Source organism: Coffea arabica, chromosome 11e, assembly GCF_036785885.1.
Source record: "Coffea arabica cultivar ET-39 chromosome 11e, Coffea Arabica ET-39 HiFi, whole genome shotgun sequence".
NCBI lineage: Eukaryota > Viridiplantae > Streptophyta > Magnoliopsida > Gentianales > Rubiaceae > Coffea > Coffea arabica.
Genome location: NC_092331.1, coordinates 49,732,070 through 49,801,719, shown reverse-complemented (window position 1 = coordinate 49,801,719; position 69,650 = coordinate 49,732,070). Strand labels below are relative to the sequence as shown.

Here is a 69,650-nt window from a genome sequence, read left to right as displayed (position 1 = left end):
AATGTTAGGGACTAAAAAAGTTTTTTGTGAAAATATTAGGGACCAATTTGACAAATTTCCCTTTAGATGCTTAACAAATTAGAGTATTATTTGTTCTAACCTTTTTCCTAATGTTCTTTTCCTTCCCATTGGCGATAACTTGTGGTCTTGCTTGTTAGTTGGACTTTTCTGCTCTGAGCATTACAAATCAAGCACTATAAAAGACATGAATGTTCTCTTTTGACTCATTTGAGGTGTATTTTTCAACTTTTTGATTGTTTTACTGTTTTCCATGTCATTTTGTGATCAGTTTTCACTTTTAATCAGTTTTTGTTGGGGCTTGTCGTTGCTAATAATAATGGGTTGTAAATGTTTCATAGTGCTATTTCACTTTTTTCTTTGATTGGTTTAAATACAATTCAATGTTTCTTATTATTGTATTAGGGTAATTTGGGTATCACAAAAACTAAGACGATTTTTGTTTATACCCTTGATCAATCTAGAATCATGGTACTTTTATAGGGAGTATAGTTAAATAGATATGGATTTAAATTACTATAAGTAAATATCTTTCATTGTGCAATATTTTGTGCTAACAAGTAGTGCTCTTTCCATCTGTTGGGAAGAAAAAAACAGCGCACATGATCCTCTTGATTTGCTTGGCAACTTTCATTTTTAAGCCTTGTATACACCATGGCTCTTGAATAGGTGACTACCATGTGGGAAGGGTAGGATTGGATCACACAGTAGGAGGGATTATATGTAGGAGGTTTTAGATTTAAAACCTCTCACTTATTATTATTATTTTTTTAAATGTGACATGACTGCTCATATCACATGATTCAAGTTCAAATTGTTATGGGCAACTTGAGCCACAGTTGGCAAAATAAATACTAAAGCCCTATTTCGATTGCTTTTTTTTTTTTTGAGGAAAATTTTAACAATTTCTGGGAATATTCTTTTTTATATATTTTTCAATTATTTTTTTGGAATAATTTTAGAAACTTTTCCTGAGATTTCTCATAATTGCAGGTGCCTCTTCTAAAGTTTTGAAAATTACACAAACCTCCCTTCTTTTAGTGGTTTAGGTAACAAAATAGGGCCAAAATGCTGATACATCCAAGTTTACCTTTGAATATCATATAATATCCTTCTCTTAATTTAAAAAAAAAAAATCTGCTATTCCAAAAGTTCTTCCCAAATTGCCAATTGTAGGTTTAGTGTCGAGTAACTTTGTTTATGTGATTAATGGTCTCAATATCAAATTGGTAGGGGTGAAGTGCTTGATATTTGTGTCATCATTTTTCCCTTACTTTTCCCGCGACTGTCATGCAACTTTTGCTCTTTGTTTTTTTTTTTCAATGAAAAAGGGAAGAGGAAGAGTTGGGATATGAATGAGATAGTAGAAGAAGCTGTTAACCCACAAGAATAAGGTAGAAAATTTGGAATTCATCCAACAAGAAAAAGAGATAATGAAGTTGAAGTTGCTGAATGATAGTAATTAAAAGTTGTATAAATTGGGGCGAAAATGAAAGAGTGATGGTTGGAATGAAGTTGTTTAAGATAGGAGTTAAGCTTTTAAATGAGTGGGAAAGAAAGATGGATGGTTGCGGTTGATTTTCTATTCACATTTGATTTTTTCTATAAATGGATCTAATAATTAGAAGGAATTGAAAGTTTTTCTAGAAAGAGAAGATTTTGTCATAACTAAATTGGGTATCGGTATCAAGCTTCATAAGTTTTGCCTTAATTAACCATTTTCTCTCTCTATGAGAGGTTTTTCTCTCCATCATAGAGAGAGAAATCCCTCTTCGTGGGTGTGAGCGCTTTTAGGAATTTTTTCTCTGTCCTTCTATCCAAATTCAAAAACACAAAGATCCATGTGATCTCGGAAGGATTTCTTCCTGTCTTCAAGTTACTTGTCCAAAAATCTTTCTATTTTAGGAAAGCCTTAGATCTGTGATAGGAAAAACAAATTTTAAATAGTTGAAGATCTGCAGTAGGAAAAAAAAAATTTTAGTCGTAGATCGTCTGCTAGGTTGGTCTGTGTGTGTTTGTTTTGCAGGATCAGGGTTCTTTACTGAGTCTTCCGGCGTCTGGTGGATTTCCCGTCTGGTTAGGAGGAGGTGTACGGTGTTCGGAACAACATGAGCTGATCTCGAGCTGGACTAGTACTTTAGCAGTCTGGGATTTGAGGTAGTATAGTCGGTGGAATTGCAGGAGATGGATCACATTGAGGAAGTGCTGCGGAAGTTTACCTTGTCAGAGGAGGAGAGGACTAGTATCTGTTTGGAAGAGGGGGAACTGGAAAGAGGAATCAAGGAATGTGAGCTGAGTTTAATAGGGAAAGTGTGGGGGGGAAAACAAGCCAATATTATGGGTATAAGGAGCTTCGCAAATAGTATGTGGCCTCAATTAAGAAATGTTAGAATTACGGAGATCAGAGCTAATATGTTTCAATTTGTGTTTGGCAGCAGGAAGGACATTGAGCTGGTGTTAGGTAGACGACCATGGATATATGATGGTCAACCACTTGTTTTGGTGGAGTGGGAAGCAGGAATAGAGGAAAGAGAATTGGCGTTCAGCAGATCGCTGGTGTGGGTTCAGATCTGGAACATCCCCCTGCATTGGGCTACTAAGGAAGTTGGTAGGAAGATTGGAGGTATTTTTGCGGGGGTTAGAGAGGTTATCGTCCCTCAGGGGGGAGGGAAGGATGTGAAGCATCTAAAAATACTTGCTGAAGTTGAGCTAACAATGCCATTACCAAGAGGTATTATGGTTAGCAGTAGTGGGGCACGAAGATGGCTAGACTTCAAGTACGAAAAGTGTCCAGACTTTTGTTTTTGTTGTGGTTTGATAGGCCATAATGAAAGAAATTGCAGTAAGAAAGGGATCAACATTGACAAGGAAAGCCAATATGGTAATTGGATGCGTGCCAGTTACCCAAGGAGCCCTAGGAGGCAATCTAGATATGCGGAGGAGCATAGGGATCAAGAGTGTGAGGGAACTGGCGAGCAAAGTACAAAGGGGGAAAAGGGGAACTGTCAGAATTTGTTGCTGACCTATACAAAGGATTTTCATAGAGATAAGGGGCAGTCTGGATATTCAGGGGGAAATAGTGTGGAGCGGCAGGAGGGAGGCCAGGAACAGTTTACAGAGAGTATAGGGGAGGGGAAGCAAGGAGGGGAGGGAGGGAGCAAGGCGGAATCTAGTGCAGGGGAGCAAATGCTGAGAGATAGGGAAGTTAGAGAGGAAGAGTGTCCTCCGAAGGTGGAGGAGAGGGAAGTTGGTGGGGGTAGTAGTCATACAGACGTGATGTGGATTGATGAGGGAGACAAGAGTGAGGTTGAGAGTGGGTTGAGAGAGGTGCCTGTGCAGGATCAGGACGACATCTTGGCTGCGAGGGAAGGAAGCAAGAGTACAGCTAATGTGAGGGGGAATAGTGCAGGATATCAAAGAGCAAATAAAACATGGAGGAGACTGGTGAAAGAGGTAAGTAAGAAGAAACCCCTTGGGGATATGACTAACATTAAGGAAGAGCTAGAGAGGGGAAAAAGGAAGCAGGGAGTGAGTGTAGGGGGCAAGGAGGAAGGCCAGAGGGGGTTGGGAAGGGGAAAAAAGGCTAGGATGACTGAAACGGCTATGGACCTGATTATGACTACTGAGGTGGTGGAGCCCTCCCTTAATGGGGCTCCCAAGCTTAAATGAGAGCTCTGGTGTGGAATTGTCGAGGTGCGGGGAGCCCCTTGACAATTCCCCAACTTAAGGAAATGATTAAGTTCCACTCCCCTTTGTTGGTGTTTTTGTCAGAGACAAAAAAAAAGAGCTATATGAATAGTGTTAAGCAATGGGTGAAATTTGACCATCTTTTTGTAGTGGATCCAGTGGGCATAGCGGGGGGCTTGGCAGTTTTTTGGAAGAAGGAAATCCAGGTGAAAACTATCCTATTTACTAGTTTTACTATTGAATTACTTATTGCTGGTTATGAAGGGCAAAGGGATTGGTGGTGTATATGCACTTATGCTAGTACTGATGATAGAGTAAGGGAGCAGCAGTGGAATGTTATTGAGAGGAGGAAGAGCATTTGGGGTAATTGTTGGGCCATCATGGGAGATCTAAATGATATAAAATCTAATGGGGAAAAATGGGGGGGTAGGGTCAGGCCTGAGAGTAGTTTTGTAACTTTCAACAATTTTATTAATAGTAACGAGCTGCTTGATATTGGGTTTGAGGGGGTACCTTGGACTTGGTGTAATAACTGGGGAAAAGAGGGGGAGGTCAAGGAGCGAATCGATAGGATTTTGGGGACTAAACAATGGTGTGCTAATTTCGAATGGGCTAAGTGTAGTCATATTGAGACTGAAGCCTCGGATCATTGTGCACTAATATTAGACACTACTCCTGCTAGAAGGATAAGGAAGAGGAGGTTTAGGTTTGATAGAAGGTGGCTGTTGCAGGAAGACATTGGAGCGGTAATAAAGGATGCGTGGAAGACCAGTCAGCAGGGATCACGTTATATAAGGTGGCGCATAAAATAAAACAAGTTAGAATGAATCTTCTAAGTTGGAGTAAAAATTTAAATATGAACTCGAAGAGATGCATTGACCAGATTAAAGAGGAAATTAAAGCAGTAAGGGAGAGTAGTTCGAGTGGGTGGAAAATCAAGGTGGCTGGACTTAAAAGGAAATTAGCAGACGCTTATAAAAGGGAGGAGATTTATTGGAGTCAAAAGGCTAGAGTTCAGTGGCTCAAGGAGGGTGATAAGAACACTAGCTTTTTCCACTCTAGTGTGATAAGTCGAAGAAGGCAGAATAAGATCAATGGGCTGAAGGGGAGGAATGGGGACTGGTGTAGTAATGAGGAGGAGATCAGTGGGGAAATGGTGGAGTACTTCCAACAGCTGTTTACATCAGATCATCCTTGTGGGTTTAATGACATCTTGGAGGGGATCTTACCGACTATATCTGCTGATATGAACAGGATGCTGATAAGGCCAGTCTCAGAACAAGAGATTAGCTCGGCTGTCCATTCCATGCACCCTAACAAGTCCCCTGGACCAGACGGTATGTCCCCTGTCTTTTTCCAAAAGTTTTGGGATATTATTAGGGAGGATGTTGTTCTGGCTGTCCAAAGCTTCTTTCACTCTGGTCATCTTCTTAAGTCTATCAATGAAACTATGATTAGTTTCATCCCTAAAACTGATGCCCCAAATTTGATTACTGATTTTAGACCTATTAGCTTATGCAACGTCATCTATAAGGTCATTTCCAAAGTTCTGATTAACAGATTCAAAAATGTGCTTAGTCTTTGCATTAGTCCCTCTCAGTCTGCTTTTGTGCCTGGTAGGCAAATTCTGGATAATGTTCTTATTGCTCATGAGGCCATTCACTTCCTTAAAAATAAAAGAACTGGAAAAGATGGTTTTATAGCTATCAAACTAGACATGTCTAAGGCGTATGATAGAGTAGAATGAGTTTTTTTGGCTAAAGTAATGTAGAAGATGGATTTTTGTCCAAAATGGATTCAGTGGATCATGGAGTGTGTTTCTAGTGTTACTTACTCTATTAATGTCAATGGTGAGAAGAGAGGGTACATTAAACCAACTAGAGGTTTAAGACAGGGGGATCCCCTTTCTCCTTATCTTTTTCTGATATGTGCTGAAGGCTTTTCTGCTCTATTAAATCAGGCCAACAGGACGGGGAAAATGACTAGTCTAAAAATTGCTAAAGGTGCTCCTAGGTTGTCTCACCTCTTTTTTGCAGATGATTCCTTGATTTTTTGCAAAGCTAGAGCCAATGAGGTGCATCAGTTTGTGCGAATATTGGAAGTCTATGGTAGAGCTTCTGGACAGCTTATAAACATAGAGAAATCATCTATCTTTTTCAGTAGGAATGTGGCGGAAAGAACAAAGGAAGAGGTGCTTAAAGAGGTCAGCGGCATGAAGCAGGTTCAACAGAGCAGATATTTGGGGCTACCACTGGTTATAGGCAGATCTAAGAGGCAGATTTTTTACTTCATCAAACAAAGGATAGTGAATAGACTTAGGGGTTGGAAGGAGAAGTTGTTGAGCCAAGCGGGTAAGGAGGTCTTGTTGAAGTCGGTGGTAATGGCCCTTCCTGCCTATGTGATGTCCAGCTGCAAATTACCTATCCAACTGTGTAAGAATATTTGCTCTGAAATGGCTAAGTTTTGGTGGGGACAGAAGGAGGATGAGAGAAGAATTCATTGGATTAGCTGGAGCAAGATGGCTGAACCAAAATCTGAAGGGGGATTAGGCTTTAGAGACTTGCAAGATTTCAACTTAGCATTACTGGCAAAACAGTTGTGGAGGATTCTGATGAAGCCCAACTTATTGCTGAGCGCAGTCATGAAAGCTAGATATTTTCCAAGGCAGCCAGTTTGGGAGGCACAACAAAAAAACACAGACTCATGGTGTTGGAAGAGTCTACTAAGCGCGAGAGGGGTACTGGAACTAGGCATAAGGAAACGGGTGGGGGATGGTGAAACAATCAATATTTGGGAGGATAGATGGCTACCTGATGCGGAGGAGGGAAGAGTAGATTCACAACGGAAGCCGGGAAGTAGAGTGGTGAAAGTGTGCGATCTGATCAAACAAGGAGAGTGGGATGAGGACTTGCTGGCACAAGAATTTGAGGAGTCGGATAGAAGGAAAATCATGCGAAGACCACTAAGTGTACAAAAGGTGAAAGATAGGATCTATTGGGCGAACTCTAGCACAGGAGAGTATGCTGTTAAGTCTGGGTATAGAGTGGCTAAGGAAAGTAAAAGAAGGAGACGTACGGGTAGAAGGAGGTTAGAAGCGAGTAGTAGTAGAGAAGGACAGTCACCCAGTTGGCAGTTTCTATGGTTACTAAACATAAAGAATAAGCTGAAACACTTCGTGTGGAAGTGCCTACGAGGAATTTTACTAGTCAACTCTGTGATTAGGGATAAGTGTGGGAAAGGTGACCATTTGTGCAAGTGTTGTGGTGAAAGTACTGAGACTCTGGAACACTTGTTCTTTTTTTGTAGTAATGCTAGAGCAATATGGAAAGCTGCTCCTGTGCAATGGGATGGCCTCGAGGGATTCAGGCATAACTTCTGGCATTGGTGGGGAGAGCTGAAGGAGGCAAGGAGTAGGGAGAATGGGAAGGATCATATTGTGCTTACCGTGAATTTATTATGGCAGATATGGAAAAATAGAAATGAACAGCAATTTAACAACAAGAGTAGAGGTCCGTGGGAGGCAGTCAATAAGGCAGTTGGAGAATGGTACGAGTTCTAGCTAGCCAGTGAGGAAGGGAGGGGTCGAGGGATGAGGAACCAGCAGGGACTTGAGGAGGAGAGGGGATGGACCAAGCCACAACCAAGCTGGATCAAGGTGAACACAGACGCAGCCCTTAACAGTAATAGCAACAAGGCAGGTTGGGGTGTAGTGGCTAGGAATTGGAAGGGGGAGTTGGTTGGTTCCTGGGCAATCCCAACCAGGAGCTGTTCAAATGCTCCACAGGAGGAAGCTTTGGCAATCAGGAGGGCAATGGTGATCGCGAGGCAAATGGGATGGAGGAGGGTAGTGTTTGAGTCCAACTGCAAACAAGTCGTGGACAGATTAAATACAAAAATGGAAGAGGCTAATATGGCTACTATTCTGTTGGATATTCGAAACTTAGCAAAGGAATTTTACGAATGTTGTTTTTCCTTCACCAGGAGGAGAAACAACTCTGTTAGTCACCAGGTTGCAAAATTTGCTGTTAGTTTGATTGATATAGCTGAATGGAAGCGGGACTTCCCAGTGTGGCTGCTGGACTTAGTCCATGCAGATTCAGTTGAGCAGTTGCTCGAAGTTTGTACTTAGTATGAGTAAATGATATGTTACCGTTTTGATAAAAAAAAAATTGGGTATCGGTAGTTGTGTGAGGTAGAGTTGTTTTGCCAGTGGTATGTGGTTCATGTGTTGAAACTTTTGTAAATCTGATTGTAGCTTCAGATTCAATGGTTTGAACAGATTTTCAATTGGATTATCCATTTTTTAAAATTCATTGTAATCTACGAATTTGAGATTATTTTCAACGAATGTCAGATGACCATAACCAGTTCTCGAGTATGGCATTGTTCTTGTTTAAGCTGGGAAAAGCAAAGGAATTTCAGCACACACAAAAAAAAAGAAAAAAAAATAAAATTTAAACTAGATAACCGATAGGTACAGCGTCTGTGAGTTTAAAACTTACTCACATGGCAATTTCATTATTTCTTGATTCTAAAATTTCCTTTATAATAATTTTGCCCTCCCTTGTGTTGACTTTCCTCAACCATACATTTTTTTAAAAAAAAAAGTTTTTCTTTGCTCTCTAAGCCCCGATAGTTTCTCACCCAATTCTTGTTAAGTTCACAATTCATTCCTTATTAGGATTTGGCCGCATCATGCAAACTCGTATGTCCGAAACAATCAGTATGCACACCACACACTAATTATGCCATAAATACCATGTAGTCCCTACTCATTCTACTGTGAGCTAATGTGGTCCCTTGTAAGTCAATTTTGAACAGTTTGGTCCTTGAGTGAGTTTGCCAAAAAAAAAAAATACACTAATGTTGCCAGTTAATTCCCACCTTTGATCAAATTTGCATTCTATTTGATAGAACTTTCTACTCCTTTAGTGAATACAAAGTTGAAATAAGATTATTTAAAGATATAACTAGTTTCTCACGTAATTGAATTAAAGATGCCTGCCAAATTCCTCAAAACTTAAGTGACGTTTAATTGGGTGGCCTGAATTGTTAAATTTGAAAACATACAAGGCTAAATTGGTTATCACCAAACCATAAGGGACAATATTATTTCAAGCTAAACAATGAGGGTCAAATATTCCTCATTGTTATAAAATTGAAGAAAATTAGAAGTAATGTTATAAGACTAAAGACAATAAATGGAAGGAATGGAGAATTTTGTCTTTTCTCGAACGAGTATGTGAGTAATAAGTTTCTTAGAAGAACTTTTTAGAGAATTATAGAGAGAGAATGAATTCAAGATTGCAAAGGATTGAAGGGGGTCATTTCTAATGATATAATGCCCCTCTATTTATAGGAGAAATGAACGCGTTTTTCTTTTCTTAGTTTGGGCTGGATGGTTTGAACAAATAGAAATGAGGGAAAGCTGCTTATTTGTTTGAATAGTCAGAAGTCAGGTATAGCTGCTGTCGGTGGAACTTTGAAGAAAACTTGGACATCCATGATGTTATCCCTGATGTCATTTGCTGCAAGACATCAGAGATGACATTTGTTGCATGACACTCCCTCTTGGATGTCAAGTGTACACGAAGAATATGCCTCGTTAAAATCTTATTAAGGAAAAATCCAGTGGGATAAAAATCTTAGTGAAGGAAAAAGAGTACACTATTCTTGTGTATTAATTTCTCCCCCTGATTTGGACATTACTTGAGGTCAGCCAATCGATGCATTCCAATCTTTCTCACCAACTTCTCAAATGTTGAAGTAGGTAATGCCTTGGTAAATAAATCTGCCAGATTATCATCTGATCGAATTTGTTGCACATCAATTTCACTATTCTTCTGTAACTCGTGAGTAAAGAAGAATTTTGGTGAAATATGTTTCGTCCTATCTCCTTTGATATATCCTCCTTTTAATTGTGCTATACATGCAGCATTGTCTTCATATAATATTGTCAGAGTATTTTTGTTCTCAGGTAATAACTCACAATTCTTTCGAATGTAATGGGTCATTGATCTTAGCCATACACATTCTCGACTTGCCTCATGAATTGCCAGTACTTCAGCATGATTTGAAGGAGTAGCAGCTATTGATTGCTTTGTAGATCTCCATGAGATAGCTGTGTTACCGCATGTGAATAGATAACCTGTCTATGATCTTGCTTTATGTGGGTCAGATAAATACCCAGCATCAGCATAACCAAGCAATTCAGGTTGAGATGTCTTTGAATAAAATAGACCAAGATCAGCTGTTTCTTGGAGATAACGAAAAATATGTTTAATTCCATTCCAATGTCGCCTTGTAGGAGATGAGCTGAACCTTGCTAATAGATTTACAGCAAATGAAATGTCTGGTCTTGTACAATTAGCAAGATACATTAGTGCACCAATAGCGCTGAAATATGGTACTTCAGGACCAAGTATTTCTTCATCTTCATCTTTTGGTCTAAAGGGATCCTTGACAGGATCTAATGACCGAACGACCATTGGAGTACTTAAGGGATGTGCTTTATCCATATAAAACCGCTTTAATATCTTTTGGGTATAAGTAGTTTGATGAATAAAAATTCCATCTTCCAGATGTTCAATTTGCAAACCAAGGCAGAATTTGGTTTTTCCAAAATCTTTGACCTCAAATTCTTTTTTCAGATATTCTACTGCCTTTTGGAGCTCTTTAGGAGTTCCAATTAAATTAAGGTCATCAACATAGACAGCAATAATTACAAAATTGGACCCATCCTTCTTTATAAAAACACATGGACAAATTGGGTCATTGATATAACCTACCTTGTGTAAACACTCACTAAGGCGATTATACCACATACGTCCAGATTGTTTAAGTCCATATAAAGACCTTTGTAATTTGATGGAATAAGTTTCTCTAGACTGGAATTTACGTGCTTCAGGCATGTTAAATCCTTCAGGGATTTTCATATAGATATCATTTTCCAATGTTCCATATAGATAAGCAGTGACTACGTCCATTAGACGCATATCAAGTTTTTCATGTACTGCCAGACTTACAAGATATCGAAATGTAATTCCGTCCATTACTGGAGAGTATGTTTCATCATAATCAACTCCAGGTTTTTGTGAAAATCCTTGGGCTACAAGTCGTGTTTTATATCGCACGATTTCATTCTTTTCATCCCTTTTCCTGATAAATACCCATTTATATCCGACTGGCTTAACACCTTCAGGTGTTTGGACTACAGATCCAAAAACTTTTCTTTTAACCAATGAATCCAATTCACATTGGATCGCATCCTTCCATTTTGGCCAATCATGTCTACGCCGACATTCATCAATCGATCTAGGTTCATGATCCTCATTTTCATTCATAACATCGAGTGCTACATTATATGCGAAAGCATTATTTATAATTATCTCTTTCCGGTTCCAACTCTTATTTGTAGTGACAAAATTTACTAAATTTTCAATAATTTCAGTTTGTTCTTTTGGAATCAGCTCTTCCAAAGCGACTTTTTCAACTTCTTCAGGAGGTTGAATTTTGTCACTAACAATATTTTGACTTTCATTATTTAATCCTCTTTTCTTTAGAGGATTTTTATCTTTGGAACCAAGAGGTCTCCCACGCTTCAGGCGTGCTTTAGATTCATTAGCACTTGCAATTTGCCCTTCTAGGACATCAATTTTCACCGGAACGTTTTCTGCAGGAATATGTGATTTAATAACTCTTCTGGAGTCATTAAATGCATCCGATAATTGATTTGCAATTTGTTGCAAATGTATAATTCTTTGAACTTCTAGTTCACAATTTTTTGTACGAGGATCAAGGAAATCTAAGGAAATTTTTCAAGTGATTTCCTTTCTTGGTTGATCTTTTCCTCCCCCTAATGCCGGAAAATTTGATTCATCAAAATGACAATTTGCGAATCTTGCAGTAAATAAATCACCTGTCAAGGGTTCAATATATTTAATAATGGAAGGTGATTCATACCCGACATATATCTCCAATCTTCTTTGGGGCCCATTTTAGTACATTGGGGCGATGCAATTGGAACATAGACCGCACACCCAAAAATTCTCAAATGAGAGATATTGGGCTCATAGTCAAATGCTAATTGTAAGGGAGAATAGGTATGATAACTAGTCGGCCTGATTCTCACAAGTGTTGCTGCATGTAATATAGTATGTCCCCAAGCAGATGTTGGGAGTTTAGACCTCATCAATAATGGTCTGGCAATCCATTGTAGCCGTTTAATAAATGATTCAGTTAGACCATTTTTGTTGTGAACATGAGCTACTGGATGTTCCACAGTCGTCCCAATAGACATGCAATAATCATTAAAAGCATGTGATGAATATTCACCAGCATTATCTAAACGAATTCTTTTGATTGGATAATCAGGGAATTGTGCTCGCAATTTAATTATCTGAGCAAGCAATCTCGCAAATGGCAGGTTGCGAGAAGATAATAAACATACATGTGACCATCTAGTTGATGCATCAATTAGCACCATAAAATATTTAAATGGTCCACATGGTGGATCTACTGGCCCACATATATCACCCTGAATTCGTTCTAGAAATGTAAGGGATTCAGTACCAACTTTAGTTGGTGATGGTCTAATAATTAATTTCCCTTGAGAGCAAGCAGCACATGAGAATTCATTTGACTTTAAGACCTTTTGATTTTTCAATGAATGGCCATGTGAATTTGTAATGATTCGTCTCATCATTATAGATCCAGGATGCCCGAAACGATCATGCCAAATCATAAAATCATTTGGATTAGAAGACTTCTGGTCTTCTAGATGATTGACTTCAGTTGCACTTATTTTGGCATAATATAAACCAGAAATAAGAGAAGGCAACTTTTCTAATACACATTTCTTCCCAGAAATGATATTTGTAATCAATAGATATTCATCATTTGTCTCATTCATTGTCTCGATATGATATCCATTTCGGCGAATATCTTTAAAACTTATCAAGTTTTTTCGAGATTTGGGAGAGAGTAATGCATTATTTATAATAATTTTATTCCCTTTAGGAAGAAAGATAGTGGCTCTTCCGGAGCCTACTATCAATTTTGCACTTTCACTAATTGTATTAACATTTGTCTCTCCCATTTCTAAATGAGAAAAATATTTCTCATTTTTAAGTACAGTGTGCGTAGTAGCACTATCAATGAGACAAATATCATCATTATTTAATCCCAAATATTTGGCATTCATTTTTTCTTCAGAAAGAATATCACAAATAAAAGTAGATATTAATAAAATGCACAAATATCATAATACAAAAGTAACTTTCATTAAAAGATGTGAAAATAATAAAAGTACATATTGGGCATTTGACAGCTTCATCATTTTGTATCTTCAGGATACACAATAAAATCAGCCATATCAAGGGATGTCATATCCACATCATCATTACATTCATTTTCTTGATCAATGGTAGATGTTCCTTGATCAATAAAATTGGTCTCAATACCTTTATTCTTCCCTTTCAATGATGCTTGATAAAGTTCAACAAGGTGATCCGCCGTACGACAGGTACGGGACCAATGTCCTCCCATGCCATATCGGTAGCACTTTTCTTCATAATTTTTCTTTTCTTTATATTTTTTATTGTTGTTGTTGTTGTCCCGCTTCTGGGGGATATTCTGTCTCATGTCATGGTTATTATTATTGTGGTAAGGTATATATCTATCATGACCACGTCCACGTCCACGACCTCTACCACGGCTACGTCCGTGACCTCTGCCACGGCTATGTCTGGAATTTGAAGATTGAGTCACATTCACTTCAGGGAATGGACTAGTATCAGTTGGTTGGGACTCACGATTTTTCCATAATAATTCATTATTTTGTTCAGCCAGTAAAAGACATGTAATCAGTTCAGAATATTTTTTGAAACCTTGTGCTCGATACTGCTGTTGCAGAACCACATTCGAGACATGAAATGTGGAAAATGTTTTTTCCAACATATCCTCATCAGTTACATTTTCTCCACATAATTTTAATTGAGAGGTTATTCTGAACATGGCTGAATTATATTCAGGGACAGATTTAAAATCTTGCAGCCGTAAGTGTAGCCAATCATACCTGGTTTTTGGAAGTACGACCAACTTCAGGTGATCGAATCTTTCTTTTAAACTTATCCACAGATCTAGTGGATTTTTGACTGTCAGATATTCCGTTTTCAAGCTTTCATCAAGATGATGGCGAAGGAATATCATGGCTTTGGCATGGTCTTGACTTGTGGCATCATTATTCTGGACAATAGTTTTTCCAAGTCCTTTGGACTCAAGATGTATCTCAACATCCATTGCCCATGATAAATAATTTTTTCCAGAAATATCGAGTTGTACAAATTCCTATTTTGTGAGATTTGCCATGATAAAATTAAATGAGTTATAATTAAATAATGGTACCTTAAGATTCACGAACAGATTGCAGATCCAGTTCTTGGAGCAAATCTGGATAACCTTCAGAATCTGGCTTTGTCACTAATTGCCCAGTGGTGTAATCCAAATTCTTATGAGAATTGTGGAGCAGGTTTGGACAAACCGATAAGACTATATGCTCCGATTTAATATGAAAGAAGGTGGTAAATTTTGACTCTAATATGGTAGAAAATATGGCAGAGTTTCGTGCTGATAACGTGTTATAAAATTGAAGAAAATTAGAAGTAATGTTATAAGACTAAAGACAATAAATGAAAGGAATGGAGAATTTTGTCTTTTCTCGAATGAGTATCCGAGTAATAAGTTTCTTAGAAGAACTTTTTAGAGAATTACAGAGAGAGAATGAATTCAAGGTTGCAAAGGATTGAAGGGGGGTCATTTCTAATGATATAATGCCCCTCTATTTATAGGAGAAATGAACGCGTTTTTCTTTTCTTAGTTTGTGCTGGATGGTTTGAACAAATAGAAATGAGGGAAAGCTGCTTATTTGTTTGAATAGTCAGAAGTCAGGTATAGCTGCTATCGGTGGAATTTTGAAGAAAACTTAGACATCCATGATGTTATCCCTGAGGTCATTTGCTGCAAGACATCAGAGATGACATTTGTTGCATGACACTCGTAAGTGTTGAGACTTGCCAATGTTTATTGGTAGAATTGACAAAAAGGTTTTCTATTACTTTAAAATTAAAATTGAAGTAAAGATAAAGGATTATTTTTCAGGGTTGAAATGAAAAACTCAATGCATTGCTTCCAGTTTCATCTAATTGAGTTGAAGATGTTGCCAGATTCTTTAAACACTTCAGTGACTTTCAGTTGGATGACCTCAATCGTTAAAGTTGAAAAATATAAGGGGCTAAATTGGCTTTCACAAACAAATGAGGGACAAAATTAATTCAAAGCAAAAAGATTGGGGACTAAAATGGTAAATATCCTGCCTATCTATTTGGATTTAATGATATTCTCTTACATTAAGGATGGGAATATTGAAGTAAAGGATTGGGAGGAAACTCTGCTCACAGCTGCTGCTGGTAGGGCAGTTCTAATAATATCAGTTATATTGCTGTGATGTCTGATGAATGCAAAGTTTTAATTGAGTGAACATGAATCAGTTAAAGGTGCAAACATCTTATCACAGCTTAAAGATCAAATGCTGTGAAATTAACAAGACATCAAATCTTTCAACACACCACTGCTAAGCAAATGTTGGAGGGGTTTAACTATGCCTAACCTCCTGAAAGGACAGAACTCAAAGAAGTTCAAAATGGAATATTCATGCCAGGAACAATTTTTGGTTTTGTCAGTCAGAAGAAGTCTTTAAAATTGTGGTGCAAATTTCTTTCCACTTACTAGTATACATTATAGGCTGAAATAACTTTCACCATTGAAATTATGCAGGCCTAGATTGAATATTTTGACAGCAATTGAGTAATTCTCCACTGTTACAGATAAGCATCATATTTGTTTTTAGTCTTTATGGTGTCCATGGAGTGCAAATCTAAATTGGTTTATAGATCATGTAACCACCTACAATTGACTGCACAAATTATATACCATTCATAGCATATTTGACTTAAGAGTGTCTAAAAGATGACACTGGAATCAAGTAAAGATATATTAGTTATAGTCCCTCCTAAATGTCTAAAGCATATAGATCAAAACTTACTTTTGGAACTGCATTACTTCAATACCCCAACATTTAGTTTAGTTTTAAGTGTACTGGTCCATCTGCATGACTTCCTACTATAATCTTGTACACCTCTAGCACAATAACCGAAATCATGTTAGCCCAAAGAACACCCCACATATCAGGGTTGGTGTTTTCTCCTTACACTTCATAATGCATACCAACCTCTATGCAGTGTGGCAGTGGGATACCCATAGCAGGTAGAGAAGACCTGCAATTACTGTGCAGAACTTCATAAAAGGCAAGCATAGTTCTGTCAAACCAGCTACAACTTTTACCGATATGAAACCTTGTCTTCCCGCGTACATGAACCACACCGGCTAGCTTTGCCTCTTTTATGTCATCAATTTCTTCATCCAAGGAAGTAGTTGATTGCGCACAATCAGATGAATCACGTACATGATTCTGCAAGCTGTTGGTAACTTGAAGAACAAAGTCATCGCCTTCAAGGCTAAGAGAATCTGCGTAGCCATACTGAATCACACACCCATAAACTCCTTTGAGGCCCAATTTATTGACAATAATTCTCTCATGTGCGGGGACTTTTGGAACCAGCAAGTATCTAAGAGTTGTAAAAACAGTAACATTGTGTAGGGATTTCATATTCTTCATGTAATGACCAAGTACTGGAGTCAGCCCATCTTGAATCTTAGTGTAGAAAAAACATAGTCCAGGAACCCTCTGGATGCCGGGATCAGATAGCAGTGCTTTAAGACTGTCCACGTCTATCTTGTGTGTTAACTCATACTCTATCTTTCTCTGCCTTCCATAGAACCAGCCAAACATAATAAAAGCTAGCATGACAGAAATGGCAAATGGAATCCAACCACCTTCTGGAATTTTAGTGAAGACAGAGCTCACATAGACACCCTCCATCACGAAAAAGATAACGAAATACAGTGCAACTAGAACAGGCGGAGTTCTCCAAATAATGATCATGACTAAAGTCAGCATAATGGTTGTAATAAGCATGACCATGGTGACAACAACTCCTGAATAGATGGTGGATTTGATTAGAGAATGGAACACAAGGAAAAAAATGGGAATTAATAGTAATCAACAATTTCTTTATGAAAACATGATGTTGCAGATTAGTCACATGGCAGTTATATAGGAGATTTATTTGATTGATCATGAAGACATTCACAGCTTCTCTGAAATAAAAATTAAAAAGTTTTGGAGTCATACAATCTCAATACGCTTATAACCCTATGGTTCATTGATCTAAGTTCTAATGTCCCTGGGGAATAGCAAATGTCAACTCAACACCTTCTGAAGTTCTATTCAAGTGTAAACTAAAGTTTTAACTGATTAAGGAGATGCAATCCCTTAAATATAGTAATACTAACAAGTACAAACATTTTTATGAGAAAATGTCAAGTTATGAAACATGCCATTAAGCAAAATATATAAAACAGGAATAGTTGATCCCTACTGACTGGAACTGCTTATTCTCAATACCTTTATGAAGGAAACAAAAAAAAAAAATCATGCCTAGGTTGCTTGGTTCAATCTCAGTTGGCAATATGTCGAAGGAGAAAATTGATTGACAAAGCTAGAAATGAAGTGAGGTTACTCAACTAATATAGCAATGCTTGTAAGTGGTGGGTTGATCAAACAAAACAATGAAATGGGGTTGATATTTATTTCTTACCGAAAGCATTTCCAATATCTTGCCCATCTCCAAATATTAGTATGACAGCAACACAAATAACCATCAGAATATAGTTGACTTCTGGAGAATACACCTCTCCTTCTTGCCTGCTTGATGTGTGGACTATCTTGACCCGAGGGAAATAATCAAGTGCAACAGACTGTTTGATAATTGAAAATGTAGCAGAAATCAATGACTGGCTAGCTACAATAGCAGCCAGTGTGGCTATCACAAACATGGGCCAGTAAACAGGAGATGGTATAAACTTGTAAAACCCATCCTGATGGTCATATGGGTTTCTGATCAAGTAAGCAGTCTGGCCAGCATATGTCAGAACTAGGGATGGATATATTGTGAAGAGAAAAGCTATCTGCCAGAAATGAATGGAGTTAGGATTAAAATAATAATAATAATAAAGCTAAACATAAAGATGATGAAGATCTTTTATCATTCACCTGAATTGAACTTTTGTTGAAATGACCAAGATCAGCAAACATCGCCTCAGAACCTGCATAGAAGTAATGATACAGATTTCAAATAATGAACACCAAGTCCTCAACCCACTTGCTGCAACCCCAAAGTACTTAAATCTTCAGGAAGGAAACCAAACCAGAAACCAAAAAAAGAAAATGGAAAAGAAAAAGAAAACTACGAGTAGATGATTTCTCAGGAAGTAACACCAGCAATTTTATCAGTCAAACTTGAGCAAAAATTATAAAATACTATTTAATTATTCATCAAATGTTTGTTTAGAATTGAATCCTGTTCTGTAGTTAATTATGATAACAGGAATGGTTTGCATCAGTTGTAAATTTCAGTTAAGTTTCCAACTTTCTGCTGAGCACTTCTTTCTGACAAGGGAATAGTGTACACCTGAATTTTACTTGGGTGGAGATATGTGTGAGGTAAAGTTTCAATTCAGTTGCTGACCAGGAGAAAAGCTACAAGTATTTCCAGAATAAACCTTCATGTTCTGCCCCTTCCCCCCTTCCCATTCCCACGACCAGAAAGTGGAAGTAAACCCATACATATCAATAAGTGAAAGAGAGAGACATTAGCTTGGACTCACATGATCTGAGCAGAGGGTTGTATGAGGCTTACCTGTAATGCAAAGGATTGTACCACTGAGCAACAGCCAGCCTTCCTTCCCGTTTCTCCAAAAGAAGGAGAATATGTAATGGGGTGATATTGCCTTGTAGATGCTGGGGTAATGCTTTATGATACTATAAATTCCCACAAGAGGAGTAGTGAGGGTCCATGCCCCCATTATAGGAGAGAAAAGGAAACTCACTCTCGAGGTACCATACTTCTGCAGGAGGAATAAAACAATGAGGACAACTGCTGACAAGACTTCCACCCAGGCTGCAAGTCAAAAATCAGAACTTCAAACACGACAAACTACTTGGTTACCAAATTTAGAGATACATGGAATGGCGATTGATTTAATTTGCTGATACTGAAAGTCCAGTCTTGCACCATCATTTAGATTCAGTTATTAGCTTAAATTCCCTTTTCTCCTTCACAATTAGAATTTCCTTATCATCTCTTCAAGTTCTAAGCTTCGAGATTCAAATCATTATAAACTCCGTCTAACTACTGATTGGTCATTACACTGTGCAGTAAAATTCATGTTTATATGACAACTGTTTTTCACCATGTTTCAGACATCCATGAAATGCATTCTAAAAACTTGGGAAAGTAGCTCTCTCCGCCCCCCCCCCCTCTCTCTCTCTCTCTCTCTCTCTCTTCAGACTTATGAATACTGGAAATATTAAAGGTAGAAGTAAAATTAGCTAGCAAATGTGCTTAGTACTTACTTTTACTAAATGATGGAAAAGGTGCCCTAATGCCATCCATTGCTGACAACACTGAGGCAAGGTTTTCAGCAAGAAGTCAATACAAGGATCAAAGAAAGAAATCTTCAATAAGGAAAAAAATGAAAAAAAATTAATGAACTCTCAGATGAGAGTTCCATGCTAAGCTACCTGAAATTGCAGGAGTAAGTACACCATCACCAATTAGCATGCACATGCCTAAAATTGCAATAAAAAGCAACACCCTTCTGGCAACCAAGCTCGCTTCAAAGAATTTACCGAGTTTACTTGGCTTTTCAGCAGTGCTTGATTTTGTGCATGAATGTTTTGAAGAAAGGATACTGATGTTTATGTTCCTACATAGTAACGAATAGAGGGCGAAAGTTCCACCTGCAAAAGCCAGTTTTTGACAATTCAAGTAACAGCCAAAGACAGTGTAGGTAAAAGCGTTAAGCTTTTAATTTTCTGCTCATTGAAGATGCATTAAACCTATTCTTTCTTAAAAGTATATCCACTTGTAGTTTCAAGAAGCTTTATGACATGAGAATATCTAAGATTCATCTTCTGAACTCCAATTGCTAATCAAGTCTCTTTAAGAGACTGCCGACGAATAAGCGTACAAAACAACAACAATTGGCTTTCTTTTAAACTCCAATTAAGCACAATATTGAAACAATAGTTTTATATGTTTGTTCCATTGAAGCTACTCCACCTGTGACTGTTATCTACAACACTGAGGCAAAGAGTACTAAAATGGTAACCTCCATTCTCACTTTCATGTCCACATAAAACATCTGTAAGAGGCTTGGACTAATTGTAGACACTACACACAAAGGGATGGAACACGGTCCTTGTGTCAATAATTAAAGTGACAAGAACCAATGAGCTAACAGTAGAGGCATGCTGTAAAATCATTTCATTCTTAACAGAAATATGAAGCTACTTCACAAACAGGGGCAGATGTCTGTATCTGTTTGAAGTGGTGCTTGGTACTTGGCAAAATGGGAAGTGGAAAACAGGACTTGACTGATACAATTCAGGAAACTTACCTTTAATGAATATAAATCAAAAGTCTTAAATATTTGCTTTACTTGTAGCATATGTGCCATCAAAAAGTAAAACAGAGAAAAGAAAAAATGCAATACATTGCAACCATAGTGTTGGAAACATCTGAAAATCAGATGCATGAAAATGTCAAGAATACAAAATATCAAGAAGTTCTGGCTGTCAAAAAATAGATTTCTTGGGCAAAGCGACTATTCACAAAAAGTTGGAAAAGGAACTATGTTGACTCCAACATCATTCAACAATTAAAATGAGAAAAGTCAGGAAAATAAACAAATGACTGATGTTTATGCATGAATGAATATTTTGCTTGTATAGGCAGTATAAGTTTTTCCCGAGTTTCATCAGTTGTAGATGGTAACATAAGTGTAAAAGTGGTAGCATAAACTTTTCACGAAAGTTAGTGCTAGAGAATACAATTTTAGATAGTATCTAATTCCAACAGTAGGACTTGGTAAGATGTGTTTTGCAACCAAGTTACTGATTAGTGTGTATGTCCATTAATCAACTCCCATAGAGCAATGCATAGATTTCTGCAACCAAAATTAAAAGGTACATAAGCTTATTCTGACTGACTTCAATGTCCCAACATAAACGTAACAATAATTTCTACGGTTTCTGAGATTTCCTTCAGGAAAACTAAAAGCAGTCTACTAGTCTTAAGATAGAAAATACAAAAATGCCACATTCAGCTAGAAGATTCAGAAGCATATCACAAGAGAAACAAAATTTGAACAAAAATAGAGTATGCTGATGTGAAGAGTGAAGTACATTTGTTGTAGAAGTTAGACAAAAATATCAGCAACGGCATGAATAAATTGTTTGAGAAGAGTGCTCAGTTGAGGACACAATCAAAAATTTTTTGAAGATTAAAACTTCATCAGTCAGCATATATACATAAGCCATGTGAAAACTTGTATACCTTCACCCTGATCATCAGCCCTGACAGCTATACTGGCATACTTGACAACTCCGATTAGACTAAGAGTCCAGAAAATAATGCTGAAGATTCCCAAATAGTTTTCTTCTGTTGGAGATTTGAGTTGCATTGAAGGATAAACATACAGTGGAGAAGTAACTAGCCCACCAAAGACGACTCCCAATGTCTTGTAAGCAAGTAACAGATTTTGCCATTTTCCTGCAACCTAAACCAGAAACAGTTTCATGAAGACATAATCTAATCTAAAAGATTGAACATGTGGAGAAAAGAACAAAGCCACAGCTTAAGAGTCAGCGACTCTTCCTAAATACTTAAAACTATGTCTAAGTTGTTTCATTTGATTCTTCTTGTTCTGAAATTACTTTATCTTATATTAATTAGCCCTTATAATCTTCACCAACTTCCCACCTCCTTTTCCAATAGGCATCCCATAGCTGCGTGATAAGTTCTTCGACTTATGAAAATATGTCATCTTAGAGAAATCCTAGGAAGTTAGGTGAGAAAGTACGAAAAACGAAATTTTCATCATACCAGAAAAGGGAATTCTTTTATGTGTCCTTAGTGATCCTTCAAACCCTGTGCTTAAAAATCACTATTTCATAAAATTATGGTACTCAACGAGTCAATTAAAACAATAAGATACTAAATATTCTTAATGCATATGCTTTTAATTCTCTAGCTTACTGATCACTTAGGAGTCATGGTAACAACTAACCAATCCAAATTTCATGCTAGAATTGATGTCTAGATCAGTACAGAGTTCTTATAGTACATGAAGCATCTTTGGGATCACAGCTGAATATAGCTTACTGAAAGGAATAACCAGGACTAGAGTAGAACAGAAAAACAATCCTGTGAAAACAGATTATTAAGGAGCCATGTAACAGAAAAAGAAAAATTATCAACTGACATGTTTTACTGTAAAGCTAACAGTTGAAAAATCAACCGTCCAACTGCTGCAAAATGCATGACAAAATGACTATAGAAAAATGGCACAATGGTTATTATCAGTTTATGCTCCTATTTCCCAGTCAGCAAAGGAATATACACCATCTCATTAAACTTGATGAAAACTGTCTTGTGACCATTTTTTAACTACTATTTTGACTGACTGACTTTTATGCCTCCAAGAATGCATTGGTTTGCTGAATATATTTAGAATCATTGTACTTTTGCTAGGGAAAACATTAACAAAAACCTAACAAAGAAACCAACAAATAAATTCCTTTTTCTCTCTTTTTTTAATGTGTGTGCATCCAAAGTAAGAAAACAGCTTCAAATTTAAAAATGTCCTTCAACCACATCGAACCATTTTGATTGATGACAAGGCAAGCAAAACCACACATGATTGATGGCAAGACAAGCACTACCACACATGATTGATGGCAAGACGAGCAATACCACACATGATCGCTTGTGCTCTGATGCAGCAAGCATAAGATGACATGGCAGTAATAATTTCTTTTTTGTCATTGGTCACTTATCTACTCTAATCCTACTCCTACTCCTACTTCTATTCCTACTCTAGTCTAATCCAGGGGACGAGGCCCAACTGGACTACAGGGGAGTCGACAAGGACTGAACCACCATCAGATCAGATGGGTACACTGTGCACCCGTATGGATTTGAGAAAACTACATGTTGTGACAAATGATGGGAGATAAGGTTTGAAGCCTTGACCTCCTACCCACCAAGACTTAAAGTCTTTAGTGGTGGGACAGTAATAATTTGTAGGTTGAGTAATTTTGTTAGATGACTTATAATTTGTCTCCACTCTTTTGCTTTCCTCGTCAACAAAATTTTTGTTTGTGGGTTCCCATCTTTTCCGTTTGCAAATGCAGTATAACTTTCAACACATACATAGCTAGAGACAAAAATAGTGGGGGCAAGACAAATTCCACAATTTAACAGTTCTTGTTTTGTTCCTATCAAAATATTGAAACTTTTGAAACAAATGTTTGCCGCAAACTAAAAGCTATTAGTCTATCTATGCCTGCAATAACACCACAAAAAAAAAATAATAAACTGATGTTCTTCCTGAAATCCAATATCTGACCAGAGTTGTTACACGTTAAAGAAGTCAAGACACTCAACAATTATCAGTTTCAACTGTTAAAAACGTATAAAATAGCAACTAATCCCTCCATAACTTATATAAAATTCTCTAAGTTTCAAAAATTTTCAAAAGAATCCCAACCACCAATTAATGAACCGTCACTGACAAATGCTGAGAACACTTCAAACTAATTAACAGATGTTCACCCTTTCAACGACACTTTAGCTGGTAGCAGAAGTCAATATGATGAGACCGCAATACAATGGCAAGTTCTTACCAGCTGAGACCGCAATATGTTGACGTTCACCCTTATTTTCTGAACAGTTGTGAAGTTCATGAATTTCATCATGCATTAGAGTTCCAAAAGTTTCCCCGAATTCGAATCGTTTATTTAAGGGGCGTAATTAATCCCAAAAAAAGAAAAAAAAAAGGAAAAAAAATTACTACTAGAAAGTGTGCTGTAAAATTGGCGTACCTTGTTGTCCAACGTTGGCGGGGATTGAATTAAACGGTTGAGGTCGTGAAACCGAGCGCTGCGTAAAGAGACCGCCCCAACCTCATCATTATTATTGTTACGATGATCAATCACAGTCACCACCACATCATCAGACTGAGCCACCGCCGAGTCATATGGCCGGACATGGCGATCCATGCTACGTTTAACTCAGCAAACAAGCAACCCCACAACCCCACTTTCCGCCTCTCTCTCTCTCTCTCTCTCTCTCTTTCTCTGTCTGATAAAAGCTAACACACCACCTGTGTTTCTCTGCGCTGTATGGACCATGCATTATATAGACGGAGAGGGCATTAAAAATTCTTAAAGACTCCACAGTCTCCACACTTTCCAGGAACCGGGGAAGAGAGGGGGGGTGGGGGTTCACTTTCAAGGATTTTAGAGAGGGCCCCTGGAATGATTCCTTCCCCACGTGTCTTTCTATTTTTTTAGGATTTGATTCAGATGAGAAGTTTTGTTTGGTTGAAGGAAGTATTTGCAACCGAATTAAACGTTTGGTGTGGAAAATTACAAGGGATGGCCTCCTGGCCTCAAGATTTTGACGATTTTCCAATGACAAATACAATATCGTCACGAGGATGTTGAACGGTCTAGATTTGTTTGGACTCGCCTAATTTTAAGATGTCATCATGTTCCACGTTTTCTTCTTCTTCGTCTTTTTCCTTTTTTTTTTTTTGGTTATGGATGGATAAAATGGTGAATTAAGTACTGATAAAACTGAAATTTAAAATTTAAAATTATTAAATTATTACATTTTTAAGTACTAAATCTGACACATTTGAGTATATATTACATTAAATGATAAATGATTAATTTTTTGAGTAAATTTTGTCTAGAAAATTCAGTGTCACTTAATTAATTTAGATGTTCAATTTTTAGTTATCAAACCCGTCTAAACATATTAAAATCTAAATTTATTAAATTTAAGTGTTGAATTGGATTAGCTACTCACGTGCAATTTTTGGGAATAGGGTGCTCGAGGAAATTTGCAAATTAAAAATGCATCATCAAATAAGAATTTTAATCAATGGCTAGGCATTTCGACCTTATTTGAAAAATAGGAGAGTGTATGGTATTTTTTTTCCAACAAACGGTAACAGATTTATAGATATTAACACTTGATAATACAAGGATTAGTTACAAAAAGGAGATACTACCCTCATTTCCTTCTTCACTAACTCAATCAGCCACATTGGGAAATCATGTTCCCATTCGATGTTATGTACTAGCTTAACTGCAAACTGAGTTAGTGCATGGCTAATTTCATTTTCTGATCTAGGAATAAACACAAAAGAACAACTGTCAAAGTCTGATCTAATTTCCTGTACATCTTCTAGAATAGTTGCAATGCTGTAATCATACTCAGTGCATCGGTTAATCTGCTCAACTACTGATTTGCAGTCTGTAGAGTGTATGGTATTTGCTTTTCAAAATTTGTGGTTATTCTCTGGCCATTTCACTTAAATCCCTCTACATTTATTCTTTTTAAATTTGCTTTTTTTATTAATATTTGATTTATTATTATATTTTTTTTAAAACCTATAAAGATTTTATGTTTGACTAAGGAGCATCATGTCATTATGAATGAAAAACAAGTGCCAATGAGTTCATGGTGGAAAGCAATGATTACATAATGATGATTGTGCTTTGTTAATAGATTTCTACAACTATAGAAAATATTTGTTATTATTGTGCATTTGAGATTCCTTTTTAATTTGGATAGGACTATATGTCGTAACATTATCTTCTTTGTTTACTTTTTTTTTTTTTTTGAAAAGTATTGTTGGTTAGGCTAATTTGTACACCTAACCCTATTATACGGGTTAAATGCTACAGTTAATCAATTAATATCTGTATCTATATGTATTACAGAGGGGTTTTAGTGAGGAGCCTCTCAATGGCTTCCAAACTTCCCATTCTTTTTTCTAGATTTTTTATATTTTAATACATAAAAGTAGTGGGTTATAACCAATCCTATCACCAGTCAAATTTAAAATTTAAAACTTTCCCATTATCTACTTCATAACCTGTTTATAGTTTGTTATTTATACTTCAAGTCATTTTTACTCCTTAATTAAAGACAAATGCTCATTTGTATGCTATATTAATACAATTTTACATTTTTATAATTAAGATATGTTTATCACTAAACTAATCCTATAACCACCCCTACAAATGAGTTTTGCAAATTGCAATCACGTTTCAAAAAAACCACCATATCACCACCACGTTTCCCACTCCGATGAAGACTCCTCCAATTTAAGAATTTCACTCTAATTAAAACTCCTTCAAGACATAGCATCCTACAGTTCATTCTTTCAACCAAATTACCCCATATGCTCATTTGTCATCTTTTGGTTAATAAAAACAAGAACAACAATTCTATTGGTACGTAATTTTCATTTGATTACAATACAATTGTAAATCTGACTGCTGATACTATTTCTTCTTTAAGTATTGTATTTCTTTGGTTAACAATTATCATAAAATATATTACATTATTACACTTAAAACAAATACAAAAACTATTGATTCTTAGTTTAATATATATTTTAATGCATTTCTAGATCAAAGAAATAAAAACTCTACCTCTCCTCAAATTCGACAGCCATCAACATCACCAGTGATTCTGCATGATCATGGTAAATATAAACTTTCTTATACCATCAAACTAGAAAATTTTTACATGCGCAAATTTGACATAGAACACAATTTTGACATGGATTATAAATTAATAAAAGGGCATTTAGATAGTTATTTTCTGGAATGTTTATCAAAAATTTTAAAACAAATATGTGTTTAAATGATTATCTTGGGAAATCATCACAAAAAATAGTACTTAGTATTTCACCAAAGTTATGCCCAATTATTTTTCCTTCATGATTATAATTCTAATTCTTTATTTGAAAAAAATCTTGAAAAGTAAGATAATGAATTCTAAATGATAAAAGGAATAGAAAGATTGGAGTATAAGGCCGGAAAGGGTAAAAATAAGGTAATGAATCCTAAATAGTAAAAGGAGTATAAAGATAGGAGTATAGGATTGGGGAGGGTAAAGTCAAGGAAGCTATAGTTGTGGGTTGGGATGAAACTATCAAAATGGATTATTTATGTGGGTTAAATGGATATAATTTTAGTGATTTTGGTTATCTTATCCATTTATAATTCACTGCAATATTTTATTTATATTTCCTCCCATATTCTTTGAGCAACAAAAAAATAGATCATTGTAATCAACAAAAATAAGAACACATTGCATTAATAAATAAAGTTTTACCTAAAAAATTACATAGAAGAACCCATAGTGGTGATCATAAGGAGTTTTAATTTTGTCACTCTACAAGAATCTCAAAATAATTTAGGTATGAATGCAAGAAATCAATTTATACTTAATGAGTTAATTAAAACTTTGAAAGAGGGGAGGGAGGAAGTAGGATAAAATTTAACAAAATTAAAGAACAGGAAAAGAATTTACAAAAAGTAGAATATAATTATTGAATTTGTTACTAATGAATTTGAATCTAAGTCTAATTTAATTAGGTCCAAATAGGTAGTCCCAATCTATCCATTTAATAGCCACTAATTAATGAGTTTAATTGGGTTACCGATTTAAAGATAATAAAATTGCATACCCATACTCATTTGTTGAAGAGCAAGTTGAAAAATTGATAATTATTTACAACTATATATGGAGAGTAACAGGATATAAGGTAAATAAGGTGTGAAATTGGGTGAGAGATTACATAATTTGATAGAAGCAAGTTAGAGCGAAGGAAATGTAGAGTTTATAGGATAGAGAAGAGTTTGAAGGAAATGAAAAGTTTGGGTGAAAAAGGTGAGGAAGAGGGTAATGAAAAGTAGGGAAAAGTCAATAAGAAGTGATGCAAAAAAAGAGAACATGGTAAGAAGGGGTAACATTTTATGATTGGAATGCTTTTAGTATTTCTTTAGATATTTTTGTGACCTTTGTTCATATTTTTTAATATACGTTAAGGTTTTAGATAAAGTACATAAATACAATATAAATTAAATACTAAAATAGTACTCTTTTGATTTTTTTAAACCTATTTTCATGTAACTAATATAAATAATTTATTTACTATTATTATTATTATATTAAACATTAATCCGTGCATTGCACGGGTTGCAACACTAGTGATTAGGGTATGCTTAATAATTTTGTTGAACCGCTATATGCAATTAGGGTTAACAAAAATGAACCGGTTAATCAGTTCATGAACACCTCTTCTTGGGATGCAAAAATTATTATGCAAAATCTCTCACAAAATAACTAGCGCTAATCGGGTTTAATTTGAAAGATTTACTTTTGTTGAAAACTAAAATCTTATATTATACACTACTATTATTGCAAAATATTTTTGACATAAGTGCGTCTTAATGCATGATACACAGACTTCATCCATATTTGAATTTCCTTTTTTTTTTAATATTTGTGGCGAATAGAAAAATTTTACAGCCACAATAAAAGAAAATTGAATCCATTATCATACTAATCAAAGTGTCGGTGAAGTTCCTGCTTTTTGAAATAACTAAAGATGGGTCCCCTGTGAACGCCTTTGGTCCAGAAATAAAGCACTATAAGTCAACAAACGCATAGACCAAAGTTTTATCTTTTGTGCATCAAGTTTTGTTGGCTGCGGGTCATTTATCTTTATAGGCTCACATTTTCATTTCTTATGATACACCTATGTATATATATATTGAGTATTTGTGTCATTGTATAGGAGAAAAGGGAACTGAGTGCAATAATAAACAGTCGCTCTTTGACTAATTACTAGAAAAAACAATGGTTAAAATTATTTAATTTAATTCATAATCTTTATAGGTGGTGCCAACAAAATATTAAGTCGGAGAGAATTTAAGAGTCAAATCAAAGAGCATACGAGCATCTGGTCAATGTGTGTAGTCCCTACCGGTTAAATTTGGTTTTGGAATTTTTAGTTAAAGCTCTTCAGGATTCACTATGGTTGAATTTATACATCGTTAAAAGGAATGTCATTCTATATAGTATTCTATTGTCAGAAGTTTTCTATTTAAATAAGTTTTTTAAAAATTTTTTCTAGCTGGAAATGGGTGAAATTTAATAAACGGAGAAGGAATAGGGAGATTAGAATCTAGAACCTCTACGTTCTAGAGCTATTTAAATAGGTTATTACTAATATGAGTAATGTTCTATATTGGTTAAGAAATTTGTTGTTGGAAGTACGAACAAAAAGTAAAACAAATGTGTGTTTGAATTTGCATTATTTGTAAAAAAAATTACTTGCTTGCATCAAAAATATATTTTTCAATCTACTGTCTTTTTTATCTTTTTAACTATTTTTTATCTCATCTACATTATGGACCCGTTTGGCAAATGAGTTTTTTTGGTATTTGTCTAAAACTTTACTATAGTTTACGGCAGAAGTTGTAGAAAAAATTTTTGAATTGTATAAATTTTTGGATATATTGAAGTGTATAGTTTGAAAGCTTTGATAAGTTTTTAGGGATTACTGTAGTTACAATTATTAAAAAACTTGTAGAAGACAAATTTGGTTAAAAACTTGTTTACCGAACAGGCCCTTTTTCGTGAAGACAACAATATCAACTTTGAAGTGCTGCATGACTTAACTGTCGAAGCACTAAATGCGCGCAAGTATATATGAATATGACCGATTCAATAAGTATATAAAAATACATAATTATGTTTAAAATCTAAACAAATGTATTCATCTATAGTCCTAGTTTTTTGGGGGAAAATTTTTTTGGAAGTAATTTAAGCAGACACAATTTCATAATTTATTGAGAAGTATAGTTTAAAATCTAAATATGGTTAATATAAGGATTAATTTTTCCTACAGGACCATTGAACCGTTTTCTAAAAGTTTTGAATTTTCTATCACAAAATTAATGCTATACTTTCAACTACAATTTATAAAAGATAATATCATCTTAATAATTAAGGTAAAGTTGTAACAAATCAATAGATATGTTATCACAATCCTTGTGAGTGAAATTCTCCAACTACTTCAGAATTTATTTAGTAAGACTCCAAATGAACCATCAAACCAAACATGCTATTGCAAAATCAGAATCTCATTTGGCTCAAAACAATTTAGAATACTCTTGTTTCAGCCTTCAAGTTTATATCTCTTTTGGATCCACTATAGAATCGAAGAATTTCAGTAAAGTAAACATCTTGTTTTCCTCACGTTTAACTTATTTATTCTATCCACATTTTTATGTCTGATGCGTGTATCTGCTATCATTAGTGTAGTTTTTTTTTAATCATTAAACTTATCATTATTTTCTATTAAAAAAGGAAAATAAAAAAAAATCTAATGACAAAATCCACTTATCTACTAGTCATTCTGGTACTGTTTCCCACTACCAAGAACAATTTGTCACCTGATGAATAATTGCAAATGCTAAACTTATGCGTATAGTGCGTTGCTGACGTAGCGTTTAGCGTCACTAACTTTTACTCTAGTGACGTAATTAGTGAAACATTGAATGACTATACATACATACATATATATATATATATTACATAAAAATATCATCGTTTATTAAATTTGCACTAATGGCACAAAGTATAAATGATGATGTACTGAATATGTAGCTCTACAAAGTTATGGGAATAAGTGTTAATTGAATCCATGAGCTCGCATTTGCTGAATGCGAAGACCCCCTGGACGGAATTGCATTCTCAAACTGTCCCCTTTGCAGAAATTTTTAAAAATTCATCATAAATTTGGAATTTTCTCTTTATTTTTATTCACGTCATTTTCTACTAAGTAATAGTCAACAAATACAAACAAAAGATCAGTAGTTAGTTGTGGAATTTGTTCGAAGGTGTATTGATTGGTAGCTTCCAACTTGCTTTTCTTGTTTACATGTGAAATTATTGGGAGTAAATCAGATACAACCGAATCTTTTTAAGGGTTCTTGCTCATCATTAAAGAGCAAAGATTTCAATATATATATATATATATATATATATATATGTGTGTGTGTATATATTTCACTATGTTCATCTGTCTTGCTTCTTCTCTCCTGGTCTTGCCCTACCACTCTTGAAAGAAGCTGAATAAACATGTAATGGAAAATCCTCGTCAGTTCTAACTTTGAATTAGGTTACAGAACATATTCAAAGTTCCACTTGCTTTCAACTCTTACCAATTTTTTCTTCGCACGTGAAAACTACAGGAGACTGTTAATGGAGGGGTTCACATAGTGGCAAGAATCCGTCTGCAACACAATGATATTGACTAGTCGTTTCAATTTTATCAAACTAATCTGATAGGTGTTTTTAGCACTTGCAACGTTTTCAAAATGGATTTTGGGACCTTGGAAGTTTGAATGACGTGCTAATAGAAATAGATAAGGATGTGCAAGAAGCTAGAGAGAGTGTATAAAATGTTAAAGTCGTCTTTCTTGAATCATAGACTTAAGAAGGATAGTTTTGTCATTTTAACACAGATTCTTTTGAGAATAAAATTTGGACTGTAATAGAGTCATAACTTGCTTTTGATCTGACTGTGAGAAAAACTCTAAGAGTCCTCTATTAATTACTAAGCAGACCCCATTAATTCATAGTGTTATAGACTTGAAAGAAAGAGTTTTCTTAATTATTTTTGTTGCTTCTGTTTTATTTTTTTAAATGAAGAGCGAGGATATTGTATCATTTTAAGATTCTTGCTAAGAAGCTAAGTCCTAGAAACTATTTACAAAACAATTCAATATTTATTTTTTGAATTCGATAAAGAAAAAAGAACTTACATATAGTTTTCAAAATAGTTTTTGAAAACTTTTGTGAAAGAGTGGAGCTTAATTATGAAATAGAACTTCAATATTGATTCCTTATGATATGTAGTGTTAAAAGCGTACATGTTGTACAAAAGTTTGGATGCGTTTGATAAAATTGAAGTTTGAAGTTTGAAATTTGAATTTTGAATCAATTAAGTTATTGAATTGTTAAATCCTAAATTTGATACATTTTGAATGTATATTAAGTGATAAGTGAATAATTTACCACTTCTTTTTTAGAGCAAGTTTTGTCTACGAAATTCAGTGCTACTTAATTAATTTAGATGTTAAATTTTTTATTATTAAACACGTCTGAACATCTTATGATCTGAATCCATTAAATGTAAGTGCTGAATTGAGTTATCAAACAAGGTCTTAGCATAAAACTATCCCTCATAGCAAATAATCAAATTTGTATTTTTTTTTTTTTGGTAAGTAGAAATTCTTGATTTCAAGATCCATTTCCTATTTACAACTCTCATTTTACCATCCAAGCCAACAAATTTACACGATCTTCGTTAAGGGTGGCAACGGGGGCGGGCGCTTGCTGGGATAGAAATGGGGCGGGGGAAGAAAATTTCCCCCCGTCTTAAAACAGGGCAGGGGGCAGGGGGCGGGGCAACATATACCCACCCCATCCTTCGTCCCATCCCCCATATATAAAAAAATTATATATATATATTTAAATTTATAGATATATATATATACACAACATAATAATTAAGTTATAATCCCATTCTTTGTATTTAATAATATAATTAATAACATAATTGTGAACATACAATTGTGACTTGGTCCTATTACATCTCAATCAGATGTTTAATGTCGTTTTATTAAATGGTTGCTAATCCTCTTTAATTATTAGTATTTGCAACTCGTTGAATGATCTAAGATTGAGTACTTGAGCATATCTTTATTGAATATTTTGAAATAGAATATATCCTGTAAACGAGTAGATTGTTAAATATGGTAAGTTGATTTCTTCCCTCACCAGGGATGGAGAGCAGGGGGCTACGGATGGGGCAAGGGATAGGGGGAGTTATTTGATAATGGGGCGGGGCAGGGTGAGGCATTGCCACCCTTAATCTTTAATTTATACGTGGGAGGCCTTGAATCCAAAACCAACTTTCTACTTACAATCCATTCCACCTTACCATCCAACTCAACAAATTTGCACCATTTTCATGAGACAGTTAGATATTTTCCATTTTATTTCAACGTATGCAACTCAAATATTTTCCATTTTTGTTTCAACAAGTGCAACTAAAGTAACAGATGGCCGAGGAATCATTGGTTAAATAGGTAAGATTGAAACCTGGAAAATTAAAGATTTTGAGTTTAAATCTCTTTTCCCCTCCTTTGTTTCTTAAATCTTGTTCTTTTCCCTGCTAAAAAATTAAAAGGAAAGAAAAAGGCTAAAGTATGGAGCATTGGGCTTCGTCGCAGATTTCGTTTTTGTTCACTCGGTCTGCTCTCAAATTAGAGGTGGGCATCATGCACGTTCGAGTTAGCCCAACAGACAAAAACTTGGGTAGAAGGTTTATGAATTACGTCAAATTTATCCTTTTCTCTTTATATTGGATTTTTGTGGTTGATATGATCTTTGTGTTTTCTTCTCATTTTTTTTTTTTTCAGACACAGGGGGTATCCGGGCCTTCGGCCAGACTAATCTCCCTGTGGCTCGAGAGGGGAGGTCCTACCCCCTCGAACACGATAGCCTCATACAAGACTCGAAACCTGGTAAGCGTGGCCTGAAGAGGTGCTTGCTACCGGATGAATTAACCTAGGGAGGGCTTGTGTTTTCTTCTCAAGTTCATCAGTCTTTAGGCGTGTTATCAATTTTTGCTGGCTTTTTTCATGGACTGGATCAGGTTTCGTTTCGTAGATTTATTTTCCTGTAATTACAATAATATTTCAATTAAAAATAAATAGGAAAATGTAAAGGCCAAATTAAAATAGAGGACACTACTTTTCAAACAAGAGATGAAATATAGAAAACAAAAATTTAGTAAAATTTATTTTAGGACTTTGATGTCACAAGTTTTTTTTTTTTTTTCAACTATCATTCCCTTTGTTCTTCCTCATTTCATTATGAAGTCCATCAAGATTGTCTCAATTTCTTTGGCCTCAATTAAGATACTTTCCAAATGTACAAAGTTGAGTCATGGGAATTTTAAATTTTCCTAAGTAATTTCTATGTCGACAGAAATTATCTCGGTTGACACAATTTTTTTTTTTTTTTTTTGCTCATTTTTCTTGCTCATCATTAAAGGACAAAGATCTGAATACATCTCTCAAAACCATAAATTTCACTGTTTCTATCTTTCTTGCTTCTTCTCTCCAAGTCTTGCCCCTCTTCATTCTGAGAAAAGCTGAATAAACGTATAATGGAAAATCCTCGTCAGTTCCAACTTTGAATTAGGTTACAGAACATATTCAAAGTTGCACTAAGATATTGCTTTCAACTCTTACCAATTTTTTCTCCGCACGTGAACACTACTGGAGAATGTTAATGGAGGGGTTCACATAGTGGCAAGAATCCGTCTGCAACACCATGATATGGACTACTCGTTTTAATTGTATCAAACTTCTGATAGGTGTTTTTGGCACTTCAACGTTTCCAAAATGGATTTTGCGATGTTGGAAGTTCGAATGAAATGTGCTAATAGAAAGAGAGAAGGATGTGCAAGAAGCTAGAGAGAGTGTCTAAAATGTATAAAATGTCAAACTGCTCTTTCTCTAATCATAGAGTCGTAGGCTTCAAGGGATAGCTTTGTCATTTTAACACATATTCGTTTGGGAATAAAATTTCTCAAGTTGCGTTTGATAAAACTAAAACCTGAAAACTGAAATTTAAAATTTGAAATCTGAATTCATTAAATTATTGAATTGTTAAGTATTAAATTTAATATATTTGAGTGTATATCACATTCATTGATAAGTGCATAACGTATCACTTAATTTTGAGAACAAGTTTTACTTAGAAAATTCAGTGTCACATAATTAATTCAGATGTTCAATTTTTAATTATCAAACAGTTTAAATATATTAAGATATGAATTCATTAAATTTAAGTGTTGAACTGAATTATCAATCAGAACCATAGACTTAAAAGGGATAGTTTTGTCTTTTAAACACAGATTTGTTCCGGAATAAAATTTGGACTATAGTGGTATCATAACTTACTTTTTACCTGAGTGTGAGGAAAAATCTAAGAGCCCTCTCTTAATCATTGAGCCGATTTCATTAATTAATAGTATTATAGACTTCAAAGAAAGAGTTTTTTTAAAAAAAAAAAATTTATTTTTGTTGCTTCTGCTGTGGCCTCATTTTAAGATTCTTGCTAAAAAGCTAATTCTTATCAACTATTTATGCAACAATTATATCGTATCAAAAAATTAAAGACCTACGTCATCCTGAATTATTTAGGCAGATTAGATATACAATATTCAACTTTCTTAATTGATAGTATGTGACTGGTATACCTTAACCCCTTCATATTTTTATTAAAGCAATACCACTGTGATCAAGAAAATTCCAAAAGATATCAAAATTGCATGGCAACAATTTCCTATTTGGGCTGCTTTACTATATGCTATTTGGATGTGCTACTATGCATTAGTTGGGATTATACAAATAGGCAATCTACAACTCGTGTGAAAATCAACATTAACTAATATCGTAGTATGAAGAGAATGTATACGTATGTACGTATGTATCTTGTGGTCAAACGGATGTCATCGGAAAAATTTTTTATCTGGTCAAATTAGGAGTTCGTCTTGGTTTAATGACCGGTTTAAAATTTTGAAGTACTTATAATTGAAAATTCTCGTTAATTTTAGGGTTCTTCTATTATGTGTTCTAAGAGCACATGATAAAAGATAGGTCCAATATTACTTTGACTTTAAAAATATAAATTTACATTGCTAAAGCATAAATAATTTAGAAGGTGAATGATAAGGTTAGAAATTTACATTGCCTTTTAATTACCCTATATCATCAAAGCATGAAGAACTAGTGCTGCGAAATTAACAATATATCAAATTCTCATAAAGCACTGATAAACAATGTTGGAGAATTTGAGCTATGCCTCATCCCTGAAAGGATATTACTTGGAGAAGTCTAGGATTAACTAACTATTAGGGCTATAAATCAAACTAAATAGTTTGGTATTCGGTTTGAACTCGACTGAATCAAACTTGTTTAAACTTGTTTGTTTAGGTATCAATCGAAATTCTAACATGATTTCAAACTCGAAAATATTAACGAATCAATTACGATCTTCATGTTATCCGATTCGATATGTACAAGAATATACAAGGCAAGTAAATTCATAAAAGTATGTCTATAGTTTGCTTCCTTTAACTCTACTTCCTTCCTTTCCATGTTTTGTTTATCTTCTAAAATAGCAAGCATATAATACTTTTGTCTCTTAAATAGGTATAATTGATTTTAATCACATCCCTAATTTATCTTGAATATCAAAGAGCAAAAGTCAAGGGAAAAAAGTAACAATTAGGATGAAAATCTCTATATAATACAACTTGAAATTTCAAACCAAACGAAGCTTTGATTGTATGTGTTTGAACTCGATACTTTGACAAACCAAGCCAAGTTTTCCGTGAACATACGTTTGAAATTTCAAACCAAACTCGATTAGTTTCTTTCAAAAAAATTTCAAACACAAGCCAAGTTTAAACCCTCCCTTTAATCTTCAAACCAATCCTAAACATACCTCTGTCCGACTTGTTTTCATCCCTACTAACTATTTACCCAAAAACTAATTGATGCCAAACCAACTACTTAGATGAATGAATATCTTCGCTGTTTTCATTTTGAAGAAAGTCATTAAAATTGCGATGCAGCAGTGGGTTCTATAATCTTGTAGACGTCTAGCAGATTTTATCTTACTGATGCAAGAACAAAGAATGATCAGAATATCAGGATTGTTGTTTTTCAGTTCAAACTTCATAACGCATTCCAACCTCTATGCAGTGTGGCAGTGGAATTCCCAAAGCAGGAAGTGCAGACCTGCAATTACTGTGCAGGACTTCATAGAAAGCAATCATATTTCTGTCAAACCAGCTAGAACTCTTACTGATATGAAACCTTGTCTTCCCGCGTACATGAACCACTCCTGCAAGTTTTGCCTCTTTTATGTCAGCAATTTCTTCATCCAAGGAAGTAGTAGATTGTGCTTGATCAAATAAATCACGCACATGATTCTGCAAACCATCGGTAACTTGAAGAACAAAGTCGACCCCTTCAAGGCTAAGAGAATCAGCATAGCCATACTGAATGATGCACCCGTAAACTCCTTTGAGGCCTAATTTGCTGGCAATAATTCTTTCATGTGGCGGGACTTTTGCAACCATTGTATATCTAAGAGTCGTAAACACAATGATGTTGTGAAGAGATTTCATATTCTTCAAGTAGTGACCAAATACAGGGGTCAGTCCATCTTGAATCTTAGTATAGAAAAAACAGAGTCCAGGAACCCTCTGGATGCCCGGATCAGAGAGCAGTGTTTTAAGCCTGTCCATATCTATTCTGTTTGTTAACTCATACTCCATCTTTCTCTGCCTTCCGTAGAACCAGCCAAACATAATAAATGCAAGGATAAGAGAAATGGCAAATGGAATCCAACCGCCTTCTGGAATTTTGGTGAAGACAGAACTAACATAGACACCCTCCATCACGAAAAATACAACAAAGTAAAGTGCAGCTAGAACAGGTGGAGTTCTCCAAACAATGATCATGACTAAAGTCAGCAGCGTTGTTGTAATGAGCATGACCATGGTGACAACAACTCCTAAAAGGATGCTGTTACTTATTAGAAAATCGAAGAAATAAGCAAAACTGAGAATTCATCATAATCAACATTTTCTTTACAAAAACATGATGCTGCAGATTAGTCACATGCCTCAGGGCTCCTACCGACTTGCAAATGAAAACTTTCTGAATTTAACTAAATAGACTCAATTCGTCAAATATAATAATATAACAAGAGCAAACACTTCTAAAAAAAAATGTCATATTATGAAATTGGCATCAATGTAAAACAAACAAGAATAGTTGAACCCTACTGGCTGGAACTCCTTATTCTAAGCACCTTTGTAAAAGAAACAAATTAAATCCTGCCTAAGTTTCTTGGTTCAAACCATTTGTATATCTGTCAAATGAGAAGATTGATTGGCATAGCTAGATCTGAAGTGAGGCTAATATAGCAATGCTTATGAGTGCTAGGTAGATCAACTATAGCAATAAAATAGAGTAAACAATATGTCTTACCAAAGGCATTTCCAATTTCTTGGCCATCTCCAAATATTAGTATTACAGCAACACAAAGTAGCATAAGAATATAATTAACTTCAGGAGAATACACCTCTCCTTCTTGTCTGGTCGATGTGTGGACTATCTTGACCCGAGGAAAATAATCAAGTGCAACAGATTGCTTGATAATTGAAAATGTTGCGGAAATCAACGATTGGCTAGCTACAATAGCTGCTAGTGTGGATACCACAAACATAGGCCAGTATACAGCAGATGGTATAAACTTGTAAAACCCATCCTTATGGTCATTTGGGTTTCTGATCAAGTAAGCAGTCTGTCCAGCATATGTCAGAACTAGGGATGGATATATTGTGAAGAGAAAAGCTATCTGCCAAATTATTTTCAATGGAGTTAGGATGGATATAAAGCAATAAACCTGCCCTGAAGATCAAGAAGATTTTTCATGAACTTCACCTGGATTGAACTCTTGTTGAAATGACCAAGATCAGCAAACATGGCCTCAGAACCTGCATAGAAGCAACAATGAGATTTCAAATAATGATCACCTAATCCACACTCCTCGGCCTTCCTTCCCCCTCCCCCCACCAGCGCCTGGCGGCAGGGTGTCCCAAAACAATCAAAAGTTTAGCGAGAAAACAAGACCAGAAAAGGAAAAAAAAAAAAAAGTAGAAGCAGACGAAGAAGAAAAAGGAGCCAAGGAGGAAAAAGAAATATATGATCAGTAATTTGATTGGAACGAAAACCTGCAATATGGTTAGTAGAAGTTGTGATACAATAGTGCTTAGTATTCATTTAGAAAAAAATCCTGCTTCATAATTCGTGATGATAACAGGAATAATTTGCATCAGTTGCAAAACAGTTAAGTTTCCAACAATTTACTGAGAACAAGTCTTTTCTAGCACGTCAATGTATATTATGCTCCTGGAATTTACTTCAGTCAAAAGCATTGCTTGAATTGAAACTTAAATTTATTGAAATCCTAGAAAAGTCATAAGTATTTTTCAGAAGCTCCCCTGCCACTCCCACCCCCAGACAGTCAAAATAGTTGAAGCTGAAAATAGTGATAAGTAAAAGAGACGCATTAGCTTTGGATTCACATAATCTAGTCAGATGGTTGTATGAGGCTTGCCTGTGATGCAAAGGATAGTTCCACTGAGCAACAGCCAGCCTTCCTTCCCGTTTCTCCAGAAGAACGTGAATATGTAATGGGGTGATATTGCCTTATATATGCTTGGGTAGTGCTTTATGATACTAAATATTCCTACAAGAGGAGTAGTGAGGGTCCATGCACCCATTATAGGTGAGAAAAGGAAACTCACTCTGGAGGTTCCATATTTCTGCAGGAGAAATAAAGCAATGAGGACCACTGCTGAGAGGATTTCCACCCATGCTGCAAGTCAAAAAACTAAAACTTCAACATGATAAAATATTTTGTTGCTGATTTGGCTGGTAATGGAAGTCCAAATTTTCATCCTCTTTAGGTTTTCAGTAACTAGCTTGAGTTCACCTTTCTCCTTGAGTGCTTCAACAATTAGTAGTAGTTTTTTACCTTCTGCTCGAGTTCTAAGTTTCCTGATCCGATCATTTTTTTTTGTTCAACTACTAAATGGTCAATCTGATATGCAGTATAAATCATGTTTATTAATTGTTTGTTGTTGCATGTTGTAGACATGCATGAAATGTAGTCTATGAACTTAGGAACCTAGCTCTCCCTCTTCAGACTTACAAATTCAGGAAACTTTACAGGCATCAGTTAAATTTTAGGCAGCAAATGTGCTTATTACTCACTTTTAGTAATCGATGGAAAAGGTGCCCGGATGCCATCCATTGCTGACAACACTGAGGCAGGTTTTCACCAAAAAAAGTAAATGTAGGAATGATAGAAATAAACTCTCAAAGAGGGAAAAAACATTAAAATATGCTGAATTCTCGGATCGATAGTTACATGCCAACCGACCTGAAATTGCAGGAGTAAGTACACCATCACCAATTAGCATGCACATGCCTAAAATTGCTATAAAAAGCAACAGCCTTCTGGCAACCAAGCTCTCCTCAAAAAATTTGCCAAGTTTGCTTTGCTTTTCGGTAGTGCAAGAATTTGCACATGAACGTTTTGAAGAAAGAATGTTGATGTTTATTTTCCTGCATAGTAATGAATAGAGGGCAAAAGTTCCACCTGCAAAGAACAATTCCCCACAAGTTATGACACAGGCAAAGAATGGGTAGGTGAAAGCAGCAAGCTCTTAAAGTTCTGCACAATAAAGATGCGTTTTCCTTGTGTGAATTCAATACTCGCTTAAAGATAAGAATATCACAGATTCATCTTCTGAATTTTGATCCCTACTCATCATCAAGTCTCTGCTTGTTAATCTATTCCTGATCAATAAGCTAGAACACAACAATTATTTCCTCACTTTTGAACTCCAATTCAGGCAAAATCAGAACAGGAATCTGATATCTGTGTTGCATTTCACCCACCTGCGACTGTTATCTCCAGATTGATGAAAGAAAACTACTCTCATTTGCTTCTCCAAGACATCTGTATGAAGCTTGGCCTAATTGTAGATGGAAAAGTAAATAGCGAAGGAGGGTTCGTCCGTCAACCATTGAAGTGTAAAGAACCATTGAGTTTAGGTTAGAGGCACGCTGCAAGTCATTTTGTTTTTAATTCAAGTTATAAAGTATGCATTAAAAACAAGGGCAGTCGTCTGTTTCTGTTTGAAGTGGGAGAAGTAAAAAAAAACAGGACCTAACTGATACAAGTTCAGGAAATGGTACATTCAACAAACACATGAAACCACTGAGCTCAGCGGCCAAAAAGGGATTCGAACCTTCTTTTGACTGTAGGTCAGGGATTCGAACCCTACCTATAATAAAAAAATCCAAAACAGGTGCCGAAACACCCTTTAGTCTAGTAGGTTCTTATATCTATTAGCCTCTTTGGTCTAGTAGGTTCTTATATCTATTAACTCTTTATACATAACCTCTTGAGGCTCCCCTTCTCCTAGATTAAGATAAATTAAGTTATAAAAATGTTATTGTTACCGTAAAAAAAAAAAAAAAAAAAACACATGAAAACTCTTAAAGGTTTGCTTGACTTTCGGCTCACTAATAACTACAACACCTGTGCCACAAGAAAAATTAAATAAGAGAAAAAGAAAATGCTATATATTACAACCATATGCGTTGGATGAATCTGAAAAACACAATTCACTGCAGAGAATTATATGGCTACTACAGAGGAAATTAAAGATAGATTTCTTGGGTAGATTTCTGGGTAAAGTCATTGCTGACAATGCAGGAGAAGGGAAGCGACTACATTGACTCCAATATCATTCAACAATTAAAATGAGGAAAGTTATGAAAATAAACAAAGAAGATATGTTTATGGATGCATTAATGTTTGCTTGTGTAAACAATTAAGTTTTTGCCCTGAATTTCATCAGTTGCAGATGGTAAAATGGTTGTAGAAGTGGCAACATAAACTTTTCATGGCAGTTAGGCCCATAAAACACAACTCAACATATCCTAACTCCAGCAGTAGGACTTGGTAGGAATCTATTGCTTCCAAATTACTGACTGGAAATTACATTCATTAATCAACTCCCATAGAGCAATGCCCAGTCTTTCAACTTTATCAGAATATTTTGCAGCCAAAGCTCAAAGGCACATAAACTTAGTCTGATCTGACTTTAGTGTCCCAACATAGCCGTACAACAACTTCTACACTTTCTATGATTTCCATCACGAAACTGAAAGCAACCTACAAGTCCTAAATTAGAAAAAATCTAAAAATGAAAAAATTCAGCTAGGAGGTTCTTAAGCATTTGCAAGGCGTACAAATTGTGAAGGAAAATTGAGCATGCCGACGCCAAGAGCAACGTATATTCAGTGTACAACTTAGATATTAAATGCAGAAGACGTCAAAAATAGAGTGAAATAATTTGTTTGACAGGGCGTGCTAAGTTGAGGACATGATGAACAACATTCAAGATTAAAACTATTGCAGTCATCATATATATATAAACCACGTCAATGCATGTATACCTTCACCCTGATCATCAGCTCTAACAGCTATACTAGCGTACTTGACAAGTCCAATTAGACTGAGAGTCCAGAACATAATACTGAAGATTCCCAAATAGTTTTCTTCTGTTGGAGATTTCAGTTGCATTGAAGGATACACGTAAAGCGGAGATGTAACAAGCCCACCAAAGACGACCCCCAATGTCTTGTAAGCAATAAACAGAGTCCGCCATTTTTCTGTCCCCTAAACCAAATACATTCGTGTTAAGACATAAACCAATCCAAAAGATTGAAGAAATGCAGAGAAAAGAGCCCGTGGTTATCCTGAATACTTAAAGCTCTCTCAATCTGTGCTTATAATTCTTCTTGCTTTCATGTAACTTTATCTTATGTTAGCCTTATAATTTTTCCCCAACGGCTCAACCCCTCTCCCATAAGCATGTCATATCTGTCATAAGCTCTTACAGTTAAGAAAATATTTTGCTGTACACAAATTCTGAAGAAGTTCAATGGAAGATCAAGTAAAGCTGGGTTTTCATCAAACCGCAAAAAGGGCATTTGTCTAATCAGTGTCCTTGGTGATTTGTCATAGCTTGGACTGTTCCTCATCCTTATGATCATGTCCCTGCTACTTTCAAATCACTTATCATACAAAATATGGTACTCAATGAGTTAGCTAGACCAAAATTAATCAGATATCATCTTTTCTTTATGCATATGATTTTAATTTTCTAGGTCACCTTCCACATGGCAATTATGCAAACAACTAACTTCTCCAAAGTTTAGCTACAACTGATGACTATATTCAAATACAGAGTTCTCATAGGATATAAAGCATCTTGCTCCCATCACCCCTTAGTTGCATTTAGTGAAATAAAGCACAAGGACCACAACGCCTACATAATACATACCTAGAAGGAGGACAAGACATATTTCAGAATTGGAAGTATTGTGGTGTTTTTCATAACAAAACTTCTGAAGTTTTGAGGCAAAAATTTGTCTCTCCAAGCTACTTAGATAATTCTAGATACATTTGCCCTCAAACTAAAAGTAACAAGTCCATCAATGCATATAATAATGAAAAGAGTAACCGTTGCTCTTTCTCGAATCCGAACTCTAACCCCAAGATTCTTGGACGTTAAGGGAATCAAGACCCTGAACAAATATCAGTTCCAGTTGTTTTATTTGTTCAAGGAAATGTAAAATAGACACTAATGCAACATAGTAAATATAGACACTAATAATTGACTTACAATCTGTTGTTAAAAACGTTCGAATTTTAATCTCAAGTAGAGGATTTTAAGTTGATCCCAACCACAAATTGTCTAGTGCAACAACAGCCAACTGTTGCTAAGAAGCCATTTCTCCCGTAAAGGATATTCACCCTCATTTTGTATACATTTGCCCAGTTCTAAAATCTCACGCAATAGAGTTTTATCAGAATTTTCAGAGTTCAACACATGTACTTGTGCGGGCTTAATAAAAATGTATTTGTGCATTTGTGCCCACCTTCTTCAATTCATTCCCAACGTTAGTACTTTCTACTCTCTAGGATTCTTGTATACAATATACATGGCTTGTATATTGTTTAATAATTTATTCTGGATAAAAATAAAATTTTCTAAAACCTAAAAGCTAAACTGAACATTTTATTGTAGTTAGTGGAGGCACGTTTACAAATTATTAGATTAAAAGTAAAATTTCTGAATAAGGGTAGGTCCCCTTTGGATGGAAGTTTTTTCAGTTGAAAAGTAATGTAAAGTCATCCACAGAAGTCAAAAAAATCCATGAGGAGCACAGTTTAAAATGTAAGAAATGTCAAAACAATATGCCTGAAGGTCTCGAGCCAGTCTAAATTTCATATCACCAAAAAGAAAAAAAATTCCACAAGTACATTTCTTTAGCATACTGTTTCTCACTTCAAACCAACAACTTCCTATGGTTTTCTGATAACATACATATGAAAGTATTTATGGCAAGCAAATCTGAATTTTCAACATCTGTGACAGGGGTTACTAGGTTTCCACAATTAACCCAATCTAGTTTTTTGTAGCTCTTAAGAAAGCAGAAAAATTCTGGCCGCTTAGCATGGAATTTCTGACCCAAAGCACTTATTAACCACTACATAATACTTGATGAATTTGACCAATGAAAATTGACCCAATAAATGAGATGGTATTAATTGCTATTTATGCCTCTACGACACGTGATGTACAAATACTATTCCCTCAATCTCACTTTATTAGTTTTAATCTTTTTCACAGTAAAAATTAGTTAACATTCTTGAAAGAGTAAATTTAGGATAGTGAACTATAATTTAAAGCGGATAAAAAATGAGACAGAAGAAGTATTATCAAGTACTGATAATAGATCAATATCGTGAGTAGTGTTACGACTAGTACTATGTTACATGGTGCACATAATTTGTTGACATTTTTGCCTCAAGAAACTAGGAGTATATGCATAAAAATCTGCATTTATTCAGAGGCAACATGCTATAAGAGAGGCGATGATTTCCGTCAACTTTAATCTTGTTCTCTTTTTGTTGCATTTTCTGTTATTGATACCGTGTTTTGTTTGTTCCTGCTTGAATTCCTCAATCTTGTGAACTGGGAACTCCAAATCATCGATATGCACAATGACTTCTCTTGGATACTGCTTGTCGTTGGCATGTTTGATAGAAAACAAACACATTTCATCTCTCATTCAATTCTCGTTCTTATTTTCGGAAAACGTGCTCAGTTTCACGAAATGTATCGAACGCTTTTTGCCTGTCGAGCAAAGTGTTGACACAATGTTGCAAAAGTTTCGAAATTACGAGTTTTTAGTAGCAATCTTCGGGAATTTGGAGCCTAAAAAATTTCAATTCAAACCAGTTTTGTAAATCTAGAAAACATCAGATGTAGATTTATTTAATTTTGGTGTAATTGTGATTTTTACACAAATTTAGTTTTACCTATGATTCACAAACTCAAAACCACTAGGATCGGTCCAGTGGCTATGAGGCTTTTAGAATCTTTCCACTATTAAGTTCAAGATTCCAATCTTGTGTTTTGTAGTTGTAGGTGACAAGGGTGTGAAAGAGATAAGAGGGTTTAAAACAATTTAAAAAAAAAAAAAAAGAAGTTACAACTCAAGTTTCACATCAAAATTGTATCAAACCCTATATAATCAAACACTGGTATTTCGAGACTATGTTCAAGCCCCCTTTTAAAGGAATATAACAAAGGCACCACTAAAAAGTAAAAGAAAAGGCCAAAATGGGGGGATTACGGAAGAAGTAACAATAGTACATGTGATCAAGAAGGAATTCAGAAGATCCTGAAATTGGCAACAATATGTGCCATTTAAATCCACATAAACACATTTGTTTTGTCTCAATTCATATACTCCTATATGCTAATTTCACTTAGGATTATGCAGATTGGGAATCATACTATGAAAATCAACATTGAATTATGATTGTTGCTAGAAGAGAATGTAATCTGTACCTTGTGGTCCAATGTTGGGAATGGAGTTGAATTGTTTAAAACATGAACACAAACATTAGTTGCATCCTTCTCACAAGACTCTGTCTTAATTACCAGCAGCGCCTTATCAGACTGACTTACCATTTCTTGCTCCATAATTTCTTGATGATTATGAGAATGAGATTCTGGTTTTCTATGGTGAAACTTAAATAGGAAAAGTATGGTCTTCCCTTTTCAACATTTCAATCATATATAAAAAGTATTCACTTAGTTTGTCCTAATTTCTTCTCTCTCATCCTTAACATTACATCTTTTCTAAGTTTTTTAATTCTGTGCTTTATAAGCACAGGAAAGGCACACCAAGATATGTGATAGGACCTTGGTAAAGACTCCATCATTATGTACCTATACTTTCATGGAAAAATATACCCCAATTGACACAAAACCCACATTTCATTTTGTGCTTTTTGGGCACAATATAGAATTAAGAACCCTTATTTCTATAGAATATTAGGCAAAATTTAAGATCATTGCAAACTAGTTTAGTTTTATACAAGTACTGCATAATGCTCCAAAAGACAACTTCAATATTGATCCCACATAAGTATTGGAAAAGTTTGATATTCTTTTCCATACACAAATGAGACATAAATCTTAAGAAAACTCGACAACATTTTATACTATCAGCTCTTAGAGAAAGTTGAGGACAGTGAGAAGCTACAAAAATGTTGCCTTCAAATGTTGCTTGCCAACGTGTCAAATCTAAAATTATTACTAGCTAGCTTATTCAATCTTTATCTATGTTTACGTGTCAAAATTTCGAGATTTAGTTTTCAAAATCATCAATTAGGCGATAATATTCATAGCTTATGTTTGTTTCACAAGAATTTAACATTTAGGGTTGTTGATCTTAATTGTTCCCCAGTGAACCGAAACTAGCAATGAAATATTAGGTCCCGTTTGAATTGTTATTTTTTAGAATATTTGTGAAAAAATGTATTATAGCAATTTAATATATATGAAATAAAAAGATTATTAGAAAATGCGTTCATTAAAAACGTAAAAATTTTTCCTTAAAAAGCTGAGATCCAAACTTTTGTAAATGTATAGATTCTGTTTGGAACTTAAGAAATATCGCTAAAAAGACAAAAATCATGTCAAATTTTTTAATTCAATTCAATTCAAAAGCTGATAGAACGATAAATAGACAATTATTTCTTGATTCAGTACCCTTGTTCTTGGTCAAATCTCAGCTAAATCCAACCTTCTGATTTAAAACTTCATCTCCAAAGATAAAACATTTGGAAAAAGAACATATTATTCTGTTACACACACTCAACATCCTATGAAACAGGGCAATTAGGGAACAGCCACAAACGGAGACTGAATAGAGCAGATAATATACATGCTTATTAGTTAACAAAAGAGCCAAATAGGAAAGATGGGCTGCCCCGAGAATATACTGGTGAATATTCAAGACGAAGAAGATTTAAAAGACAAAACAAAGAAGTCGTAAACCTCGATGAGCCATGCATCTCATTATTTTTCACGAAGCAGAAAGATATCTCACTGGCTTTGTTGTGGCCAGGAGGAATATGTGCGCAAAATTCCATCATTCAGCATTTACGAAGCTGCACTAAGAAACATATAATACCAATTGTGACAAGAAGGCCTGGTCTTGTACAAGAAGAAGATGAACGTAAATGTATTAGTTGGTAGGAAAGAAGATTTGGTACATAATTTAGGAAGAAATATCACAACTTTTAAGATTTATTAGCTTGTGGTTTATTAGACAAGGTTCTAAAAACTAACTACATAGACTAAACTAACTTTATAAAATAGCTAGTCGAAAGATTTGAAGTGGGAAAAGAAGGATGAGAAAAGAAAAATGCATCAATCGAAATCGTTAAAAGTTTTGGTAGATCCTATACACAACAAACTAACTAGTACAAGAAGAGATTACATTGTTGACTCGTAAAATTGGATCTTAAACATAATTGCATTTCCTTAACCTAGCCTGGATTATTTCCATCACCACTGCTAAGCATCAATTCTTCTGCATACATATGTTATCTGCAAATAATTGCGAAGAAAGTCCTATGGGCGATAAGATGCCGGATAAAAAGCTCCAAACGATCCCTAACATGTTAACGTGTTTGGATAGGAGATTATTTGAGATTTTATTTAGAATATTTACTATGGTACTTTTTATGTTGTAATGTATGTGAGATTAAAAGATGATTGAAAAGATAAAAAGATTGACTGAAAAACGTACTGATCACTACAACAAATATGGTCAATTGCGGTACTTTTGATGCGGTACATAGCGATTCTGTCCCAAATCAGCAACGCAACTCCAATTTGCCCCAAATTTCACCACGTATTTGGTTTATTGTGGTGAGGTTGCGACACATTGGTAAACGTTGACAATTAGACAGCTGGAACGACATTGTTTTTGAGCTGTTGCCCTCGTGAGTCAATCTGCGCTTCTGTTGCCTTCTCTCCATGCGTGCTAGAACATGCACAACAAATCTCTATTCTTTAGCTATCTAATTTTTATTAGGTGTATTTGGAAATCTTGCAATGTTTTTAAAATGTGTTACCATAGACTCCAAAGATAAAAATATACATGTCAAAAACACAGTCCAATCCATGTAGAGTGTGTGTTATGAGTCCAATATGGGCCTTAGGATTATTCAATGGGCCTCAAAATTACTTGAATCTGCAGAGTTTAATGGGCCATATCATTTTTAGATGATTCAGTGTATCCGATGGAAATCTGTATACCTACTTGAAGCGTGTGAGATGTCCTTTTTAGATGGTCCATTTTTGGTACTTGAAGTCTAATTTAAATCATCTTCAAATTCAAATACCACTTGACTAATAAGGATAATAAATAGGTAATTATAAGGTTTCTAATTCAATTCTCGAGTCCTCTCCTTCTTTCATTTTTCATTGTAAGATTTGGTTTCTCCCTTTAAAAGCATTTTAGTAGTAGCCAAAATCTTCTGCAGCAAATTAGAAAACAAAAGCATTTTAGCAGCCAAAATCTTCTGCAGAAGCAGAAAACATGATGGGGAAAATCATCCAACCATGTTGGCATAAAAGGCCGCCAAGGAGAAAAAGAGGTACCTAATTGAAAAAGCACACGGTTGGACCTTAATGCGCCCTGCCTCGTTAGCCCACCCAAGACTCGGTCAAACAATGATAGGAAGTACATGGTTTGTAAATTTTTACGGCACAACTGAAGAAAAACTAGAAACAACGTATCATGACATTATATATATATATATATATTTTCGGAGACGACAACTGTTGTATAACCTAATTTATCCTACACTAAGGGGAGGGAGCGGACCTAAGAAGACCCAAGAATAATCCGGAAGGGACTGAACTACCACCGAACTAAACGAGTGCACATCACATCCGCCTGAATTTTTTTAAACAAACCACTTAAATGTGGCATTTTGGTGGGAGGCACCCCACCAAGCTAGGTGGTGGCCAGGCTGGTGGTTGTATCATGACATGATATATGATTGTGCCTGTAAATTTTTTTTTTTTTTTCCTAGCAGGGAAGGGTGAGATTTAAGAAGTAAGAAGAAAATAAGAAGATTAGAATCCAGAATCAATCTCTAATTCCAGGACCTTAAACCTGTAAGATATATACATCAACAAGAATGACTAATTAAAATCATCCTCAGAAACATTAATCACACCCTAAATGATGTCTGAAATCGAGGCTCTACAAAATTTAGTATATGTATGTCAAATTCAATCAATAAACAATGAATTGTAATGGAGAGAATAAGAGAAATTTAAATTGGCAATGTCTCAAAAATTAGCTGAATAAGAAATAACACCAAATTAAAAGAACACCTGACTCGAGTTGCACGGCCACTGCCGGGCTGCTTGTGAAAATTGATCCGAGTAAATATAATGGCGATTTTTGTACCATCAATCGTTATACATTCATATAATTTTGTTGCATACATGAATCTGATTCGTGCACAATAGATCAATATACAAAAATAACAGCATATATTGCTCTGTACATTGAAGAAAAATTGACCCTAACCAATCCTCCAAGGCCAAAAATGTTAAAAGAGGCCTTGACTGGAAAGACTCGTTCAAACATATATAGAGAGAGTATAATAGCAAGGACCAATGGCTCTCTAAGTACCAAAACTCTCGTCCCATATCCCCGAACACGTTTCTACACACGGTTACGCGCTTAAGACACCTCGTGCTATATAATTAACGTCGGCACTCTCCCATGATCACTCAGCCCACTTCAATTCTCAGAATCCCGCAAAAAAAAAAAATTTTATTTTCTGATTATTACTCACCTCAGCTTATATTTTTTTTCAGTAATTATTTTTTTTGCACCTAAACATACATTTGAACATTTTGAATTACTAAAAAATAACATGGCTCGCACTACTACCACTAGGGGTGTGGAAGTCCGGTGGCGGCAGCCACCACGATGCGTTCGCGCCTCCACGGCCCCGCGGTGGATTCCTCCCCGCGGTCAGGTTCTTAGGAATGTGGTGAGGAAGGTGTTTTCATGTTTTATTTCGGATTCTTCAGAGCAGAGGCAAAGCCAGTCTAGAACATCACCTTCTGCTAAAGTGTTTTCTTCTGATCATTGATTTCCACCAGCTCAAATGCGGTGCCGTTTTGGTGGGCAGTACTGGTGCTGCTTTTCTTCTTGTTGTACTTTTTGTAGCTTTTATGTCCTCTTTCTCCTTTGTTATAGGGTGCAAAGAAGTGTATACCACAAATGAGAAGCATACAACATAGGTTCTTCTTCCTCTGTTCTTTTCTAAACTTTTTTTTCTGGTAGGCAACGAAAGATTCTTGGTTTTTTATGGTTCTTTTCTTGGTCCACCATTTTTGTTTTTCCCGAGCTTCGGAATCCCTACAACTTTTTTTCAGTGGTGATCATTGATCAAAGGTCCAGCATCCCATGTGGAATGGTACGGATTCAATTTATAAATGTTTCACTATGTACATATGGTGATGGAGACGTGGACCAAAAGAATCCCTTAAAAAAATTTAACATCATAAGATATTTAAGAGCACACATTATTCATTTCTTGAATTCGAAAATAATTTTCAATATGTACACTTAAGTTTAATTTCTGTCTAATCAGATTCTATTCCAAGATCGATTATGAACCTTCACTTTCCTAAATGCTCGTGGTTAAGAAATTTTCATGATTCCTTCCTATTAATTGCCACACAACCAACAAAAAAAAAAAAGGAGAAAAATAAAAAATATATATATTTCACATGAAGATCAAGTACAACTACTAATCAGAGAAAAATTTTGAAGTCCTTTTCTTTAAAAAAAAAAAAAATTAGATAACTATTGCTTCTAAGTCAACGCTCGTGTCCTCATTGGCTACCATATGGATGGATAGGGGGGAGGATGACGACAGCATGATGATGACATATTTCATAATAACAAAATGATGTGATGTGGGGTGATTATCTTGAAAATGAAATTGCAATCAATAGTTGTGTACTTTTTGTGTTTGCCTCTGCTTGAGGAATTGCTACTGATATCATTAGAGAATAATCAAGAAGTTCATATAAGTTCGTTTAATACCGTTTTATTTTAGACTAATTCTTTTTTTTTTTTGGCAAATTGCTAAGTATATACTTAAAGATTTGGCAAATTGAGTTGAGTTTTGTTTGGTTCTATCTAATTGGTGGAATTAATTCTTATAAGTTTGTTGTATTTCCGCTAAACCAATTTATTCAGATAGTATTTTTAATTACACCAAAATTGTACGAGTTCATATTGAATTTTGCAAAAATCATATAAACCGAACAAAATGGCACCAAATTCAATTGGATCTTCGCTCCTCCTACTTTTCATTTTCCCAAATATTTCATTTAAAATCGATGAGAATTTGTTCTGCAGGAGGTGCATTTCTCCAAAAAAAAAAAAAACTTTTGATCAAGAAAGCATACGTGGTATGATCAAATAATATTTTGTCAAATAGCAAACTTTTTATTTTTTGAGTTGACCCGGAAATAATTTTGGTCGGGTTACTCCATTTGTTCGGTAAACCACACGATATATGAGCATTGAATATGGTCAAACCGTTTGTGGAAAAAAAAAATGGTCAAACAGTTTGAACCGGTCAAACTAATTTAACGCCTGAAACAAATGCCCAATGTCAACTTTGAATGGCTGTAAGCGAGGGTTCGGAGGCTAAACTTTTCCCGGTTCATGCATTACTACGGTAAGCTACAGTGCATACGTTGTTAATATATAGTATAAGATTTACACTTATTATTGTTATTGTTATTAATTATTATTATTTTTATAGCTGCAATTGATTTACTATTTCATGGAAAGAGTGTATAGCTATCAATTATATATGGTTTTGGCATAACAAACAAATAATAAATATTTTTTTAGTTAGGTGATTATGAGGTTCTTGATTTGACTCAAAATTTTTTATTTTTTCTTTCTTTAATAAAGTTTGGGGTTTTCTTGGAAAAAAAAAGGCATTTTAGAAATCGTCCACGATAGTTCCTTTAATTGAAGTACAAAGTTTTGTCGTTATAAAGGTACCTTTCCGAGAAGAACATTTGAATTGAAAAGTGTCGTTTTCACCTCAACTATTGGTGTTTGGGTGATAATGTGAAAGTTTTCTTGAAAAATAAATTTTCAATACTAATTATTAGTATAAAGCTGAAAAGACTAATAACATTTGTAATGAATACATACATGCACTAATGAGCAATTATAGATCAAATGTATCTAAATTAGGGTATTAAAATATAGTTTTCACATTGTTCCTTTTCACTATTTTAAATTGTAGTTCTATAGTACTTTTTTTTTTTTTTTTTTTTTTTTTTTTGAGTTCAAGGGAAACTTCAACCTTTACAAGGAATAAAGGAAAAAGGAAGAAAGAGTAAAAATCAAAGTAGGAGTTTTACCATTATCTAATTACTGTCCATAAGGGATGTAGTTGTAAAGTGCACTGGAATGCAATTAACCTTTCTTGTTACTTGGCCCAAGAGAAAAAGAAAAAAAAATTAGGCATAGAGAAATTAATTAGGTAATAGATCTTAGACAGAAAAAGTAGCAGAGGATCAGAGCAAGAATCTTGAATGGAACAAAAATAAAATACCATCAAACACTTTCCTTTGGTGGGAAACAAAAGGGGGAAAAGGAAAAACAAAAAAAAAAAAAGAAAAAAACAGTCAGATGTTCTGTCCAATGTCTTAAACCAAAAATAATAATTTGGATGGATTCAACTCAAGTGTGGTCAGTAAGTACTCGTATTATTTTCACATAATACATGTTCTTATGTACAATTCAAAAAAGACTTCCATATTTTGTGCATTTTGAAAATACCTTGAAAATATTCATACTTTTTAATTAACCATATAAAATGTGTAATAAACTTTTAACGCATTATACTTCACGAATTATACTTTAATTTTTGAATAATTTTCAAAATTTGAGCAAGAACAATGATTTATCTTCTTGGTTATAAACAAAATAATAGAGACATATAACACAATTCTGTTGATTTATACACATAAAAAATATTAAGCTGATAAATTTTTAAATAAATTTAACATCTCATACACAAGGATAAGCATTAAACTCGATAAAAAAAAAAGTAGTATATCTTTGAAACATATTGGAATTTTAGCCCTTTTTTCGTTTTGTAACTTTTTTTCTCTTATTTACAATCCCTACTACTTTATCACCCAACCCATCCCTTGCCACCGAGTTTTGCGACCTTCAAATATATTCGTACTAATCACATATGAATTTATATGCGTAATTTTGTTGAACGTGTAATTTTGTATCAAACTTTAAATCATAATTTTGAAAAAAAAAATTGTACAATATACATAAGTTAATATTTCATATTATACCCATCTCATATTTTTCTAACTGTGGACTGAGTTCAGTATCACGAATCAAAGAAAGTTCTAGAGACCATATAGAGTACTTACACCTTGCCTACTGATGCAACTCTGAGATTCTAGCACACGATTATTTTAGATAAAGTGATCCGTTCTTACTAACTATGCCAACATATGTTGGTCATCACCCAAAAAAAAAAAATTCTGCCAAATATTTGCGAATAGGTTGAACAAACTATCTGTATCAGCCAATTTCTTAATGGGCTAGTCGCCCAGCCCACACAGTACTATACTACAAATGGCTGTTTTCCGGCCCGAATTGTAGGAACGTTTAGTGTACAAAGTGAAAATGGAAGTTTGAAGTGTAAACCAAAGATCAGAAATTTGAAAATGTGATGAAGGCCTGCATTTGGGCCCAAAGAATGGGTGGATCGCTAGGAGTATTGTAATTTTGGTCGCCAGAATTCGAGTATCGGACCTAAGTTCCTTGAAGTTTCAAAGGAAACAAATTTGGAGCTTAGTATTCCAAATTTCAAATAAAATAGGAGATTTAAGATAATTTGATATTTAATACTCTTACGATTGCAAAAAAAAAAAAAAAAAGTCAAAATCTGCAAGGCCGACAATAGTGAGAATTATGCAATTAGGACAATATATAAACGAAATTTATTACCACCATTTAGAATCATCTCTGAAGTCATTGGATACATATGTTTCACTTCCACGAGATAACACAACGTTAATCGTAGCTTGGTTTTTACGTTCTTTTAGAAGGATTGGATTTGCTAAGTAATACAAAAAGCAATTTTTGCGCTTAATTTTAGATCTTTTATTCCATCATTATATGCAACAAAACACATGACTTTCCTATTAGTAACAGGCAAAATAATATCAATCATTAGGGTTGGTTTAGTAGTCAGGGAAGGGCTTTTAAACTTTTTTTCTGCTATCAGGTTTAGAATTTGATTTCTGTGCCCGATAGTTGGAGGTGAAAAAAGGATGAGAGGATAAAGAAAAATATAAAAGGTAGAATACTATCAAAATTCAAAGCAAAGAAACTAGATTTGTTTTTGTTAAAATTTTATGGACCATTCTGGTTATAATTAAGAATAGTGGGGATTGGGGACCCAAATTGTTTTCACTAAAACATTGTGGACCCTCACTAACCTTTCTGGGATTTTTTCTTTCCCTTGGTTTAAAGCATGCTAACGTTGCAACTACGTTTTGATGGCGTCATCAAATGTTTTACCTTTACAAGTGCTAATTTTCGCGGTGTATTTGTACAGATATATTTTATTAGGGATTAATCTTTTCTGTACTGTCATTATATACATACACTGAAAGGGCTGTATATGTGACATGCTTATAGATTCTTTAGTATACATTGGGAGTACATAAAAAATTTATTCATTTTATTAATGTAATTTTTTTCACTTCATCATCTCGGATTAACTGTAAAGAACTTTGCAAAAGACAATGAAATCCCAAGGACAATTATATATATATAAAAAAAAATTCAAGAGAATCCAATTCTCTATCCCATTTGGGATTTGGAAAAAGTAAAAGGCAGATACCAAAAATATTCTCACGTTCCTCTAGGAATTCTATCTCCCTTTTTTTATATATAAATTCTTTCCATTCTTTTCTTTGGATAAATGGAAATGCTTTTTGATTTTTTTTTATAATTAAATATATTCTGTTTCAACTTTCAGTACGAGAAAATGGAGACAAAGGCAGCACGAGAGCAGAAGCGCTTGCTTCTCAATGTTCTCATACGTGGTGATGCAGGTCTTGTTATGTGTGGTTCCGCGCAATGCGGCCAGAATGCCATTCAGAGAAAGTTTTAGGATTCTTCTCTTATTTTGCTCCCTACATCACTCCATGCATGAAGACCTGTTACATCATTTGCTCAGTGCATCTGACTATGCTTCAGCAATAGGTCCTCTCTTTGTATTCTTTTTACAGTTTCTTAATCCTTTTAACTGTAAATTCTGAAATTTCTGATGTTCCACTTTCTGAAAAGAATGAAAAAAAGGACATTGAGGAAGCATATAAGGCTAGTGATAGAGTCCGCCTATACGAAAAAGTCACTGCGACAAATAATATTTTTAAATAATAGACACAAATATAAAAATTTCGAAAATTAAGAATGCGATCCATTTTTTTTTTTTTTTTGTCAGATTAAAAGCATTATGCCCCCCTATACTTTATCCCACTTACATTTTACTCCCTTAACTCAATAAATAGGCACTTTTGAATAAACATATAATTTTTCCGACTCAAAGCAATTGACTTTTGTCGAATGAAATAAACCTAATCCCAGAGCTAATACCAAAAGCCGGCAACTCTTGGTACAGCCCCAGGGACTTATCTACCCAACTAACCCAACCCCCCGATCCGATGTGGGATAAACTACTCTAGGTGTTCCCAACCTAAGCTAAGAACCCCGGCACATGAACTAAGCATGCTAATCCTAACGAGCAGTTTGTCTTTTTCCGACTCAAAGCAATTGACTTTTGTCGAATGATTGAATAAACATATAATGCCAGTGATAGAATCTACCTACAAAAAGCGACTGAAAATAACAGGCACAAATATGAAAATTTTTAAAATCAAGAAGGTGGGCCATTTTTGGTTTGTTTTTTGTCACTTAACTCATTGCTTAATATGGGATTTTCTGCTGGTGATAATGTTACAATTTTGACTTTAATGTTAGAGCTTTTATATTTTAAAAAAAATTTGACAAGTTTTCCATTTTCAAAGTGGACCTAGCCTTTCACTAGTGAAGGATATATTTGTGGCAATATCATTTGTCATGACGTAAGGGTTGTATAGCGAGTCAAACCAATACAAATGTCGATTTATATGAGGTGTAATTTTATTATTATTTTTCATTTGAAAAAACAGCAACTTCAGTGATTTCAAGTGGAAACCTATCAAGTTAGAGGGATCTCTATACACCCGTACTGGCTCGAACTTGATCCGTAAAAACTATACTATCAATATATATACTGACGGAATTGAATGAATGGTACATTATTTAAATTTGAATTTAAACATCAAATTTTATATAGGTGACATGTATCTAGACCCGTTAGTGTATACACTATCAATGTATAAAAGATTTATCCAAAAACTATACCTTACCACTCGCACTGATTTTATTGTAATCACAATAATTTTGCATGAAAAGTAGCAAAGTTAAAGATGCTGTAATTTTGAAAGTTATATCATATAATCTTTTTAATTATAACTGTAACTTTGAAGTTTATAATGTACGTGATACTACTAGAATTCTTTTGAAATTTTAGTACAGAAGCAATTTTTTTTCCTTTCTCCTTTAACATTTGAACTTGAGTTTATACAACTTTTAAATGTGAGTAATTTTTTTTTTGTGTAGGCAGTTCAAAAATTAAGTTTCTACCTCCAATTTATTACTGTAAGTCAATACCTGCTCTAATGAGATCTACCAATTTTGATGTCTTTTTTTTCCAAATTGATATGTATGTGTCCTTTATTAAGTCCTTTAAAGAGGTGACAACAACTGCTCTGAATAAAGTTTTGTTTTCCACTATCTATGTCAAATGAAAAGGCGAAAAGTGTCCTGGAATGAAGTAAAATCATGATATTTTAATTGAAATTAAGGGAAAAAAATCCCACTACTGTTAATTAATGAAATAATTATTAGGCTGAGGGAAGATGAATTAAATGCTCTTTAACTAGCCAGCTGTCTTATTAATAGCCAAAGTTCAATAGACATATTATGACAAAACTGCCCAAATCAGTGCATTATCTGTGGTTATGCTCCTTAGTATTTTAAATAGGAGATTTTAAATTCAGAACGTTCTACTTGTAATCTTTCTTATCTTACCACCTAATCCAACCTCCCCAGATGTGGTTATGTTTAATAGTTGCTATGCAGTCAATTTTCTCTTGGTTTCGAAATGCCTCTGTTTTTAAAGCTACGTGTTAGACAGATGCAAGAGGTTTTAAATATACTGGCCATTTTAACATAAGACCAAACGAACTCTTTCTTCCTTTTTAAAGTTTTTTTTTTCCTGGTCAAAAAAGAGATTTTAAGCTTTCCAGGAGAAAAGGAGAGGAGAAAAAAGAGAGAGCCTGAAAGTCGAATCAGAAACATAATCAATTTAAAATTTGTTTCTAAAGTTCCTTGTCAAAAACATCTAGAGCACTAGTCTTTTTTCTTTTCCTTTTTTTTTTTTTAAATTTGCGGCAAGAATCGTTCCAAAGGAATGGTGTAACAAGTACACTTTTAGTAGAGGTTGTAAATATTCACGCATATATATATATGTTAGAGACATATTCCTACTTTAATGTCAAATCTTGCCCACTAAAAATTAGAAGCAATTGCATCCCTTTCTTGACTTTCTGTTTTCTTTTTATCGTACTGACATGACATTATATATAAAATTAATCTTCCTTACATTATAACTAACATTCTTTAAATTCCACTTTGGAATTCTAGAGCAGCGTTAAGCCATTGAGAATGGTCCGACCGTGGTACTAGACTACTAGTGTGTAGGAGGTGCAAAAGTTCTGGGCCAGATTATTCATCAATTGTATAGATTCCTTCGGACCACAGCCAAAGGCAAAAGGGCGAAAGCAAAGGACAACGGATAAAGAGTTTAGTGCCAATTTTCACCCATAAACCTAGCTAGCTAATCTTTTGAAAAAGCCACACCCCGATTATATATATGGGTATTCAAATGTATATATATGTAAATGATCAATTCTTCAATTAAGATAGGGTTTGTCTAACAAGTGCCCGTTGGATTCTCGTTAAAAAATATTTCATATGTCATATTTTTAGAAATGTAAAATTAATTAGGGTAAGTAAATAAATACAAAGGAGAATAGATGAGATTAAATAAAAAAAATTTATAAATGCAAAGGAAAGTAATAATTGTTAGTTTATATATATATATATATATATATATATATATATATATATATATATATATGATAAGTTAGACAAATTTTAAATGTATCAACGGGTGTCAATTGAGCACTGCACATGTTAGGAAAATGCGTTAAGATATTGTATGAATATGTTGTTGACACATATTAATGTGCAGACCTAAATGGATTTTTTTTATAATACTAGTAAAATATGGCTCTGTTTGGTTTCAGACTATTTTGAAAAACAATTTTTTCATCTACAATGTTATAGTAATACACAAACAAAAACAATTCCAAAAGCAACATATCCATACAATATATCAAAAACAACTCCAAATATACAAAAAAATACACAACTACCCATCACTCTCCACCACCACGGCCACCACCTTACCGCCACCACCCCCACATTCACGACCCTCTCTCCTCTCTCTCTCCGCCCATCTTTCCTCCCTCACTCCTCCTCCGCCTCATGTTTTCCTTCTCCTCTCTCTCCTTCTCCTTCCTCCTTTCTTCTTTCCTTTTCCCTGTTCCCCAATTTCCTTCCCCTCAACTGACTGCAACCTTCCTAGTCACGATCAAATCTGATCATGACCAGAAGTCGGGAACAAGACGATCGTGGTTAGAGTGGTGGCTAAAGTCACAGCCACCACCGCTAGCGGAAGAGGGGGTTTGCGGTTTGGGGGAAAGGAGGGGAGGAGGGAGAAAGGAGAGGAAAGAGGGAGGAGGAGGAGGAGGAGGAGGAGGAGGAGGGAGGGGGGGGAGGAAATAGAGGGGAGGAGGAGAGGAAGAGAAAGGAGAGAAGGGGAGGAAAAGGGAGGGGATAGTAGTGGGTTGTGTAAAATTAAAAAAAAAATATCCCAAAAAAATTATAAATTATAAAAATATTCAAAAATATATTTTAAAAATACCTCTAAAACAATCCAAAAAACATCTACAGTAAAAGTTTTTCATATACACAACTACAGTAAAGTTTTTGAAAAACACCTCAAAAAACAACTAATTCAAACGGTGTCATGCCAAAGACAGGTCAAAAGCTTCTTCACCTACACAAGCTAATGATTGTTTTAAAGGGACAAAACCTAGATCGACTTCAACATATGTATATCACCCTCTCACTAACCCCACTAAAAGGTGTAGAGGTTTAATTATAATTAGGTAGGTGCACTTGCAACAAAAAAAGAAAAAAAAAATAATTAGGTGGGTGCACATGCTAAGTTTTGCTCTACAGCTGTGACACATTTCCTTTGCTTAAGAGTTTGCTTGCCATAAATCCCGAGATTAAAAAGTTCTTGATTTTCATGATAGATTGAGGGCCCTATTAGAAGCACATTCATCATCCATCTATACATATTATAATTACAAGAGGGTAATTCCTCCTTTGAGAAGGGTTTGAAGTTTGATTAAAATCAAAGGTCATCATACAGACAAATAAAATGAAAAATTGCTTTGAATTATGTAAATTTGTAAACAAGAAGAATTTCCAAGAAAATTCATTGCTTCTCAGTGCGTGGTGTAACCATAAAAAGGAGTGGAGAAACTATCTTCAAATCAATCCATTCTTTATTACTATTAAAAACATTAAGGTGGCAAATAAACACTTAATAGTTACTATCATTCGAGATTAATTCCTCCTAACCATATTCACTAATCACCTATTATAGACAAACCCTTGAGCAATTGGTAGAACTAGAAACAGTCATGAACACATGCAGGAATTAATACCTGAGCACTATTTCCTTCCACCTTTTCCCTTCTCGTCACAAAAGCCAAGATGGGTCCTATATTTCAACAACCAAGGCAAGAAAAAGAAAGATAAAGCATCAAGGATAGATGGATCTTCCATAGATGTCCCATAGCTTAGATATTGTCTCCATATGGCTAAAGTTTGAAATTTGCTACACTAACGAACCCATGTTGACCTATCAAGAAAACGACACACTAGCCCTTGTGAACTCAATGCATTACAATTAAATTAATTATCCTTAGTTAAAATGTTAAATTAAAAAAAAAGTAGACTTAGAAGACTTTTCTTAAGAGGGTTAATTACTTTACTAAGATGCTAGCACATTCTTGACTAATGATTGGACATTGGCCCTCCTCTACATTTGGTCTTTTTCGTTTTCTAACCAGAGGTTTTTAAGCTTTATAGCAGTACCCATTTCCCATACTCAAACAAAATTTGAGGAAGGTCCATCTTTCTACGGCTCTGATAAATTTGATAGAAGCTGTCATCTTTTACTGAAAAATGTGATAAAGCTAACTCCCTATTCAATGATACGGCCTTGATAGGGTTCGGCTTCTTTGATGAAAATTGCTTTAATTATCTCCTCAATCATTACAATCAGTACATAATTAGATATTGTACACTGCTGGACATTCAACCAAGCATCCTCATCAGCAAGAAAAAACAAGAGAAGTGATCAGGACTAATCATTTTGTGTACTAGCTAAAAATAGATATGGTTTTTGAACTTCTTATTTCCATTTTTTTGGTCTCTTGTCTGCATTTGCATTTCCTTTGCCCTTTCAATCTCATTTTATTGTGCATTACCTTATGCTATGAAATGTACTCTTTTTGATATTTCAGAATTGTTGCACATATTTATCTTAGAAATATATATATATTTTTAACTAGTATATGCTTTAATTGTCATATAGAATTGTAGTCTAGAACCTATTTTTTAGACAAAATGACCCAAGATCATTGCTATGATCATGAATAAATCTACCATTTTTTTTTCAGTTTTACATCACGGCTCTAGAATACTCTTTGGTTTAATTCTTAAATAGGTGCTACAATAATTATTTCCATGTCAAACAATATGAAATATATTGCCTGCCATCTGCTCTAATTAAAGTTATTTGTGTCTACTCTCTCTCTCTCTCTATATATATATACACACACACACACACATACACATACAGCAGACACAAATATACATTTATATATGTGTGTGTTTATAAAAATTATATAAAAAAAAAATCTAAAGTGAAGAAAGCACACAGGGCAATAAGTTCATGAAAATCTAGGGCATATGTTACACTTAAAGAGAAAATAATTTACTGTCTCTATCTTAACATATTATTGTCTTTCATATCACAAAGGAAAAATCTGTCACTACATTAAAGCAGTCTAAGAACTTTAGAATACTTTTCCTATTCCATTCTATGCTTCTACTCCATTTCTTTCCTTTTCATTTCTTTACCTTTTATCTTATTTTATTTTATTTTATTCTATTTTACGTGATTATATTTGACGGCAATAAAAGCCTGTACAGGAAAGGTTCCATGATGACATAATTTCAAACCCCAAGCCGCAAATGATGATAGGATGGTACATTGACTTCAGAGTTTTTTTTTTTTTTTTCAATTTGTGGCACTTTTATTTTCTAAAGCTAAGAAAGGGAAAAATAATCAACTTTAGTCACATGCACTGTCCCCATCTTCAGTATGACTCAACTTTTTATCTGAATTTTGCTCCTTTGCGTAGCTTTGAATCAACCCTCACTTGACACATATATAATTGGTCACCCCTAGTTTTAATTCTACAATGAAATAAATAATTGTAGTTTACCATTATGGAATTTTACATTTACATTGACAGAAGATTTTTTAGATTGTTCTTATCATTGTTGTTTTCATAGCTTAAGCCTCAACCTTCAATCTCCTAGAGCTAATTTGTAGCTAGATTAGATTAAAATTGGATTTATTTTTTTTTTATCAAAATCATGTTTTTGTTGGACTTAAAACATCAATTTCTAATTTCGAATACAATAATTTTCTTTATTATATTATAAGCATTATTAAAAAGGAAAAAGAGAACATTTTACGTAAGGCTTATGTCTTAGTGAAAAGGATAGGAGAGCTTGAAGGTCTACCAACCTTGAATATAGGTGACATAAAATATCCCCAAATTTCTGGAAATTTGGCTGGACCCAATTAACATGAAGACAATATTAATGTCAATTTGGACACTGTTCTCATATGGAGAACAAAAACATGCATGTCGCATTCGATATTTTCTGGAGTCCACAAAAGATATAGATGTCCCAAAAATGCTAACCTAACCTTCAGATAACACATTGTACCAAATTATTTGTCTGCAAATTTAAAGAAATTGGTAATATTCCTTTTCAACGTTAGGTGACATACATTACAGTTCTTTATATTTTGTTGAACTTATCAAACCCTCAGCTATTTTTCTTTTTTTTTTTAAATAAAATATCGTACTTTTATTAAATCTCGTATTAATGACAGAAATTACATCGCATGTACACAGATATAATTGATCTGAAGAAGAGATGCTACAGATCTAGAGAATTGGTTGGAGCATTTTTCCACTGAGACTGTGATACATCTGAATTAAATTTTGACATAAACTTAGATGGAAGAAACAAGGTATTGCACAGAACATTTATTGTGTCTTTGCTTGTGAAAGACTGTTAGGTTAAGTGCTCAACTTTGTTGCACCAAACAAATTGAGGAAATTGGACCCAAGACATTCACAACCACCAACCTAGTTGTGGCATGTCAATTTGGTAAGAATTATAAATTTTTCCTGGTTGTCAAACACTTGACAAGTAAATAATACTATGATAATTAAAGAGAGAATAAACTATTTTATACATACGCATCTTTCTTTTTCTATTTGTCTCTCACGCTCTATTTACAATTAAAACCACAAAAAAAAAGGTTCTCCAAAATCAATCAAAGCATCCCTTTAAAATTTATACATGCAATATGTAAAATTGATGAATAATGATCATGTACTCAACCCTTAGTCCTAATAATTGTAATTGTGCCTCTCCCTTGTGTATGAATTCTAGTGAGAGCCACCACTGCTTTCCCTGATAAACCAGGACCATCTGGGGAGGTTAGAGGCCTGCAAGCAAAGTCACCAACCGGATGCCTCACCGGCCTTGTTGGTGGCATCAAAATTCTTTCATTGATGTCGTTTAGTGTCACATCTCCTTCCAATCCTCCTGGCTTGACCAATGCAAATGGATAAACCACCTTGCTTAGAATTCTCTTTTTCCTTTTCTCACCTCCTCCTCCTCCTCCTCCTGAAACAACATATTTTCAAAATTTTAATTTGCCTTGGTACATATTACATGTTATAAGGTTTTGAAAAATAGATTTGAGTCATCTTACGATGTTAATTAATGACTTAATGTTTATACATTATACATTCTTGTCCCCTCCCTAAGACATTAATAAAACAGGAATTTGGTTTATTAAGAATTAGGGGTTGACTAAAGTTGTACAAAAAAACAGAATTCCTTGAAGCCATATGCTAGAGATCTTGATCACTGCTATTGCAGCAGTCATAGTTTTGACTTCTTTTCTGATCATATTTCATGTGCTAAAGAAAAAGAAATTTATAATTCTAGACAGATAACTCATATATAAACTCATTAATTTTTTGAATTCTGACACTTTAACGTTGAATAAAAAGAAAACAAAGTTCAGACTACAGCTCAAATATAAACTCACTGCTAATCTTGATTACTTTTACCAGTGACTGTACAAGTAATTAATAAAGCATTAAAATATAATGCCTTTAGATGACTTTTTCTTTATATTTCTTGCAATTATTAACACTTTGGTACCAACTGGTCGTTTGACAAAGTAGTTTGAAAATTCTCAAGTGTGTGAACTCTGTGAATTTGCTGACCGATTAACTATACATCACATGTAGGCATCAATGAATAATGGATGAAAGAGAGAGTATATGCACTATGCAGTACCTGAAGGAAAAATAGAGTCTATGGAACGTAGGGTTTCTTTCCCTGAAGTGGACTGAATGTTAACTGAGTCCTTCTGAGAAGATGAAGTATCAAAAGTTTCACAATTGGATATTGCTTCTTCTGTGGTTTTCATTTCTGAGAATAGGGATGCTTCTTCACTGATTATACTCATAGGTTCACCTGCAAAAAGGCCATATTTAATAAGAAAATAATGCATCTTTAACATTTATTACCAAGTCAAGTACAAAAATACTGAGAAACCAGGGGTATAATCACCTGAAATGCTATCAGAATTTGTCATTATCTGACTCAAATAATCATAATTGTTGTAGTAGTCCAGTGAATACGCAGAACTCCAAGAATTCTGTGTAAAAAGAAACTATTTCGTTAGAATCTAGCTATAACAAAGAGTTTAATCTAGGAAAATGAATTAGAAGAATCAAGAATTCACATACCCTGGTGGAATTATCTAACTCTTCACTTTGATCATCAGTGTTGCAGAATTCCAGCCTCCTTCTTTTAGAGCTAAATTCAAATAAAGCATCTTGTAGATACCCCGTAGAAAAATCAGATTCAAGTTGTGAAAGCAACGGTGGGGTACTGGTACTAATGCTGCTCTCCAAAACTATGCCAAAAAAAAAAAATTAGATAATATAACACTGCAGAAAAAAGGTAGAAGAAGAAGAAGAAGAAAAGGAGAAAGAAAAAGTAGTAATGTTACATTGGGGCATGTCTGCGTTGAAAACTCCAAGATTGTGGAAGTCCCAACCTAGGGAAGAACTGTGCAGGGTGCTGTAAGGAATGGAGTGAAGGTCACCCATGATCTTTTCTCTGTGTGAGGTGAAACCTGGAAGAGAAATGTGTTCCAGCAGTGTTCTTGGGTGTAAGAGAGTTGGATGGTTTGTATTTAAAGAGTTTGCAAAAAGTTAAAAAAGAAAAGAGAAATGTCCAAGAATAAAGTGACAAAATCAGATGATCTTGGAAGAAATAATCAGTCAGTCAACTGCCAGCAAGAGTGGGAAAAGTAGTGGATTTCTTTCTTGGGATTCTCAATAATGCCCTTTTCAATTTTTATATGTATTGTGTATATATACACATATACATGTATAGTATATTATTTTACAAGGATTTAAGTAGTACCATTTAGTGCAATTATGTTTGATTGATGTACTTGTTACAAATCAATGTACATGAATAAAATTCAAACAAACCACAGAGACTATAAGTTTGCACTAAATTTGTAATAAATACAATAACAATGTGAATTAATCTTTCATACATTGACAGTGTATACACTATTACCGTTGCATATGTGATAACTAATCTTAATTTGAATTTGAAATTCAAATTTTACATATTTATTATGTATTCAACAGTGATGGTGTATACACTTACAATAACTAATTACATCTGCCCTTCTCCCATTATGTGCATAACACTAGTAAGTTTTGGTGTAATAGGTAACCAACATATTGTACAGGTGACAAATTAGCGAATAATTAAGAAATTAAATTACCTATGACATATATATTTGAATTTCTGTACATGCATGCAGAAAATTTAAATTTTGCACAGTTTAGATAGGTATAGGTATAAATTGGGTTTTTTTTGGGGGGGGGGGGGGGGGGGCGGTGTTGGAGGGGAGTGAAGAAAAGGGTTACTGTGTGCTGGATGAGTGGATATGTGGGGAACTAAATTATTGCAGTGGTTATGATATCATGTTTTTCCATGCAAAGGCAGTGCATGAAGACCAGTAAGACATGCTTAAGAGACAGAATTCAAACTCAGCTTTTCTTTTTTTTTTTCATTTTTCTTACTGGTTCTTTCCCAACTGTTTCTCCTTTTGGTTTTGTTGCGGGACTTTTCCTTCACATTCTTGCCATTGTGGGGTCATATCAGTTTGACCCCACACCCCACCTCAAAAATCTTTTGAGAGTTTCCATGGGAAGTATTCATTTGGTGGGACCACAACATATTGCATGCTGGCTTTGGGACAATTGGGTTGGTGGGCCTAATGTAAGAAGTGGAAAAATTGTTGGGGGAAAATGGGGTCATTTTGATAAAATTTTAAACACCAAATAAAGTTTTGTACTGTTTAGAGATGTAACATCAAATTTTGTGTGGGAGGAATTCATTGCCTTTTAATCAATCCGGAACGACAGACAATTGTGTTATGATGCCGGTAGTGACATAGTATTTTGTGTAGTGTGTATATATTATTGATAGGGATTTGACTTTGGAATTTGATTTGGTTTGGTCTTTGTAAAAGCTATAGATCTAAGGCAGAATATAAATATACACTCTGTGGTGGAAAATGAGGAATAAAAGTACATAAAAATGAGGACTAACGGTATGTTGCGCAAAGGAAAGAAAGAAATAAAAGGAACCCTACTTAAAAGTGATCTCCTCCTTGTAAAAGGGAAAAAATTAAAAATTTAAAAGAAAAAGGGCATTTACCTCGTGAACAATGTTTTCAGGGTATAAATCAATAAGTTGTTCTATAGGATTAGTAGTCCAATTAGACCTAACTAGATCCCAGTGGCAATCAAGCAGGGACAAGAACATTGTCAGTTTAGCCGTTCTTGAACAGTATAACATCTTATCAATAGATTGTAAGATGTACTTATAATTATTTGTAAAACTTGGCAATAGTGACAGAATATTATACCGCTATTTTAAAGTTGTACAAATACATTCTGTCATCAACTTTTGTGAGGCAAATAGAGCTTTAGGTTTTTTTTTTTTTTGACGAAGAAACCCGCAACTGCTACTCGAGAGTGTGCACTGGATAAATCTCGCTCCGTGTAATAGCTCGTCAACCACACGAATGGATAGAATAGAGCTTTAGGTTGATATGTCTTTTACTCCTCCTTCCATACCGATGGTCTAACGGTGCAATCTGAATGAGAAATCTGTTTTTCAATTAGTAATTGGGGTTTTTTGAAAATCCTCTTACATGCCATAGTCTAATGCTAGTTGAAAATCCTTTTACATACCGATAGTCTAATGTTAGTTGAAAATCCTTTTAGATGCCACAGTTGTTACCTAAACAAGATATTGGAAATGAAAGTGAATTTGAAATCAATTCATTTGAAATGCATTCATTTACGATACCTTAAAAATCCAGTCCAAACACACCATTTAAGGACTAGAGAGTATCACCAAGCCCTCTTATGCCCCTTAATAAGTACGCAATGAATCTTCTATCTCACTTCTTATCTCATACATTATCACACTTTTTATTGTATAGTCATTTCTTCTCTACAAGCATCCTAATTTAATTCTTTATTGTTTCCTTAAGTTTCAATAACTATTTATGGGGCAAAACAGAAAATTCAAAAGATAAAAAAAAGTATCATAGAAAAATGGGATTTGTATGAATTTTTTGCTTTACTTTTTGTTTTTCTATCATATATACATACACACACATTATTTTTTTGGTCTATTGTTTTTTGTTTTTTACCTCGTTGGTAGTTATTGGAGCTTAAGAAAACAAAAATAAAAATAAAAATAGGATGTTTATGAAGCAGAAGTGATAATTTAATAAAAAGTGGGACAGAAAGTGGAACAATATATCGGTTGCAAAATAAATGGCAAACTCATTTAGGCTCCATTTTATGTTTTCGTTCCATCTCTCTTTTTCTCTCTCTCCCCTTTCATTTTGTGTACTTCCTTGTTCCTATTGTTATTATAATCTTTTGATTTGTTTTTCTTCATCTTTTGTAATTGGTTCATCATTGTTCATTTACATGAATTAATTGCTAGACTAGAATATACCAAGAAAAAAAAAACACATTAATAAATCTAAGTTGTTTTGTATAGATCTAAGTTGTTTACGCCCTACCAAATGAAGAACATTAGTAACAAGACTGAATTGAGTGAACCAAATTTAATTTTTTTCCATTTGAGAACTTTAAAGAAAAATCACATTGACTATAATTCGCAATAACATTTAACTAGCATTATCAACCGCATAAAATTTAAAGAATATGATGAACAAATTGTTAATGGTGAGAAATAACAATTGAACAAGTTTCAATATAAGTAAAAGAACATGCTAAAGAAAATTATACCATTTGTCCGTTTATCACAAGGATTTGGTCTAGTAGTCAAATTTGATCTCTTAGGTTCAAGTTTGACTATATGTGAGTTTCTTCTCCAACTATTTGTGAGTTTATTTATGGTATTATTGAGTTATATTTGTACCATTAATGAGCTAGTTCGTTGATTGTATAACTTCCACCCTATTATGAGTTCTCGTTTTTGTATCAATAAAAACTTGTTCTATGTCGCCAATTTCTCTTTGTGAAAGAGTTTTGGCATGCTAAATTTACCTCACGTTTGAAACCATACTATGACTTCGATTTGAAATACACTTTAGATAATATGACCTTCATTTACTATAGTTTTTATAATTGGATTTCGAGTTAGTAACTTCTATTTTTTTTCCTTCCTTTCTATATAATATCGTATCGAAAATAGACGAATTGAGTAAATAAAAAATCCAAGGGGGGTTCATGGCCAAGGGTAATGATGTATGAGTAATGGTGATTTTGGAATATACCGATTGTATTCGAAATAGTGTTAATAAGGTATTAACGGGGATTTCCAAAATATTACTCAAAAAAACGGCACAATATGCCCAATTGATTAGAATTGGAAAAAAATTCTATCATATTGTTACAAGCATATGGTTCATGGGGAGATAAAAAAATAGATCGAACTAAGTATCTATATCTTATCCTTTAAAGGAAAGGGACAAAATGGCATTGTATATAACATATTTAAATTAGAAAATTAAAAAATTCTATTTAGAATAGCATTAAAATGAATTAGACTTAAGAAGTAGGATTTTCAAGAACAGGAATAAACTGAAACAAACCATGGATAAATTCAAGCGATCTTTTCTTAAATCCAAGTGATCTGTTTGTAGGCGTTTGCCCCTAAACCGTTAATTAACTCTAAAATTGGGTAATGGTAATATCAAAGGACATTTATACCCTTAATAGTTAAATGCAGTAATTCCCCTAACTTATTTTGTATTTTATCTCCTAACACCATTTTTTTTTTTCAATTTATCTATTTGTTACTATAAGCGTTAGTCAACTCCAATACTTTATAATACCCAAAAAAATAATATATTTATAGATATGTTCCTAATTAAATTTCATCCTATAATTATACTTTTTCTAGTTTGACAGAAATATCTTACTAATTTCGGGTAACAATTGGAAAAAATAACAAAAATTGTTATAACAAAATAATTTGTTAAATTATTATTAAAAGTCTAAAAATGCTTGAATATTATCAGCTTCTCTTATAAATGTGCATATGGTTGCACTTTTCTTTTAATAGCTAGATGTTTTCTTTATTGGAGTAGAAATATCTTACTAATTTCAGGTAATAATTGGAAAAAATAACAAAAAATTGTTATTAAAAATAATTTGTTAAATTATTATTAAAGTCTAAAAATGCTTGAATATTGTCAGCTTCTCTTATAAATGTGCATGTGGTTGCACTTTTCTTTTAATAGCTAGATGTTTTCTTTATTGGAGTAAACATTTTTTTGTTGGCGATACTTAAAAAAGAGAAAAAATGGTTCATTTAGGTT

The 69,650-nt window shown here is 34.4% G+C and overlaps 5 protein-coding genes across 9 annotated transcripts; 1 reads left to right on the top strand and 4 right to left on the bottom strand.

Moving 5' to 3' along the window:
• Positions 1-3,683: 3,683 nt before the first annotated feature.
• LOC140021346 (uncharacterized) lies at positions 3,684-4,517 on the top strand. Its single transcript, XM_072072104.1, has one exon. The coding sequence runs from the start codon at positions 3,684-3,686 to the stop codon at positions 4,515-4,517; it is 834 nt and encodes a 277-aa protein (XP_071928205.1).
• An 8,521-nt stretch (positions 4,518-13,038) lies between these two features.
• LOC113718393 (uncharacterized) lies at positions 13,039-14,004 on the bottom strand. The gene has a single exon (XM_027243299.2). The coding sequence runs from the start codon at positions 14,002-14,004 to the stop codon at positions 13,039-13,041; it is 966 nt and encodes a 321-aa protein (XP_027099100.2).
• Positions 14,005-15,805: 1,801 nt separating this feature from the next.
• LOC113717657 (probable potassium transporter 17) lies at positions 15,806-24,407 on the bottom strand. 3 transcript variants are annotated; one of them, XM_027242433.2, is made up of 8 exons: positions 23,831-24,407; positions 21,282-21,504; positions 19,466-19,684; positions 19,298-19,348; positions 18,582-18,842; positions 17,936-17,988; positions 17,481-17,850; positions 15,806-16,818 (listed from the first exon to the last, which is right to left on the bottom strand). In XM_027242433.2, the coding sequence occupies exons 1-8, from the start codon at positions 24,005-24,007 to the stop codon at positions 15,968-15,970; spliced, it is 2,205 nt and encodes a 734-aa protein (XP_027098234.1). In that variant the 5' UTR covers positions 24,008-24,407; the 3' UTR covers positions 15,806-15,967. The 3 variants fall into 3 exon arrangements, with proteins under 3 accessions (XP_027098234.1, XP_071928568.1, XP_071928569.1); XM_072072467.1 differs by lacking the exon at positions 19,466-19,684; XM_072072468.1 differs by lacking the exons at positions 19,298-19,348; positions 19,466-19,684.
• Positions 24,408-36,173: 11,766 nt separating this feature from the next.
• Positions 36,174-46,058, bottom strand: LOC113718392 (probable potassium transporter 17). 2 transcript variants are annotated; one of them, XM_072071697.1, is made up of 8 exons: positions 45,490-46,058; positions 42,020-42,242; positions 39,930-40,148; positions 39,761-39,811; positions 39,102-39,362; positions 38,426-38,478; positions 37,970-38,339; positions 36,174-37,490 (listed from the first exon to the last, which is right to left on the bottom strand). In XM_072071697.1, the coding sequence occupies exons 1-8, from the start codon at positions 45,622-45,624 to the stop codon at positions 36,640-36,642; spliced, it is 2,163 nt and encodes a 720-aa protein (XP_071927798.1). In that variant the 5' UTR covers positions 45,625-46,058; the 3' UTR covers positions 36,174-36,639. The 2 variants fall into 2 exon arrangements, with proteins under 2 accessions (XP_071927798.1, XP_071927799.1); XM_072071698.1 differs by lacking the exon at positions 39,761-39,811.
• Positions 46,059-62,888: 16,830 nt separating this feature from the next.
• On the bottom strand, positions 62,889-64,921 carry LOC140021014 (uncharacterized). 2 transcript variants are annotated; one of them, XM_072071711.1, is made up of 5 exons: positions 64,761-64,921; positions 64,495-64,664; positions 64,316-64,403; positions 64,040-64,219; positions 62,889-63,355 (listed from the first exon to the last, which is right to left on the bottom strand). In XM_072071711.1, the coding sequence occupies exons 1-5, from the start codon at positions 64,858-64,860 to the stop codon at positions 63,063-63,065; spliced, it is 831 nt and encodes a 276-aa protein (XP_071927812.1). In that variant the 5' UTR covers positions 64,861-64,921; the 3' UTR covers positions 62,889-63,062. The 2 variants fall into 2 exon arrangements, with proteins under 2 accessions (XP_071927812.1, XP_071927813.1); XM_072071712.1 differs by having other exon boundaries at positions 62,889-63,352.
• Between the last annotated feature and the right edge of the window lie 4,729 nt (positions 64,922-69,650).

What these genes read in the sequence shown, in the direction of transcription:
- LOC140021346 (XM_072072104.1), top strand. Translation starts at nt 3,684, where the DNA reads ATGAGAGCTCTGGTGTGGAATTGTCGAGGTGCGGGGAGCCCCTTGACA.
- LOC113718393 (XM_027243299.2), bottom strand. Translation starts at nt 14,004, where the DNA reads ATGGATGTTGAGATACATCTTGAGTCCAAAGGACTTGGAAAAACTATT.
- LOC113717657 (XM_027242433.2), bottom strand. Translation starts at nt 24,007, where the DNA reads ATGGATCGCCATGTCCGGCCATATGACTCGGCGGTGGCTCAGTCTGAT. An exon ending in GGCTGATGATCAGGGTGAAG is followed by an intron (nt 19,685 to 21,281) that starts GTATACAAGTTT and finishes TGGCTTTTGCAG; the next exon opens with GTGGAACTTTCGCCCTCTAT. An exon ending in TTTTCCATCATTTAGTAAAA is followed by an intron (nt 18,843 to 19,297) that starts GTAAGTACTAAG and finishes TTTGACTTGCAG; the next exon opens with CCTGGGTGGAAGTCTTGTCA.
- LOC113718392 (XM_072071697.1), bottom strand. Translation starts at nt 45,624, where the DNA reads ATGGAGCAAGAAATGGTAAGTCAGTCTGATAAGGCGCTGCTGGTAATT. An exon ending in ACTTACTCCTGCAATTTCAG is followed by an intron (nt 39,812 to 39,929) that starts GTCGGTTGGCAT and finishes AACCTGCCTCAG; the next exon opens with TGTTGTCAGCAATGGATGGC. An exon ending in AGAAATTGGAAATGCCTTTG is followed by an intron (nt 37,491 to 37,969) that starts GTAAGACATATT and finishes GCATCCTTTTAG; the next exon opens with GAGTTGTTGTCACCATGGTC.
- LOC140021014 (XM_072071711.1), bottom strand. Translation starts at nt 64,860, where the DNA reads ATGGGTGACCTTCACTCCATTCCTTACAGCACCCTGCACAGTTCTTCC. An exon ending in CAACGCAGACATGCCCCAAT is followed by an intron (nt 64,665 to 64,760) that starts GTAACATTACTA and finishes TTTTTGGCATAG; the next exon opens with TTTTGGAGAGCAGCATTAGT. An exon ending in AGACTCTATTTTTCCTTCAG is followed by an intron (nt 63,356 to 64,039) that starts GTACTGCATAGT and finishes ATGTTGTTTCAG; the next exon opens with GAGGAGGAGGAGGAGGAGGT.